We start from the raw sequence: 72,089 nt of genomic DNA on the forward strand, positions 1-72,089 counted from the left end.
AATGTTAATATGTCCACATCATACCTCTTCCTACCCTCCTATGATCATCTAATCTAGAACTTCCATTAACATCCTTTTTTTTTTTAACATCTTTACTGAGGTATAATTGCTTTACATTGTTGTGTTAGTTGCTGCTGTATAACAAAGTGAATCAGCTATACGTATATATATATCTCCATATCCCCTCCCTCTTGCATCTCCCTCCCACCCTCTCCGTTAACATCCTTTTAAGTAACTGTCTATATACTTTCTCTATGATTTAAAAAAAAAAAAAAAAGGAAAAAATTTCCCTTAAATTAAACTCTAATCGCTTGCATCAGTAGCCCATAGATTGCTACACAAAATATCCACAATCTGATTAATATACAGTGTTTAATAAAGATTCCTTAAACTATTTGTCATCACAACATAAAACTTTGGGCATATTTAAGTTTCAGTCACAGGCAGAAAATTGGGGGTTTTGCTTGGCTAAATTCTAGACATTGAAGAAGTCATCCAAGTATATTCTTCAGGTCGAGTTCCACCAGGAAAAGCAAGCCACTGAGAGTCCATGGCAATGCTCCAAACCATGATGAACCCAGGCAATTTCATTTTTGTTGACCACTGCTTCAGGTCATTGTAATTTAATGAGTAGTAATCTTATTTAAAAATATGTCGTAGGCAGCAAGGTGCCTGTTGGGAGAAAGTGGCTATGCATGAACAGTTCAATATGCATTGTGTGCTTTCAACCATTCAATAATCGATTCACCCTTGTTATAAGAAAATAAATGTCAAAGTCCCCAAAGTTAATTTCTGAAGAAAGCATTTACAAGGCTATCACGTTATTAAAAGTTTCCATGGGTTATCTTCTGTTTGTTTATTTGTTATGAAATCTCTGTGCTATGTTTCACAATATCTCATTCAAAAACTATATGGGAATCCTAAAAGTAAATTCCAGCAAGAAGATTGGCTGCATTTCTTTACCAACACCAAAGTGTTAAAGGCTTATTTGGACTAAAACATTTTACAGACTCATCTTTTTTTCCCCCTCTAGTCATACTTTTAAATATACCAGCTGCATTTAAGAAACTATCAAATAAGGCTTTCAGCAGGCTTAACTATAAGATGTCAGATCTGCTTCACGTGTTATTCAGTAATTTTCAATTTCTAAAAATTTGTTCATTAAAAGAAGATAACATATTCTTTAGTCAGAATTTTCAAAAGTCTTAGTTATATGCTATGGGCTTTCAACAGTTCCCTGTTGCCATAGAAATGGGATTATGAAGTACTGAATCTGTGCAGCATAATCACAAACATTAAATTGGCATATAAAAGCATTCCAACCTAGCATCTCTACTGTCTATGCTAGTGGTTTTGCTGCTTTTATAGCAGTATCTTACCCAGCTGTAATTCATTCAGGAAGCCTTAAATACTATCTTTCATTGAACTGGATTTCAGAGGAGTGTCTTAGACATTGTGTATCATTTTTCTCTTAGATAGCTGAACTCTCAGCACATCATATTGCCACATCAATGAGTTCTCTGGATAAAAAATCAAACCAGAGAACTATACACACCAGAGCACCAAAAGCAATGCATGAGTCTTACTCATTTGACTTCAATTAGTAGGGTGAGTGGTAAACAAGATTCATTTCCCTGGATTCCAATCTCACTGTATTTTTTTAAAAATTGATTAAAAGTTCACTCCAGTGAGTAAATATACTTGGTTATCTAAGTTACTAAACTTGGTTTCCTCATATCTTTTTCTCTCTAAGAAGTTTACTCATAATTTTAAATGACACGGCACTTATACATAAAGCTGAACATGTTTAGAGTTTTACCTATTAATAACAAACCCACTCTGCCATTAAACCAGTCTAAAAACAACTCAAGCAAGTCATCTAGGTAGCTTTGGAAAAGTAATAGTCTTGCACTTGTTCATCTGCTATAAAGTTCAGTCAGGATTCCCAACCCTTCTATTTTAATGGCTCAAACCTTTGATTTTAATTCCCTGTAGAACAAGAAAGCAGATGTTCTCTTCTGCCATCTACCTAAACTGAAGTTAATTAAATTCTTTCTTGTAACTAAAACAAGAAAGAATCTGAAGTTAACAGCTACCTTAGTTCTTCTGTGTGTCATCTTTCAATGTAATCTGCTTTTGGAATGGGCACTGTTCAGCAACTTCTCACTTGATTATAGAGAACTAGATTCATTTGAGCTGATGTAAGTAGTGTTACTTTTATTCTTACAAAGGTCAAGTCACTTCCATAATCCTCAAAGGAAACACTAAACTCAACTTACCCTAACCATGCAAAGAGAGTGCCTGTGCCATTTGCCAAAATAATAAAGTGTGACCGTCTTCCTCACACTTTGGTTGTAAAGCAAGTTCAAGAAAAATAAGACCTAGTATTATTTGTTGGCTTTGTAGCCTAGTATCTATCCCTACTTCTTGTGATAATGATGCCCCTTTCTTACTCTATTTGGATCTAGCGAGGCTGAATCTATACCCACAAATGAAATGCACAACGTATATTTAAGATTTTCCACTTCTTCAACCAAAAGATTGGTTTGGGGAGGGCACAAGATCCACATTAAACCAGTTATGGCAACAGATCTCAAACCTAGAAAGCAGGCTCTTTCTCCTGAAACTGATTTTGTGATGTTATCAATTTGATGCTCTTGGAGGAATAAAAACTAACACAGTAGAAAGCAGAACTAAAAGATGGGAGAAACTTGAATTCTGATAATGGTTTCAGACTATGAATTCAGCTGTACACTAGGACCTTTCAGTTAGGCGAGTCAGTTTGCTTCAAGCCAGATTGGGTCAGATTCTCTGTTATTGAAAGGAAAGAGACATTTTGGGCCTCACAACTGGAAAACAAAGATTCTTGAAATCTACTCTATAGCAAGATAGATCTACTCTATCTAAAGACAGAGATATCACCTATCAAATGCAAAACATCACTTTTAACACAAGAAAGAAAATATCACAATATTCAATTGAAAAAGAAAAGAAAGAGGACAAATAGATGTCTATCAAGGCAAGTTGACTGCCTTTTTAGTTTTCAGTCAATTCTCTTTTTTCCACAGAATCCAAACACTTTCTAAAGTACCAGTTATAAGTAACTCATACTTTACCTGATCACTGCCATAAAAAAATTGACAGAAACTGTAATTAAATGGAGTCAGGAGACCAGAAGGGGAGTTCTCATGCTCTGCAACAATAGCAGAGCCCAAAGGAAGCCCTCCCAACTTCCTATTCCCCTTTATTAAAGTATTCTCCTTCCCTTGCCATGGTTGCAGACCTTGAATTGCAATTTTCCACTGATCCTGAATAAATGCATCTTTGCTGGAGAAATAATCTGGTTGTCTATTCTGTTTGGGTCAACACTGCATACACTTATTTATCATAAATTGTGGGTCCACTATGTTCTCTGTCTGGAAATAAAGAGTTGATGAGACATGTCCCCAGTACTCAAGGGGATTACACTCAAATAGGAGATCAGGCAAAGAATAAAATAGAAGACATTCTATTCATGGTTTCTGATCGTTTTAAAATAAACTTGAATGGAATAACACATAGTAAAAAAAAAACAGTATCAGAGACTTTTAGAATTAACTAGTAGAATAGATTCTACCACATTTTTTGTTCCATTAGCAAGCCCTGGTAATATAGTTAAGGTTGGGCAAATGTAAGTTTTATTTCATTTGGAACAATATGATGGCTACTCCTATGAACCGCTTAGAGCATTCATCAATTTCTGTTCTAGCAATATTACATCCAGGGTCATGTTCATGACTCATATTTTTAACAGAACAAAAAGTACAACCAACATAAGTTAAGGTCACAACTTGAATTAACATCAAAATTTCCTTTTTAAATGTATAACAAAATGCCAACATTAGCATGAAGCAAGAAAAGTCACAACTTTGAACCCATGTAAAATCTCTCTCTCTTTTAGCTATAGCATACCAGAAAACATGTAAAATACCTCTTTTAAAACATCTACCCAGGTTATAATGTTATAAATGCTACAAGCAAACTTTTCTTAACCCAGACTTCTCCCTTTATCTTCTTTAACCTGCCTACCCTTGTGAACAGTTTATCCCTCCCCCTTAAAAAGCATACTTACTTGTTTTAACTATGTGCATATCACATGTCAGCTATTTGCACTAATGAAAATAAAGTATATGATACTTAAGAACTTTTAAATTCAGGTAGATCTATTTCACTTTTCAAAGATAGGCAAATTGATTCATTTCTCTGAGGCTCAATCTCTTTACCCATGAAGAGAGTATAGTAATAACTGATCAAATTGGTTGAGGAAGAAATAGAGTGAAATATGTAAAGCACTTACTAGCACTCACATATATTAAGCCCCAACAAAATGGTGGCTAACAGATAAAATACCAAGCCAACACACTATCTTAGAAGAGAGAAACTTTAGCCTAAGAATTGAAAATCTTTTGTGTTACATGAATTGTATGTCTGCATTGGTTTCCTATTATTGCTATAGAAACTTAACAGAAACATAGTGGCTTAAAACAACACACATTTATTATCTTTAAGTTCTGAGAGTTAGAAGTCCAAAAAGGGTCTCGCTGGGCTAAAATCAAGATACTGACAGGGCTGCATTCCTTCAGGAGGCTCTAGGGGAGAGCCATCTCTTTTTGTTTTCTAGCTTTTATAGGCTGCTTTCATTCCTTGACTACAGCCTTGCTCCATCTTTAAAACCAGCAGCATAGCATCTTTAAATCTGACTCTGACTCCCCTTCTGCTTCCTTCTTATATCTAAAGGACTCCTGTGATTACACTGGGTCCACTGGATGACCCAAGGTAACCTCTAAGGTTAACTGATGATCAACCTTAATTCCATCTGTATTCTTAATCCCCACTTGCCATGTAGCATAATATATATTCATAGGTTCCATGTATTAGGACATAGGCATCACTGGGGAGCCATTATTCTGTCTACCACAACAACTATCTTTAAACTTATCTTTGAACTGCAAAATGACAATTCCTAGAATTCACCTCAAGCCACTGTACTATTCATACTTCTCATTAACCCAGAAAACACACTCACCCTGGACTCCTACAGTAATTAAGTTCAAAGATCTAAATTATTCATTATTCATAACTCTACCTTCATAGATAGTTTGAGAACATAAAATCATGCTTTAGAACACCAGGACTGCCAAATAATCTAATCACTTATGAAGTACAATTTGATTCAGTGGTCTAAGATGCCATAGATCACAGATCATAGATTTGGAAGGAACCTTAAACTTCTTATACTTGAAATATATTGTATGGTTAACTTCTTTAATTTTGACTAGATTTTTGTAAGCTTTGATTTCATGTATTAGTTCCCTGATTCCCTGCATAAAGCAGACCTAAAAAATATTTGGAATATAAAACTTGAAAGTCTAATGACAGACTTGTAGGTAATAATAGGCTGTACATGTGGGGATATGAGGGGTAAGGGTGAGAGAAGAGATATTCTCAAAGAGAAAGTGAATTTACGATCCCTGCTAGTATTTTAGAAACTTGACTCAAATTATAGTTTTAAGTGATTTGAATAGTTTTGGTAATTTTGGTGAACTAAATCATGCCTTTTTCTTTTAAATCATCTGGTTAGGTAAACTTAATACATGATGAATGGTTTTGGTCTTCTGCAATAAATTTAATTTAGGAGTCCAGGGTTGAGGCATTGTTTGGTCAGAGAGCAAAAATTCCTATTTATGTTTCATATAATGGATACTTCGGTCTTACCCAAGTCACTCAGGTGTGGACAATGGTGAGAACCTTCACACCAGAGAAGAGTAGGGTTGCTAAATACAATATATCATACCAGTTAAATTTGAATTTCAGATAAACCAAAAATTTTTAGTATATGTATGTTCAAAATATAATGAAAAGTATTCATTGTTTTTGACTGTCATAAGAAATTTGAATTTAGCTGAGCTTTCTGTATTTTTTAAATTAATTAATTTATTTTTATTGAAGTATAGTTGATTAACAATGTTGTATTAGTTTCAGGTGTACAGCAAAGTAATTCGGTTATACATACATATATATCTATTTTTTTTTCAGATTCTTTTCCATTATAGGTTATTACAAAATACTGAGTATATTTCCCTGTACTATACAGTAGGTCGTTGCTGGTTATCTATTTTATATAGTGTGTACATGTTAATCCCAAAATCCCAATTTATTCCTTCCCCACCCTTTCCCTTTGGTAATCACAAGTTTGTTTCCTATGTCTGTGGATCTGTTTCTGTTTTGTATATAAATTCATTTGTACCATTTTTAATAGATTCCACATATAAGTGATATCATTTTTGTCATTCTCTGTCTTCCTCATTTCACTTAGATGATAACCTCTAGATCCATCCATGTTGCCACAAATTACATTATTTCATTCTTTTTTATGGCTGAATAATATTCCACTGTATAAATATACCACATCTTCTTTATCCATTCATCTGTCGATGAACATTTAAGGTTGCTTCCATGTCTTGGCTATTGTAAACAGTGCTGCTATGAATACTGGGTTGCATGTATGAATACTGGGGTGCATGTATCTTTTTGAATTATGGTTTTCTCCAGATATATGCCCAGGATTAAGATTGCAGCATCATATGGGAGCAGGATCATATTTTTAGTTTTTTAAGAAACCTCCATTCTGTTCTCCATAGTGGCTGTACCAACTTACATTCCCACCAATAGTGCAGGAGGATTCCTTTTTCTCCACACCCTCTTCAGTTTTTATTATTTGCAGACTTTTTGATGATGGTCATTCTGACCAGTGTGAGGTGATAACTTATTGTAGTTTTGATTTGCATTTCTCTAATATTAGCAGGGTTGAGCATCTTTCTTTGTGCTTCTTGGCCACCTGTATGTCTTCTTTGGAGAAATGTCTATTTAGATCTTCTGCCCATTTTTTGATTGGGTTTTTTTTTATATTGAGCTGTATAAGCTGTTTATATATTTTGGAGATTAATCCCTTGTCAGTCGCATCATTTGCAAATATTTTCTCCCATTCTGTAGGTTGACTTTTCATTTTGTTTGTGATTTCCTTTGCTGTGCAAAATTTTAAGTTTAATCGGGTCCCATTTGGTTTTGTTGTTTTTGTTTTTCTGTTTTTTTGCTTTTATATCCATTACTCTAGGAGATGGACCCAAAAAGATACTGCTGAGACCTATGTCAAAGAATGTTCTGCCTATGTTTTCCTCTAGCAGTTTTATCATACCCAGTCTTACATTTAAGTCTTTAATCCATTTTGAGTTTATTTTTGTGTGTGGTGTTAGAGAATGTCCTAATTTCATTCATTTACATGTAGCTGTCCAGTTTTCCCAGCACCACTTATTGAAGAGACTGTCTTTTCTCCAGTGTATGTTCTTACCTCCTTTGTCATAGATTAATTGACCATAACTGTGTGGCTCTATTTCTGGGCTTTCTATCCTGTTCCATTGATCTATATTTCTGTTTTTGTGCTGGTACCATACTGTTTTGATGACTGTAGCTTTGAAATATAGTCTAAAGTCAGGGAGTGTGTTTCCTCCACCTCCATTTTTCTTTCTTAAGATTGCTTTGGCTACTTAGGATCTTTTGTGTTTCCATACAAATTTTAATTTTTTTGTTCTAGTTCTGTGAAAAATGCAATTGGTAATTTGATAGGGATTGTGTTCAATCTGTAGGTTACCGTGGGTAGTATAGTCATTTTAACAATATTGATTCTTCCAATCAAAGAACATGGTATATTTTTCCATCTGTTTGTATCACCTTCAATTTCTTTCATCAATGTCTTACAGTTTTTGGAGTACCGGTCTTTTGCCTCCTTAGGTAGGTTTATTCCTAGGTATTTTATTCTTTTTGCTGCAATAGTAAATGGGATTGTTTCCTTAATATCTCTTTCTGATCTTTTGTTGTTACTGTATAGAAATGCAAGAGATTTCTGTGTATTAATTTTGTATCCTGTGACTTTACCAAATTCACTGATGAGCTCTAGTAGTTTCCTGGTAGGGTCTTTAATCTTTCTGTATTTTTATTTGCTAAATCTGACAACACAGGAGAGGAATAAAACTCTCTCCAACTATTTCTTCTTTCCAAGGATGCCCTAGGTCTAGGTATGGTACAAAAGCTATCATATATAGCTGCTCTTAATTTCAAATTCTCAGAGGGTATGACCTTACCATAACCCTCATACAAAACTGAGGGAAATGCACGTCTTTCCTAGACTATCATTCATAAATACACATTTTTAAAAAAAATTAAATTCTGCATAAGACAGAGAATGGGATAAATGTATTGAGTCTGAAAGCCAAGGGCCAGAGCAAGAGCCAAGACAAGTGCCAAAAATATTAGAACTGGGGGAGCAGACAGATTAAAGCCCCATCTCTTGTTCTCCAGAGTATGTGTGTACATATTTTAGCACAGATTACAATTAATTTGGGGGGCCATGCACCCATTTTTCAGATTGATAAAACTCTATATGATATCTGTAAACACAATGTTGCACTTTTGCAATTTTCAAGGGATTCAAGGACCCACTAAAATCCATAAAATTTTGGTTGCAATCTTTAGTCAAATGTTAAAAGAATATTCTCTGAATATTAACATTTTGAAATAGATATATTTAGTAAAATTTCCCCTTGTTTTTTAATTAATTAATCAATTATTTATTTATTTATTTTTGGCTGTGCTGGGTCTTAGTTGCGGCACAAAGGACCTTTGTTGTGGCATGAGGGCTTCTTCTTAGTTGTGGCATGTGGATTTCTTTAGTTGCAGCATGTGGACTCTTAGTTGCAGCGTGCATGTGAGATCTAGTTCCCCAACCAGGGATCGAACCCAGGACCCCTGAATTAGGAGCATGGAGTCTTACTCACTGGACCATGAGGGAAGTCCCTTCTTTGATTTTTTTTTTGTTGTTGTTTTGTTTTTGTTTTTGTTTTTTGCGGTATGCAGGCCTCTCACTGTTGTGGCCTCTCCTGTTGCGGAGCACAGGCTCCAGACGCGCAGGTGCAGCGGCCATGGCTCATGGGCCCAGACACTCCACGGCATGTGGGATCTTCCCAGACCGGGACATGAACCCATGTCCCCTGCATCAGCAGGCGGACTCTCAACCACTGCGCCACCAGGGAAGCCCTTTGATGTTTTTAATGTCTTATTTAAGAAACATTTTCCTAAAAAAGAGTATAATAAGATCCTCCCATAATCTAATTGCTTTAAATTTTATGTTTTGCATTAGCTTTATAACTTACATTATTTTTGTATAGGGTAGTAATGTTTCTTTTTCACATGAAAGGCAGTTGTATTAACAATATTTATTGGATAATCTGCCTTTCCTCCCCTACTGTACATCAAGTACATCAAGTTTCCATTTAAGAATGAAATTGCTTCTGAGTTCCTAGTCTGTTTAATCAACCGATTTTCACATTACATTTTCTTACTGAACTATTATTGGACCATTACCCTTCCACACGAATTTTAAAATCAGCTGGTAAATTTCTACCAAAAATAAAATTATTTGGGGATTGTAATTGGAACTGCAATGAATGTATAGAGTGATTTGAAGGAAAAATGTCACCTTCATAAAATTCACAATCTCATCAATAAACAAAATACATTTCTCCATTTTTCAAGTTTTCTTTTATGCCTTTTTAAAAGTTTCTTCCACTTTTTTCAAATGTCAGTAATATACCCAGAAACTCTGTGGAACTCTCTTAAAGCTTCTGACACTTTATATACTTTTTTTTTTTTTTTTTAAAGAACAGATTTATTTATTTATTTATTTATTTTTGCTGTGTTGGGTCTTCGTTTCTGTGCGAGGGCTTTCTCCAGTGTGGCAAGCGAGGGCCACTCTTCATCGCGGTGCACGGGCCTCTCACTATCGCGGCCTCTCTTGTTGCAGAGCACAGGCTCCAGATGCACAGGCTCAGTAGCTGTGGCTCACGGGCCTAGTTGCTCCGCGGCATGTGGGATCCTCCCAGACCAAGGCTCGAACCCATGTCCCCTGCATTAGCAGGCAGATTCTCAACCACTGCGCTACCAGGGAAGCCCTATATACTTTTCTTGATTTGGCATTTAAATAATTATATTATCTGAAAATAAGAAATGACCTTTGTCACTTTTTTCAGTTCCTTAAACTAAACTTCATCTATTTTTGATGACTTAGTGCATTGTCCAGGTTCTCCAATACAATAGTGAATACTGGGTGTAACGTGGGAATAACGGTCTTATTCCTGGCTTCAGTAAAAAGTACTAAGGGATAACTTTATCTCTCACTCCTCACATTTCCAGAGACTTCAGTCACACTATGTGACTACTGTCACTACTTTATCAAACTGTTAAGTTTAGAAGGAACTGAGCATGCTCTAATCACCTCCTTCTGGGCCACTCTTCCTCAAAACCACTTTCTTTTTGCAATACTGGGTTCTATGGTCATCTATGTAGTACTTACATTGAGACAGGGAGAGGAAGGCCCCCAATTAGGCAGCAAGTTCAATACAGGAGGAAAAAATTAGAATGCCAATGTGGCTGCAAATACAAATCATGTCCTCTAAGAATCTTTGTCAGTAATAAAGCTACTATATTTTATTTCTATCTTTTGGCTTCTTGTGTCAACTTATCATTAGTTTTCAAAACTAGGAAGAAATAAAAGGGCTGCTTTCAGGTGCCCAAGTAACACTGTACTACTCACCATTAGTTATTATTTTTAATGTTTTTTTATTGAGATTCTTTAATTTCTATACAAGTCTCTACACTTTCAAAAGTTTCACATGCAAGATTTCATACAATCCCATATTAACACCCCTTTCCCCTCTACCCCCTTCTTGCCCCTCTCTTTTTTCCCTCTCCCCACTGGTAACCACTAGTTTGTTTCTCTCTATCTGTGAGTCTGCTTCTTTTTTGTTTTATTCACTAATTTGTTGTGTTTTACGTGTCTTTAATGCATTCCTTTATCAGATTAAGAATGTTCCCTTCTATCCCTAATCTGTTAAATTTTTATTATGAACAAACGTTGAATTTTATCAAATGATTTCCTATACCAATTGAAGTGTCCATTTGTTTGTTATATCTTAATATGTGTAGGAAATTAAATTGATATATTGAATTATTCTTGCATTCCTGGTATTATATCCTGCATAAAAGCACATGGTCAATTGCAGGAATAATTTTTCTAAAGTGACATTTATTGTTCTTCGAGCTTCTGATTAAAATTGTCTGTAAAACTGTTTGGGCCTGGTATCCTTTCCAGATGGTTGATTCTTACTACTAATTTAATATAAACTGGAGCCATTGATTATACAGTTATATCTAGGAAACCATATATTTCATGTTAATTTTCAATATACAAAGCTTTGTTCTTTTTCTTTTTAAACATGCCATTTTTACTTATATCTATGTTTTAGTTAAAACGTATTTAAAATTTTTTCTTTGTCTTGCCAAAATTGCAGCTATTTTACTAATCTTTCAAGGAACACACTCTGGTTGTGTTGGCTCATTGTTTTATTTGGTTGACTCTCTTCTGTATTATTAAATCTTGAAAACTCATAATTCTTCAGCCAGAGGAAGACTTTACATTTATATTAGATATACAGAAGTTTAAAGAATAAAATTTACTTCAAATCACTCATTATATTCAATGCAATTTCAATTCCAAAAGGATTTTTCTGTAGAACAAAATCTAAAGTTTATAACAGAATAATAAAATGACATGAATACTAACAAGGCTCATGTTAGAAGGGATTAAGATGCAGTTAAGTAATGATCTAGACAATAGTCTGTTCCTCAATTAAGATAAGAAGTAGAGGGCTTCCCTGGTGGTGCAGTGGTTGAGAGTCCACATGCTGATGCAGGGGACGCGGGTTTGTGCCCCGGTCCGGGAAGATCCCACATGCCGCGGAGCGGCTGAGCCTGTGAGCCATGGCCGCTGAGCCTGTGCGTCCGGAGCCTGTGCTCTGCAACAGGAGAGGCCACCACAGTGAGAGGCCCACGTACCACAAAAAAAAAAAAAAAAGATAAGAAGTAGAGGGATTAAAAATAACACTGCATATTCAAAATGAATAAATAAGACAGGAAATAATCAATCATTTAGAATAACATACATATAGAACTTAACTTGAAGCCAATCTTTCCCTACCCACATCTCCATCAAAAATATATGTGGCCCTTTTGGTGCCCAAGTCTGGGTGGTGACATGAAAAGCTCCTGCTCTGAACCGAGCGCCTGGAGGCGGTGTTCAACTGTGAGTGCGGGGGGGCTGGGCAAGTGGGGGCGTCCAAACAAGGAGCTGGGGATGCAGGCGCTGCCACTGCGCACCCCAGCCCACTCCGCAGCCTGCGACAAGCATCTGGCCAAGCAGGTATTGGGCACACTGGGACCACCTGGCAATACTGCTGCCGCTGCCATCGCCACTAATGTAGGGCGATGCTGCCTGCTGCAGAGAGAGGCTGAACAAATCTCAGGCTCAGTTGTGCTTCCTGTTTTTCAGCCTCTTGCCTCCCAAATGCATACACTTCCACTTGGTGTCATCACGCAGAAGGGAGTAAAAGGGACTCAGTGACAGATTCAGCCGCGTGGCTGACAAGGCCTTGGTGCTCTGGCCGGATGTCAGGCCTGTGCCTCTCCTGAGTTCAGGACCTTGGTCCACGAGAGACCACCCTCCTCCATGTAATATCAAACGGCAAGAGCTCTCCCAGAAATCTCCATATCAATGCTAAGACCCAGCTCCACTCAACGACCAGCAAGCCACAGTGCTGGAGACCCTTTGCCAAACAACTAGCAAGACAGGAACACAACCCCACCCATTAGCAGAGAAGCTGCGTAAAATCATAACAAGGTCACAGACAAACCAAAACACACCACCGGACGTGGTCCTCCCCACCAGAAAGACAAGATACACACTTATACAACAGAACACAGGCACTATTTCCCTGCACCAGGAAGCCTACACAACCAACTGAAACAACCTTGCCCACTGGGGGCAGACACCAAAACAACGGGAACTACGAACCTGCAGCCTGCGAAAAGGAGACCCCAAAAACAGTAAGTTAAGCAAAATGAGAAGAGAGAGAAACACACAGCAGATGAAGGAGCAATGTAAAAAAACCCACCAGACCAAACAAATGAAGAGGAAATAGGCAGCCTACCTGAAAAAGAATTTTCAGGATACAGGGAGGGGGAAGGGTAAGCTGGGACGAAGTGAGAGAGTGGCATGGATATATATACATATATATATATATATATATATATACACACATATATATACATATATACACATGTGTACATATGTATGTATATACATGTATACATATATATACATGTATATACATATATACACACATATATACATGTATATACATATATACATGTATATGTATATACATATATATATATACACTATCAAATGTAAAATAGATAGCTAGTGGGAAGCAACCGCATAGCACAGGTAGATCAGCTCGGTGCTTTGTGACCACCTAGAGAGGTGGGATAGGGAGGGTGGGAGGGAGACGAAAGAAGAAGGAGATATATTTACATGTATAGCTGATTCACTTTGTTATAAAGCAGAAACTAACACACCATTGTAAAGCAATTATACCCCAATAAAGATGTTAAAAAAAAAAAAGATATGTGGTCTACCAATATGATTGAAGTATGCATCAGACTTGATTATTGTGTTCATAGATTGACATTCGTCTTTTAAAGACAAGGATTTGGAAATAAAAGACAAGGATTGTCAATGGGCCTTGGAATTTTAAGTTAATTTTTTTTCCTACTATATACATAGCATTTCTCTATTGATTGGATTAACCACAATGAACATGGGACTACTTTATAATCATAATAATACATTTCATCTATGAGCTATTACCCCTTGTTTTTTGTGTGCTTTTGACCTTCTCCCCCACACTTAAAATTATGTTCTTTCGATCCAAATTACATATATGTGCAATATTTTCAGTCCGTGAGGTAAGCAGAATATTGCCTCCCCCAATGATATCCATATCCTAATCACCGAAAACTAGCACTATGTGACCTCACATTATGACAGGGATTTTCAAAATGTGATCAAGTTAAGGATCTTGAATTAGGGAGATTATTCTGGATTGTCTAGATATAACCAATGTAATCACAAGAGTTCTTATCAGGGAAAGAGGGAGATAAGAAAGTCAGAAAAGGGATATGACAATAGAAGATCAGAGAAAAGAGATAGAAAGAGAAAGGAGCGTGGCACTAAGATGGAAAGAAATTTCAAGATACTATACCCTTCTGGCTTTGAAGATGAAGAAAGAGACTAAGAAGTGAGGAATGCAGGCACCTCTATAAGCTAAAAAGACAAGGAAACAGATTCTCCCCTATAGCTTCCAGAAGGAGTGCAACCCTGCTGACACCTTGATTTTAGGATTTCTGACATGATAACTATAAGATAATAGGTTTGTGTTGTTTTAAGCACCAAGTTTCTTGTAGTTTTGTTTTGTTTTGTTTTGTTTTTTTGCGATACACGGGCCTCTCACTGTCGTGGCCTACTCCTGTTGCGGAGCACAGGCTCCGGACGCGCAGGCTCAGTGGCCATGGCTCATGGGCCTAGCTGCTCCGCGGCATGTGGGATCTTCCCGGACCGGGGCACGAACCCGTGTTCCCTGCATTGGCAGGCGGACTCGCAACCACTGTGCCACCAGGGAAGCCCTCTCGTAGTTTTTACTGCAGCAACAGGACACTAACACAGTTCACAATATCAGGTGCATAAAGATTATGTAATTTCTTCACATTCTTTAAATCAAATTAATTTTGACTATGTGTCTATCACTCAGCTAGGTCGTCATGAAAGTCAACATTTGTCATTCTTGTTCTCCCTGGCATCCCTACCCACACAATGTTTCATGGTGCCCTATTAGAAGACTGACAACACCAAATGCTAGTGGGGATATGGAGAAACAGAAACTATCATACATTGTTGGTGAGAATGCAAAATGGTAAAGCCACTTTGGAAGAGAGTTTGGCAGTTTCTTACAAAACTAATCATACACTTACCATATAAACCATCAGTCACACTCCTTAATATTTCACCAAAGAAGTTGCAAACTTATGTCCACACAAAATGTGTACACGGATGTTTATAGCAGCTTTATTCACGATTACCAAAACTTAGAAGCAGCTCAGACGTCCTTCATTAGGTGATTGAATAGATAAACTGCATACATCCAGACAACAGAAAATTATTCAGTGCTAAAAAGAAATGAGCTATCAAGCCCTGGAAAGACATGGAGGAACCTCAAATTCATATTACTAAGTGAAAAAAAACTTAAAAAAACTAATCTATATGATTCCAATTGTATGATATAAAAAAGGAGACAGTAAAAAGATCAATGGTTGATGGGAGTTTGGATGGGAAGGGATGAATAGAAGGAGCACAGAGGATTTTTAGGGCAGTTAAAATACTCTGTATATAACCAAATAGATATTTTCAATAGGGTAATTTCTTTAATATATTACATTCTATTAGAGGATTTCCTGTTCAAAATGGCAGATTTTACATATATTTATGTTTACCTCCTTACAAAAATGATGGTAACAAGATAACAAAGAGTTTTAAACCACAAGGAAAATAAAATGAGGCAACAAAAGTGGGCAATATATGTCAACAAATGTTAGGATATGGAAAGGAAGTGAAAGAGTTGTAACATATTTAAATGTGTGGAGAAAACTAAAATGTCGGCATATGCAGTGGGGCATAAAGCTAGCTATCCCACGAGTGAGATAAAGTTAGCTTTTGCTGAAGAATTCTGGATAGCCTCAGGAAAGCCTCTGCAAGTGGAGAATTTGGTGAGTGGTAGGCTAAAAGCAGAAGTACATATCAGAACAACCCTCCCCTCAGACAAACCTTCTCCTCAGGCCCAGGCGCCCTACTTCAGACAACCAAGCAACTACTCCCTTTGGAAAAAGATGGAGAGCTTTAGTCTTTAAAGAAATTGACTACAGAGGATAAAAACACAGGGGAGGCAGGGTTGAGGAGAATAAAGTTAAATTCTATGTATTGAACAATGAGTTTCCAGCCCTCTCTCCCACCTAAACTCTCATTATGCTAGCAGTCAGATACTCTAGCAATAGAGTGATTTAATCTCTGGAGAAAAGGATCAGAGAAAAGGCCAACAAGACATTCAGGGGCCCCAGAATGAATCTTCTGAATCTCTGTTAGACCCACTCTGTACAAATAAAACCTACTCCACACACACCATAAATTTCCCCATCAGTTTTTAGTCCTCAGTCCTAAACTTGAATGGTTGCCAAGAACCAAAAGAGACTTGAAAAAAGCCTTCAACATGAAAAAGAGGCAGCAGATTAAAGGAACTTGGCAAAATAGAGAAAAACATTATCTGAGATATAAAAGAAGTTATTTCATCTTCAAAACAAAAAAAAGGTGCAGTTTTTTTAATGGGGTATACAGAGTAGGAAGAGAACATGAAAATGTTAGAATAGCTGAAATATAAGTTTTAACAGAAAGTTTGGAAAGAGTCTACCTTGTAGAAAGAGAAATTTTTTTAAAAATCAAGAAAAGAGAGTGGGAAAATAGGAAGAAAAGGTACGAAAACTAGAAAATCAGAGAAAGAAGTCAAATATTTACTTAGCAAGTGTTCTCAGTTTAAAGAAAAATAGGAAATACTATTAAAGAATTAATATTCCCCACAACTGAAGGTTAGTTACCACATTGAAAGGGACTACTGAATACCAAGCACAATGAATTGAAAAAGACCCACACTAAGGCACATTAACAAAAAGTTCTAAAACACTGGGTATAAAAAGCTTCTACAGAAAAAATTAAAAGAATATACAAAAAGGATCAGATACAATATGACATAGCAATTCTCAGCAACAACAGGGAGAAATGCCATAAAAGTGTGAGGAAAACATTTCAGATTATAATTTTATAACCAACCAAGCTATCAAGCAAGTCTGAGAGTAGAATAAATATACTGTTAAACATGCAAGCGTTACATTCTTTGCATGCTTTCCTAAAATGTCCACTAAAATGAGGCAGATAACCAAGAAGGAGGAAAGCCTAAAATTCAGGAAACAGGAAACCAACAGAGATAAAGGGAATATTCACAATAATGGTAAAGAGAAGACACAGGACAAGTTGTGCATCAGGCCTGAAGAACAACTAGTGAAATTTGGAACAAGTACTAAGGTATACAAGGGGTTTGAGGGTTAATGAATTGTCCAACTTGGTTGGAGTGGAGGTAGGGGCTACCATTTACATCATAGTCTGTGTAAATGCACACCTGGAGGTATGTAGCACAAGTCACCTTGTGCATACAGTAAGACTGGGAGGGCTCCAAGTAAGATATCTCCTGGTTAAAAAAAGAAAGAAATAGAACCTGATAAGATTACCTGGTATGTTTTACCATGTAGAAAAAGAGTACCCAGAGGTGTTTCTCAGTTCCATGGAAGAGTTTGTAAGGAATTAGTGATATTTAGAGAGAAAGTTTTCAAAGTGAGGCAATTTTCAACTCTAGGAAAACCAAAAAAAACCTACATTAATATTAATGTGAGCTACTTGACGTATCAGTTAACAGTATTTATATAATCATTAATACAAAGACTGAATATTAGTTTAATCAAATATTATGATATAACCTTGTGGGGACAATTTTAAAAGAAAAAGAACATACGTGTACAAACCCATTTAATTTAGAAATATGAGGTGACTATTAGGAATAAAAAGCTGAAAGAACTGAATGTAGTTTCTCTAAATACAAGATCTGGCATGTGGTACAGGAGAAAATTCATTCTAAACTTTATTCTATAAACCCATTTAACTATTCTTACCAAGTAGATATTATTATTACTTAGATTTTAAAAATACACTTGGGGGCTTCCCTGGTGGCGCAGTGGTTGCGAGTCCGCCTGCCGATGCAGGGGACGCGGGTTCGTGCCCCGGTCGGGGAGGATCCCGCATGCCGCGGAGCGGCTGGGCCCGTGGGCCATGGCCGCTGAGCCTGCGCGTCCGGAGCCTGTGCTCCGCAACGGGAGAAGCCACAACAGTGAGAGGCCCGCGTACAGCATAAAGAAAAAAAAAAAAAAAAAAAAAAAAAAAATACACTTGGAAAACATGAGTGTCAGACATTAAATGCCAACTGTTCCTGTTTTGATTGCAGATTGTGCGAGTATTATTTTAATCTGTTGATATTGCTTTCATGATGTGATCTGTGACATGGTACAAATTTGATCTAGTAGAGATTCATGATGAGGAAGCTATTTTTCTCAAATCCTAAATGTCTCTTTTATTTTGTCTTTGTCAGTTTCTTTTAGAAAAGAAATCAAAAATAAGTAGGGCTGATTACAGTTTATTAAGAACAGATGGATAATGTTCCCATTAGGAAGTGGATCAAATGGACAAAATTTTTTTCTCCCTTTTTATGTCTATCAACTGCAATAGACACTATAACAGGCAAATATGTATATTCATAATACACAGATTGAAAAAGCAAACATTCCTAGACTACAGGTTCAAAATTGATAAGAAGTAATTTTATTTTCCTTCCAGGGACAATAGACAAATGACAAAGTAATCATCATAGTTCTTAATGAGATCCCAAGGTAATCATGGTGTCAAAAGTGAAATAGTTGAAAAAAAAAAAAAAGTGAAATAGTTGAATATCTGAATTTACACTGTTTTTCCTAGAACCTTCTAGTTGTTTTTAAACGAAGAGTGTTGCATACAGAATACTGGACAACAGAGGAATAATGCATTTTTGCATTCTTGGGAACATTAAGATTTATTATCAAGAGTTCAGTACTGATTAATGATATCACAGTGAATACCAAAAGGGAGCAAGGAGAGATTTGTCACTAATTATAAAGTGTAGTCACATTTGTTTTAGTTTCTTGCTGAGTATCCAAGGAACCAAAGTCATTTACTTTATGAATGAAATATTGTATGCTATATATTAATAATAGGGCATCTGGAGCTCCCCAGTTCCCCTGAATTATCATCTATGCATACAATTTTGGAAGAGAATTGAGTGAATTGTTTAGGGCCTTGGAATACTTGAGAGTGATAGCATTGCCTAGGGCAAGACACTGGCCCTTCCAGGCCACAAGGTAATTGTGTAACTGGCAAATTCCTTCAGCTCTAACTTGAATTCCTCTCAATCCCAGAATTATTTTGCTCCCTGCCATCAATAAGCCAAGGGGTAATTTCATTATGAATATGTATTAATTTCTGTCTTCCATGTGACTCATTTTTTGGTGCATTAAATCATATACCTAAATTTCATCAATTAATTTTATCTACCAGAGTGTTTCACTCTCTAATTCAAGGACATTGAATCACTCACAGCTAACTGCAGGTTACAGACATTGCTAACAGCTAAACTTAAGAAGGATGGTTACATGCCTTTATCCAACAGCTGGTGCTAACGTCAGTTTTCATTTTAAGTGTCTGATATATGCAGCTTTGTTAGACAAGAACTTGAAATGAAATGCAATTTTGTGGGGTTAAAAGATATAACTGTGCTTCTAGCTCACATACCCTCAACTGGCTTTTTTATTAAGTTTTGAAAGTGTTCCTGTTTCACTTTATAGATGGTTGATCTACTACATTTTGTTTCTTTTTATACCTCTCTCTCTCTCTCACACACACACACACACACACACACTCACACACAATTTGTGATGACAGCATTATACAGATTTCCAGGAAGCTACTTCAAAATGTATATTTTCTAGTCCCAGGAAGGGTAAAATTTCAGAGCCCTGCATAAACTAATTTAGTAACTTTGTTTCGTAAATATAATAGAAAGGCATATGGGTAAACTACAACTTTTTGTGCTAAAATCTTAAACCAAATCTCTCCCAGTGAAATAGCTTTAGAGAAATAAACTTATTAGCCACATATAAGCACACAAAAAACAAGATTTCGGAGTTTTTAACCACGTGTGGTATAATATAATTACATGGCATGTCCTTGGGAAATAATCAGCAAAGAAATGAAATGATCACCCACTGACCAGAACTAGCAGAATTCTCTATAGGGTATCATGACATTGAGTATTGGTTGTTATAAATACTGGGACCTAGGTAATTTCCATGATCTCAATAGTCCTACCGGGGACACCAATTAAAAAAACCTGCTACTCAGGGCTTCCCTGGTGGCGCAGTGGTTGAGAGTCCGCCTGCCGATGCAGGGGACACGGGTTCATGCCCTGGTCCAGGAAGATCCCACATGCCGCGGAGCGGCTAGGCCCGTGAGCCATGGCCGCTGAGCCTGCGCGTCCGGAGCCTGTGCTCCGCAATGGGAGAGGCCACAACAGTGAGAGACCCGCATAACGCAAAAAAAAAAAAAAAAAAAAAAAAAACCTGCTACTCTTTGCTAGTAAGGAAATCTCTGAGTTTGTGACAGTACTTGTGACAGAAATTGACATTCACCTTGAGTTCTTAATATTCTGCTGTCCCCATCCCCACCTAGTCCTAGAGAACTGCTCACCCTATGTCAAATCTGTTGCTGCCAACTTTTGTGCTCAGGCATAACTGGGATAGATGCATTGGATCATCTTCATCCCAGTCCATCTGAATACATTTGACAGTAGGATGTGACCCAGTACTTGAATCTGTCACTACTTTCTCCCTGCTACTTCCTTTATACATAGACAAGTACACTGCCCTTTCTGTTTCAAGTACATTATGGCTTCAGTGTGTACACACGTACACACACACACGCGCACGTGCACACACGCACACACACACACACAGTTTTATCATTCTGCTAATCTCAGACAGTAGAGAGTACTATGTGCAAATATATAAGCAAGCCCTGCCATCTGCCCAGCCAACTTCCCATTGTGCAGAGTCCATCCCATTGGCTGTGGATTTAAGAGGTAGGTAGAAGGGTAAGTGGGCACTTAACCCACTTGCTCTTGTTTATCACTAATGAGATGATGAAAGAGAGGCTCCATAAGAGAGTCATGGTTACCGAGTAGAATAGATGACAGCCCATATGGCAGAATGTGAAGGACACCATAATTTGTGAGGGAACTAATACCTGTTGAAAGATAACTCACAGAATATCAGGCCAAGAGGGAACCTTAAATTTAATCTGGTCAAACCCACCATCTGATAGTTTAATTCCTTCTGGAATTCCCTGTCAGTAGTTGTTTACAATTTTCTTAAAAATCTCCCATAAATTTGTAGGGGCTGAAATTGAAATACAGCATGTTTAAGATTAATGAGAGGTATAGACATTGAGAAGATAAATTCTATGGTAAAAGGAAAAAAGAGAAAAGGTAATTTAAGGTAGAAAGACCAAGGAGTTCACTAGCTTCTGAGGGAGGCCTTATTCTCTGAAGATTCTAGTTGTTAGTTCAATTTGATACAAATTCGATCTCTTTCTTACTTCATTCTACACACATTACCAAATACCTAGTATTTGCTTGGATTTGGGGATACAGAAACAATCAATACATGGTTTCTTTCCCCTTTAAGGAGATTAGACTCTGGCTGAGACAAATGCTGCCTAAAAAATCATCTTGCAGTGTGAGTGATAAGTGCTAAAACAAAGAACTTACTTTTACAGGACTAAAACTAAGGGAGTTCCCGGCAGGGATGATTACACAGAGGAGGTGAATATATGAGCTGGAATATTTGAAAAGGACCTTGCTAGTGGACAAAGCAGATAGATCAGGTGGGTGACAGCCTGATGGAATCCCAAACAGTGTGATCAGAGGCAAAAAGTCTACGACATGATTAGTACATAGTCAGCAGTCAGATGTGTCTGTAGCTTCAGATGTATGGGGAAAAGGTGGGGGAGGATGCTGGTAAGGCAGTAGAAGCTCCATTCAGAAGGAAGCTCCATTACACTAAGGAAATTCAACTTGATCAAGCAAAAAATCTGCTTCCTACTGTGGGGATCTGGGGATTCCAATGTTAAATAAGCAGTAAAACACAGTTACTTAGACCAAAGCATTTACAGTAGATAGGGTCTTATGTTAGTTACCTAGAACAGTGATTGGTCAGATAATTGAAAAAGTAGGAAATTAAGGAAAATGCACATAATATCTTAAATATTTCACTTTATGTGACAAATAAAACACAATAATTATCTAATACTTTTGATGTAGGACAACGTCTTTTCTTAAGTATGGATCTGACTGTAATGCCCCATCTTCCTTCTTTCACTAGCCAAACATATAAATCATAATATATAAGTTCTTAGTGTCTTTCAAGAAAGAATTTTTAAATGCTATCAAAAAACTCTACATTTTAATAACTTTTACTCCAATTGTTTATATTTGGCTTGCTCACACCTAATTTGACAGCAGACACAGTATTTTTAGCAATTCACCTTTATCAACCCTTTCCAGAGCATTCTAATTAGTTATCATGGAAACACTCACACTGTATTAATTCATAGATTATCAAGTAGACTACATAGTTATAATAATAACTGACACAATTGGTTTGGGAATACACTGTGGTAAGCATATAAGCCAACTGGTAGTAGGACTGTACAAACATACCAGGCAAGTAGAGCAGAATAGCAGCCTGTTAGCCCTCCATGTTCAGCAAGTCCTGGGCAGAGGATCGCATGTTCTGTGAACAGAATGGTGAGTGTTAGCTATTTTTATGAATTGGTTAAGTGCACAAGGAAGAATACCGAATCTTCCTTGAAAATCATTTTCTTATCTCCCCTCCATATACATTTAGGTATTTCAAAGACTGGACCAGCCTTTTTAATCAAGTATTCACATTATGTTCCTGTCAGGAGAAATAATAATTTCAAAGATGTTATACTCTAGGAATTTTTCAGACATACTAGAAATGCCTCCTTAGATCCCTAAACATACAAAAAATGACATCAGAGTTTAGGTCAGAGGACTTGTTGTCCAAAGGAATTCAAGGGAAAGTAACTGTCATTTAAAAATTTTAAAAAAGCATTTATGTAGGATACAAGGCAGGCAATCAGATTTCTAGTGAGGCAGAGACACCTGCATAAAGACTTTGCCTCACTCCTGTGCCAAGCTATCTTTGAAGTCAAATTTACACCCCAAAGGACCACAGACTCATAAGGAAGGCTTAAGTATTGAAACCTTACACTTGATAAAGGCCAGAAAGTTGCCATGTATTCCAAATCCAACCCCAACCACAATGACAACTCTTCACAATCTTATAATGAACATCAGTGGAAGATTTCTGTGGCAAATATGACTTCATTATCCCCACAAATATTCTCACTAGGTAGGGCATAAAGAGTCCTAACCATGAAGAAGCTCTGTGACTTGTACGTTGGCGCATATCACTCTCAAAATAGTATGAAATACGAAGAACCCATATTTCAGATTCTTTAGGATCCATAATGTAACTCTTCAAGCTTTGTTTATTTCTGAGTTATTATGGCAAGTGTTTCAATAGAGTGTTATAAGATAACTAAGGTTTTTAAGCTCTTCTATGAGAAGACATAGTTCATTTAAAACTAACATCGAGAGGTCGGCGGGAAGATGGCGGAAGAGTAAGACGTGGAGATCGCCTTCCTCCTCACGGATACACCAGAAACACATCTACACGTGGAACAACTCCTACAGAACACCTACTGAAGGCTGGCAGAAGACCTCAGAGCTCCCAAAAGGCAAGAAACTCCCCACGTACCTGGGTAGGGCAAAAGAAAAAAGAAAAAACAGAGACAAAAGAATAAGGACGGCACCTGCACCAGTGGGAGGCAGCTGTGAAGGAGGAAAAGTTTCCACACACTAGGAAGCCCCTCCGCGGGCGGAGACTGCGGGAGGCGGAGGGGGGAGCTTCGGGACCGCGGAGTGGTGCACAGCGACGGGTGTGGAGGGCAAAGCGGGGAGATTCCTGCACAGACGATCGGTGCCGACCGGCACTCACCAACCCGAGAGGCTTGTCTGCTCACCCGCCGGGGCGGGCGGGGCTGCGAGCTGAGGCTCGGGTTTCGGTTTTGGACGGAGCGCAGGGAGAGGACTGGGGTTGGCGGCTTGAGCATAGCCTGAAGGGGTTGGTGCGCCACGACTAACCGGGAGGCAGTTCGGGGAAAAGCCTGCACCGGCCGAAGAGGCAAGAGACTTTTTCTTCCCTCTTTGTTTCCTGGTGCGCGAGGAGAGGGGTTTAAGAGCGCTGCTTAAAGGAACTCCAGAGACGGGCGCGAGCTGCGGCTAAAAGCGCGAACCCAAGAGACGGGCGCGAGCCGCGGCTGAGGGCGCGAGCCCCCGAGACGGGCGCGAGCCGCGGCGGGAAGCGCGAGCCCCAGAGACGGGCGCGAGCCGCGGCTGAAACCGCGGACCCCAGAGACGGGCGGGAGACGCTGGGGCTGCTGCTGCCGCCACCAGGGGGGCTGTGTGCGAGCACAGGTCACTCTCCACACCCCTCTTCCGCGGAGCCTGTGCAGCCCGCCACTGCCGGGTTCCCAGGATCCGGGGACAGCTTCCCCGGGAGTACGCACGGCGGGTCTCAGGCTGGTACAGCGTCACGCCGGCCTCTGCCGCAGCGTCACGCCGCCTCTGCCGCCGCAGGCCCGCCCCGCACGCAGTGCCCCTCCTTCCCCCATCCCCCAACCCCCGGCCTGAGTGAGCCGGAGCTCCCGAATCAGCGGCTCCTTTAACCCCGTCCTGTCTGAGCAAAAAAACAGACGCCCTCCAGCGATCTGCGCGCAGGGGCAGGGCCGGGTACAAAGCTGAGCTCCTGTGAGCTGTGAGAGCAGGGAGGAGAGGGGGAGGTCTCTCCCGGCAGCCGCGGAGGCGGCGGATTGAAGCTCCACAATCAACTTGATGTGCCCTGCATTGTGGAATACCTGAATAGACAGGGAGTGATCCCAAATTGAAGAGGGGGAATTTAGGAGCGAGATCTGTGATTTTTTTCCCTTTTCCTCTTTTTGTGAATGTGTGCATGTATGCTTCTGTGTGAGATCTTGTCTGTATACTCTTGCTTCCACCATTTGTCCTAGGGCTCTATCCGTCCATGGTTTTTTTTTAAAAAAAAAAAAAAAAAATTTTTTTTAATAATTAATTTTAATTGTAATAACTTTATTGAACTTTACCTTCGTTCTTTCTTTCTTTCTTTCCTTCCTTCCTTCCCTCCTTTAGACAACAAATCACCCCAAATTGAGGAGGTGGTCTCTGGGAGCAGGATTTATGATTTTTCCCCCTTTGCCTCTCTTTGTGAACGTGTATGTGTATGCTTCTGTGTAAGATTTTCTCTGTATAGCTTTGCTTCCAACATTTTTCCTAGGGCTCTATCCGTCCATGGTTTTTTTAAAAAAAATTTTTTTTCTTAATAATTAATTTTAATTGTAATAACTTTATTGTACTTTACCTTCGTTCTTTCTTTCTTTCTTTCCTTCCTTCCTTCCCTCCTTTAGACAGCGAATCACCCCAGGTTGAGGAGGTGGTCTCTGGGAGCAGGATTTATGATTTTTCCCCCTTTGCCTCTCTTTGTGAACACGTATGTGTATGCTTCTGTGTAAGATTTTCTCTGTATAGCTTTGTTTCCAACATTTGTCCTAGGGTTCTATCTGTTCTTTTTTTTTTTTTTTTCTTTCTTTCTAAATATTTTTTAGTACAATAACTATATTATACTTTATTTTATTTTTACTGTATCTTCTTTCTTTCTGTCTTTTTTCCTTCTTTCCCTCCTTCCTTCCTCCCTTCCTCCCTCCCTCCCTCCCTCCTTTCTTTCCTTCTTTGCTTCTTTCTTCCTTCCTTCCTTTCCTCCTTTCCTCCTTTCCTTCTTTCTTTCCTCAAATTTCTAATTCTCTCTACATTTTCTCCTTCTTTCCCTCCTACCTTCCTTCCTTCCTCCCTCCCTCCCTCCTTTCTTTCCTTCTTTGCTTCTTTCTTCCTTCCTTCCTTTGCTCCTTTCCTTCTCTCTTTCCTCAAACTTCTACTAATTCTCTCTACATTTTCTCCTTCTTTCCCTCCTTCTTTCCTTCCTTCCTCCCTCCCTCCCTCCCTCCCTCCTTTCTTTCCTTCTTTGCTTCTTTCTTCCTTCCTTCCTTTCCTCCTTTCCCTCTTTCTTTCCTCATACTTCTACTAATTCTCTCTACATTTTCTCCTTCTTTCCCTCCTTCCTTCCTTCCTTCCTCCCTCCCTCCCTCCTTTCTTTCCTTCTTTGCTTCTTTCTTCCTTCCTTCCTTTCCTCCTTTCCTTCTTTCTTTCCTCATACTTCTAATAATTCTCTCTACTTTTCCTCCCGTTTATTCTGAGCCGTGTGGATGAAAGGCTCTTGGTGCTCCAGCCCAGGAGGCAGGGCTCTGCCTCTGAGGTAGGAGAGCCAACTTCAGGACACTGAACAACAAGAGACCTCCCAGCTCCACATAATATTAAACGGTGGAAATCTCCCAGAGACCTCCATCTTAACACCAGCACCCAGCTTCACTCAACGACCAGCAAGCCACAGTGCTGGACAACCTATGCCAAACAACTAGCAAAACAGGAACACAACCCCACCCATTAGAAGAGAGGCTGCCTAAAATCATAACAAGGCCACAGACACCCCAAAACACACCACCAGACGTGAACCTGCCCACTAGAGAGACAAGATCCAGCCTCATCCAGCACAACACAGGCACTAGTCCCCTCCACCAGGAAGCCTACACAACCCACTGAAACAACCTTAGCCACTGGAGACAGACATCAAAAACAACGGGAACTACGAACGTGCAGCCTGCAAAAAGGAGACCCCAAACACAGTAGGATAAGCAAAATGAGAAGACAGAAAAACACACAGCAGATGAAGGAGCAAGATAAAAACCCACCAGACCTAACAAATGAAGAGGAAATAGGCAATCTACTTGAAAAAGAATTCAGAATAATGATAGTAAGGATGATCCGAAATCTTGGAAGTAGAATGGACAAAATGCAAGAAACAGTTAACAAGGACCTACAAGAACTAAAGATGAAACAAGCAACGATGAACAACGCAATAAATGAAATTAAAAGTACTCTAGATAGGATCAATAGCAAAATAACTGAGGCAGAAGAACGGATAAGTGACCTGGAAGATAAAGTAGTGGAAATAACTACTGCAGAGCAGAATAAAGAAAAAAGAATGAAAAGAACTGAGGACAGTCTCAGAGAGCTCTGGGACAACATTAAACGCACCAACATTCGAATTATAGGGGTTCCAGAAGAAGAAGAAAAAAAGAAAGGGACTGAGAAAATATTTGAAGAGATTATAGTTGAAAACTTCCCTAATATGGGAAAGGAAATAGTTAATCAAGTCCAGAAAGCACAGAGAGTCCCATACAGGATAAATACAAGGAGAAATACGCCAAGACACATATTAATCAAACTGTCAAAAATTAAATACAAAGAAAGCATATTAAAAGCAGCAAGGGAAAAACAACAAATAACACACAAGGGAATCCCCATAAGGTTAACAGCTGATCTCTCAGCAGAAACCCTACAAGCCAGAAGGGAGTGGCAGGACATACTGAAAGTGATGAAGGAGAAAAACCTGCAACCAAGACTACTCTACCCAGCAAGGATCTCATTCAGATTTGATGGAGAAATTAAAACCTTTACAGACAAGCAAAAGCTGAGAGAGTTCAGCACCACCAAACCAGCTTTACAACAAATGCTAAAGGAACTTCTCTAGATAAGAAATGCAAAAGAAGGAAACGACCTATAATAACGAACCCAAAACAATATAGAAAATGGGAATAGGAACATACATATCGATAATTACCTTAAATGTAAATGGACTAAATGCTCCCACCAAAAGACACAGATTGGCTGAATGGATACAAAAACAAGACCCTTATATATGCTGTCTACAAGAGACCCACCTCAGACCTAGAGACACATACAGACTGAAAGTAAGGGGATGGAAAAAGATATTCCATGCAAATGGAAACCAAAAGAAAGCTGGAGTAGCAATTCTCATATCAGACAAAATAGACTTTAAAATAAGGACTATTAAAAGGGATAAAGAAGGACACTACATAATGATCAAGGGATCGATCCAAGAAGAAGATATAACAATTGTAAATATTTATGCACCCAACATAGGAGCACCTCAATACGTAAGGCAAATACTAACAGCCATAAAAGGGGAAATTGACAGTAACACATTCATAGTAGGGGACTTTAACACCCCACTTTCACCCATGGACAGATCATCCAAAATGAAAATAAATAAGGAAACACAAGCTTTAAATGATACATTAAACGAGATGGACTTAATTGATATTTATAGGACACTCCATCCAAAAACAACAGAATACACATTTTTCTCAAGTGCTCATGGAACATTCTCCAGGATAGATCATATCTTGGGTCACAAATCAAGCCTTGGTAAATTTAATAAAATTGAAATTGTATCAAGTATCTTTTCTGACCACAACGCCATGAGACTAGATATCAATTACAGGAAAAGATCTGTAAAATATACAAACACATGGAGGCTAAACAATACACTACTTAATAATGAAGTGATCACTGAAGAAATCAAAGAGGAAATAAAAAAATACCTAGAAACAAATGAAAATGGAGACACAACGACCCAAAACCTATGGGATGCAGCAAAAGCAGTTCTAAGGGGGAAGTTTATAGCAATACAAGCCCACCTTAAGAAGCAGGAAACATCTCGAATAAACAACCTAACCTTGCACCTCAAGCAATTAGAGAAAGAAGAACAAAAAAGCCCCAAAGCTAGCAGAAGGAAAGAAATCATAAAAATCAGATCAGAAATAAATGAAAAAGAAATGAAGGAAACGATAGCAAAGATCAATAAAACTAAAAGCTGGTTCTTTGAGAAGATAAACAAAATAGATAAACCACTAGCCAGACTCATCAAGAAAAAAAGGGAGAAGACTCAAATCAATAGAATTAGAAATGAGAAAGGAGAAATAACAACTGACACTGCAGAAATAAAAAAAAATCATGAGAGATTACTACAAGCAACTCTATGCCAATAAAATGGACAATCTGGAAGAAATGGACAAATTCTTAGAAATGCACAACCTGCCAAGACTGAATCAGGAAGAAATAGAAAATATGAACAGACCAATCACAAGCACTGAAATTGAAACTGTGATTAAAAATCTTCCAACAAACAAAAGCCCAGGACCAGATGGCTTCACAGGTGAATTCTATCAAACGTTTAGAGAAGAGCTAACACCTATCCTTCTCGAACTCTTCCAAAATATAGCAGAGGGAGGAACACTCCCAAATTCCTTCTACGAGGCCACCATCACCTTGATACCAAAACCAGACAAGGATGTCACAAAGAAAGAAAACTACAGGCCAATATCACTGATGAACATAGATGCAAAAATCCTCAACAAAATACTAGCAAACAGAATCCAACAGCACATTAAAAGGATCATACACCATGATCAAGTGGGGTTTATTCCAGGAATGCAAGGATTCTTCAATATACGCAAATCTATCAATGTGATAAACCATATTAACAAATTGAAGGAGAAAAACCATATGATCATCTCAATAGATGCAGAGAAAGCTTTTGACAAAATTCAACACCCGTTTATGATAAAAACCCTCCAGAAAGTAGGCATAGAGGGAACTTTCCTCAACATAATAAAGGCCATATATGACAAGCCCACAGCAAACATCATCCTCAATGGTGAAAAACTGAAAGCATTTCCACTAAGATCAGGAACAAGACAAGGTTGCCCACTCTCACCATTCTTATTCAACATAGTTTTGGAAGTTTTAGCCACAGCAATCAGAGAAGAAAAGGAAATAAAAGGAATCCACATCGGAAAAGAAGAAGTAAAGCTGTCACTGTTTGCAGATGACATGATACTATACATAGAGAATCCTAAAGATGCTACCAGAAAACTACTAGAGCTAATCAATGAATTTGGTAAAGTAGCAGGATACAAAATTAATGCACAGAAATATCTGGCATTCCTATATACTAATGATGAAAAATCTGAAAGTGAAATCAAGAAAACACTCCCATTTACCATTGCAACAAAAAGAATAAAATATCTAGGAATAAACCTACCTAAGGAGACGAAAGACCTGTATGCAGAAAATTATAAGACACTGATGAAAGAAATTAAAGATGATACAAATAGATGGAGAGATATACCATGTTCTTGGATGGGAAAAATCAACATTGTGAAAATGACTCTACTACCCAAAGCAATCTACAGATTCAATGCAATCCCTATCAAACTACCACTGGCATTTTTCACAGAACTAGAACAAAAAATTTCGCAATTTGTATGGAAACACAAAAGACCCCGAGTAGCCAAAGCAATCTTGAGAACGAAAAAAGGAGCTGGAGGAATCAGGCTCCCTGACTTCACACTATACTACAAAGCAACAGTAATCAAGACAGTATGGTACTGGCACAAAAACAGAAACATAGATCAGTGGAACAGGATAGAAAGCCCAGAGATAAACCCACGCACATATGGACACCTTATCTTTGATAAAGGAGGCAGGAATGTACAGTGGAGAAAGGACAGCCTCTTCAATAAATGGTGCTGGGAAAACTGGACAGGTACATGTAAAAGTATGAGATTAGATCACTCCCTAACACCATACACAAAAATAAGCTCAAAATGGATTAAAGACCTAAATGTAAGGCCAGAAACTATCAAACTCTTAGAGGAAAACATAGGAAGAACACTCTATGACATAAATCACAGCAAGATCCTTTCTGACCCACCTCCTAGAGTAATGGAAATAAAAACAAAAATAAACAAATGGGACCTAATGAAACTTCAAAGCTTTTGCACAGCAAAGGAAACCATAATCAAGACCAAAAGACAACCCTCAGAATGGGAGAAAACATTTGCAAATGAAGCAACTGACAAAGGATTAATCTCCAAAATTTACAAGCAGCTCATGCAGCTCAATAACAAAAAAACAAACAACCCCATCCAAAAATGGGCAGAAGACCTAAAGAGACATTTCTCCAAAGAAGATATACAGAATGTCAACAAACACATGAAAGAATGCTCAACATCATTAATCATTAGAGAAATGCAAATCAAAACTACAATGAGATATCATCTCACACCAGTCAGAATGGCCATCACCAAAAAATCTAGAAACAATAAATGCTGGAGAGGGTGTGGAGAAAAGGGGACACTCTTGCACTGCTGGTGGGAATGTGAATTGGTTCAGCCACTATGGAGAACAGTATGGAGGTTCCTTAAAAAACTACAAATAGAATTACCATATGACCCAGCAATCCCACTACTGGGCATATACCCTGAGAAAACCAAAATTCAAAAAGAGTCATGTACCAAAATGTTCATTGCAGCTCTATTTACAATAGCCCGGAGATGGAAAGAACCTAAGCGCCCATCATCGGACGAATGGATAAAGAAGATGTGGCACATATACACAATGGAATATTACTCAGCCTTAAAAAGAAATGAAATTGAGATATTTGTAATGAGATGGATAGACCTAGAGTCTGTCATACAGAGTGAAGTAAGTCAGAAAGACAAAGACAAATACCGTATGTTAACACATATATATGGAATTTAAGGGGAAAAAATGTCATGAAGAACCTAGGGATAAGACAGGAATAGAGGCGCAGACCTACTGGAGAACGGACTTGAGGATATGGGGACGGGGAAGGGTGAGTTTTGACAGGGCGAGAGATAGTCGTGGACATATACACACTAACAAACGTAGTAAGGTAGATAGCTAGGGGGAAGCAGCCGCAAGACACAGGGATATTAGCTCGGGGCTTTGGGACAGCCTGGAGGGGTGGGAGGGGGAGAGTGGGAGGGAGGGAGACGCAAGAGGGAAGACACATGGGAGCACATGTATATGTATAGCTGATTCACTTTGTTATAAATCAGAAACTAACACACCATTGTAAAGCAATTATACCCCAATAAAGATGTTAAAAAAAAAAAAAAAAAAAACTAACATCGACATTTTTTAAAGGGTAATATAAGAGATAGCAAATTATACACAGATATGTATTTAAATATATAATATATAAAAGAGGTATTTTCACACCCCCTTGCAAGGAATGCAAGAAAATTTAGGACAGCTAGTTTGCTGTGTATAAAATATGATTTTACCAAAAATAGCATTTTAAATCATTTGAAGCTATCAGATAAATTAATAAATCTTCACAAAGAAGTGTAGCTGAATTACAAGGGAAAAAAATTAAATTTGTCTCACCATTCACTGTAGTTATTTTAGTGATGGTTGTAAACTATACAATATATGGAGAACTCATAAATAACAGTGCATACACATTTTAAACTGAGGTATACAAGCTCTGGCATTTACAACAAATGTCTAATGCCTGGTACACGCAGAGTGAGTGTTCTTGTTTCTCCATGAATATGATGCCCTGATGTAATATTACATATTTAACCTACCATAACACCTGAAACCAACAATAATCTGTTAAAGATATAGAGTCAAGGGGAAGATGGCGGAAGAGTAAGACGGAGAGATCACCTTCCTCCCCACAGATAGACCAGAAATACATCTACACGTGGAACAACTCCTACAGAACACCTAGTGAACACTGGCAGAAGACCTCAGACCTCCCAAAAGACAAGAAAGTCCCCACGTACCTGGGTAGGGCAACAGACAAAAGAATAAACAGAGACAAAGGCATAGGGACGGGACCTGCACCAGTGGGAGGGAGCTGTGAAGGAGGAAAGGTTTCCACACACTAGAAGCCCCTTTGCAGACGGAGACTGCGGGTGGCAGAGTGGAAAGCTTCGGAGCCACGGAGGAGAGCGCAGAAATAGGGTACAGAGAGCAAAGCGGAGAGATTTCCGCACAGAGGATCGGTGCCGACCAGCACTCACCAGCCTGAGAGGCTTGTCTGCTCACCCGCCGGGGCGGGCGGGCCTGGGAGCTGAGGCTCGAGCTTCGGTCGGAGCGCGGGGAGACGACGGGTTGGCTGCGTGAACACAGCCTGCAGGGGGTTAGTGCACTACGGATAGCCGGGAGGGAGTCCGGAGAAAAGTCTAGAGCTGCCGAAGAGGCAAGAGACTTCTTCTGCCCGCTTTCTTTCCTGGCGTGCGAGGAGAGGGGATTAAGAGCGCTGCTTAAAGGAGCTCCAGAAATGGGCGCAAGCCGCGGCTAGAAGCACAGACCCCAGAGACGGGCATGAGACGCTAAGGCTGCTGCTGCCGCCACCAAGAAGCCTGTGTGCGAGCACAGGTCACTCTCCACATCACCCCTCCCGGGAGCCTGTGCAACTCGCCACTGCCAGGGTCCCGGGATCTAGGGACAACTTCCCCAGGAGAATGCAGGGCGTGCCTCAAGCTGCTGCAACGTCACGCTGGCCTCTGCCGCCGCAGGCTCGCCCCACACTCCGTACCCCTCCCTCCGCACCGGCCTGAGTGAGCCAGAGTCCCCGAAGCAGCTGCTCCTTTAACCCTGTCTTGCCTGAGCGAAGAACAGACGCCCTCCAGCGACCTACACGCAGAGGCGGGGCCAAATCCAAAGCTGAGCCTCTGGGAACTGTGAGAACAAAGAAGAGAAAGGGAAATCTCTCCAGGAAGCCTCAGAAGCAGCGGATTAAACCGCCACAATCAACTTGATGTACCCTGCATCTATGGAATACATGAATAGACAACGAATCATCCCAAATTGAGGAGGTGGACTTTGAGAGCAAGATTTATTAATTTTTTCCCCTTTTCCTCTTTTTGTGTGTATGTTTATGCTTCTGTATGAGATTTTTGTCTGTATAGCTCTGCTTCCACCATTTGTCCTAGGGTTGTATCCCTCCGTTGTTCTTTTTTTTCTTTATTTCTTGTAAAAAAATTATTTTTTCTTAATAATTATTTTTTATTTTAATAACTTTATTTTATTTTATCTTCTTTCTTTTTTCTATCCTTCCTCCCTCCCTCCTTTCTTTCCTTTCTTTCCTTCTTTCTTTTCTTCCTTCCTTCCTTCCTTTCTTTCTTTTTTCTACTTTTTCTCCCTTTTATTCTCAGCCGTGTGGATTAAAGGCTCTTGGTGCTGCAGCCAGGAGTCAGTGCAGTGCCTCTGATGTGGGAGAGCCAAATTCAGGACACTAGTCCACAACAGACCTCCCAGGTCCACATAATATCAAACAGCGAAAATCTCCCAGAGATCTCTATCTCAACACCAGCACCTAGCGTCACTAAACGACCAGCAAGCTACAGTGCTGGACACCCTATGCCAAACAACTAGCAAGACGGGAACACAACACCACCCATTAGCAGAGAGGCTGCCTATAAATCTTAATAAGGCCACAGACACCCCAAAACACACCATCAGACGCGGTCCTGCCCACCAGAAAGACAAGATCAACCCGCAACCACCAGAACACAGGCACTAGTCCCCTCCACCAGGAAGCCTACACAACCCACTGAACCAACTTTAGCCACTGGGGACAGACACCAAAAACAACGGGAACTACAAACCTGAAACCTGCAAAAAGGAGACCCCAAACACAATAAGATAAGCAAAATGAGAAGACAGAAAAACACACAGCAGATGAAGGAGCAAGAAGAAAACCCACCAGACCTAACAAATGAAGAGCAAATAGGCAGTCTACCTGGAAAAGAATTCAGAATAATGATAGTAACAATGACCCAAAATCTTGTAAATAGAAAAGACAAAATGCAAGAAACATTTAACAAGGACCTAGAAGAACTAAAGATGAAACAAGCAATGATGAACAACACAATAAATGAAATTAAAAATACTCTAGATGGGATCAATAGCAGAATAACTGAGGCAGAAGAACGGATAAGTGACCTGGAAGATAAAATAGTGGAAATAACTACTGCAGAGCAGAATAAAGAAAAAAGAATGAAAAGAACAGAGGACAGTCTCAGAGACCTCTTTAACATTAAAAGTACCAACATTCAAATCATAGGGGTCCCAGAAGAAGAAGAGAAAAAGAAAGGGACTGAGAAAATATTTGAAGAGATTATAGTTGAAAACTTCCCTAACATAGGAAAGGAAATACTTAATCAAGTCCAGGAAGCACAGAGAGTCCCATACAGGATAAATCCAAGGAGAAATACGCCAAGACACATACTAATCAAACTGTCAAAAATTAAATACAAAGTAAACATATTAAAAGCAGCAAGGGAAAAACAACAAATAACACACAAGGAAATCCCCATAAGGTTAACTGCTGATCTTTCAGCAGAAACTCTGCAATCCAGAAGGGACAGGCAGGAAATATTTAAAGTGATGAAGGGGAAAAACCTACAATCAAGATTACTCTACTCAGCAAGGATCTCATTCAGATTTGACGGAGAAATTAAAACCTTTACAGACAAGCGAAAGCTGAGAGAGTTCAGCACCACCAAACCAGCTTTACAACAAATGCTAAAAGAACTTCTCTAAGCAAGAAACACAAGAGAAGGGAAAGACCTACAATAACGAACCCAAAACAATTAAGAAAATGGGAATAGGAACATACACATCGAAAATTACCTTAAATGTAAATGGACTAAATGCTCCCACCAAAAGACACAGATTGGCTGAATGGATACAAAAACAAGTCCCATATATATGCTGTCTACAAGAGACTCACTTCAGACCTGGAGACACATACAGACTGAAAGTAAGGGGATGGAAAAAGATATTCCATGAAAATGGAAACCAAAAGAAAGCTGGAGTAGCAATACTCATATCAGACAAAATAGACTTTAAAAGAAAGACTATTAGAAGAGACAAAGAAGGACACTACATAATGATCAAGGGATCAATCCAAGAAGAAGATATAACAATTGTAAATATTTATGCACCCAACATAGGAGCACCTCAATACATAAGGCAAATACTAACAGCCATAAAAGAGGAAATCGACAGTAACACATTCATAGTAGGGGACTTTAACACCCCACTTTCACCAATGGGCAGATCATCCAAAAAGAAAATAAATAGGGAAACAAAAGCTTAAAATGATACATTAAACAAGATGGACTTAATTGATATTTATAGGACATTCCATCCAAAAACAACAGAATACACATTTTTCTCGAGTGATCATGGAACATTCTCCAGGATAGAAAATATCTTGGGTCACAAATCAAACCTTGCTAAATTTCAGAAAATTGAAATTGTATCAAGTATCTTTTCCGACCACAGTGCTATGAGACTAGATATCAATTACAGGAAAAGAGCTGTAAAAAATACAAACACATGGAGGCTAAACAATACACTACTTAATCACCAAGAGATCACTGAAGAAATCAAAGAGGAAATTAAAAAATACCTAGAAACAAATGACAATGGAGACACGACGACGCAAAACCTATGGGATGCGGCAAAAGCAGTTCTAAGAGGGAACTTTATAGAAATACAATCCTACCTTAAGAAACAAGAAACATCTGAAATAAACAACCTAACCTTACACCTAAAGCAATTAGGGAAAGAACAAAAAAACCCCAAAATTAGCAGAAGGAAAGAAATCATAAATATCAGCTCGGAAATAAATGAAAAAGAAATGAAGGAAACGATAGCAAAGATCAATAAAACTAAAAGCTGGTTCTTTGAGAAGATAAAATTGATAAAGCATTAACCAGACTCATCAAGAAAAAAAGGGAGAAGACTCAAATCAATAGAATTAGAAATGAAAAAGGAGAAGTAACAACTGACACTGCAGAAATACAAAAGATCATGAGAGATTACTACAAGCAACTCTATGCCAATAAAGTGGACAACCTGGAAGAAATGGACACATTCTTAGAAATGCAAAATTTGCCAAGACTGAATCAGGAAGAAATAGAAAATATGAACAGACCAATCACAAGCACTGAAATTGACATTGTGATTAAAAATTTTCCAACAAACAAAAGCCCAGGACCAGATGGCTTCACAGGCGAATTCTATCAAACATTTAGAGAAGAGCTAACACCTATCCTTCTCAAACTCTTCCAAAATATAGCAGAGCGAGGAACACTCCCAAACTCATTCTATGAGGCCACCATTACCCTGATACCAAAACCAGAAAAGGATGTCACAAAGAAAGAAAACTACAGGCCAATATCACTGATGAACGTAGATGCAAAAATCCTCAACAAAATACTAGCAAACAGAATCCAACGACACATTAAAAGGATCATACACCATGATCAAGTGGGGTTTATTCCAGGAATGCAAGGATTCTTCAATATACGCAAATCAATCAACGTGATACACCATATTAACAAATTGAAAGAGAAAAACCATATGATCATCTCAATAGATGCAGAGAAAACTTTCGACAAAATTCAACACCCATTTATGATAAAAACCCTGCAGAATGTAGGCACAGAGGGAACTTTCCTCAGCATAATAAAGGCCATATATGACAAACCCACAGCCAACATCGTCCTCAATGGTGAAAAACTGAAAGCATTTCCACTAAGATCAGGAACAAGACAAAGCTGCCCACTCTTATTCAACATAGTTTTGGAAGTTTTTGCCACAGCAGTCAGAGAAGAAAAGGAAATAAAAGGAATCCAAATTGGATAAGAAGAAGCAAAGCTGTCACTGTTTGCAGATGACATGATACTATACATAGAGAATCCTAAAGATGCTACCAGAAAACTACTAGAGCTAAGCAATGAATCTGGTAAAGTAGCAGGATACAAAATTAATGCACAGAAATCTCTTGCATTCCTACACACTAATGATGAAAAATCTGAAAGAGAAATTAAGGAAACACTCCCATTTACCACTGCAACAAAAAGAATAAAATATCTAGGAATAAACCTACCTAAGGAGACAAAAGATCTGTATGCAGAAAATTATAAGACACTGATGAAAGAAATTAAAGATGATACAAATAGATGGAGAGATATACCATGTTCTTGGATGGGAAGAATCAACATTGTGAAAATGACTCTACTACCCAAAGCAATCTACACATTCAATTCAATCCCTATCATACTACCACTGGCATTTTTCACAGAACTAGAGCAAAAAATTTAACAATTTGTATGGAAACACAAAAGACCCTGAATAGCCAAAGCAATCTTGAGAATGAAAAACAGAGCTGGCGGAATCAGGATCCCTGACTTCACACTATACTACAAAGCTACAGTAATCAAAACAGTATGGTACTGGCACAAAAACAGAAATATAGATCAATGGAACAAGATAGAGAGCCCACAGATAAACCCATGCACATATGGTCACCTTATCTTTGACAAAGGAGGCAGGAAGGTACAGTGGAGAAAGTACAGCCACTTCAATAAGTGGTGCTGGGAAAACTGGATAGGTACATGTAAAAGTATGATATTAGATCACTCCCTAACACCATACACAAAAATAAGCTCAAAATGGATTAAAAACCTAAATGTAAGGCCAGAAACTATCAAACTCTTAGAGGAAAACATAGGCAGAACACTCTATGAGATAAATCACAGCAAGATTCTTTTCACCTACCTCCTAGAGAAATGGAAATAAAAACAAAAATAAACAAATGGAACCTAATAAACTTCAATGGTTTTGCACAGCAAAGGAAACCATAAACGAGACCAGAAGAAGCCCTCAGAATGGGAGAAGATATTTGCAAATGAAGGAACTGACACGGGATTAATCTCCAAAATTTATAAGCAGCACATGCAGCTCAATAACAAAAAAACAAACAACCCAATCCAAAAATGGGCAGAAAACCTAAATAGACATTTCTACACAGAAGATATACAGACTGCCAACAAACACACGAAAGAATGCTCAACATCACTAATCATTAGAGAAATGCAAATCAAAACTACAAGGAGATATCATCTCACACCGGTCAGAATGGCCATCATCAAAAAATCTAGAAACAATAAATGCTGGAGAGGGTGTGGAGAAAAGGGAACACTCTTGCACTGCTGGTGGGAATGTGAATTGGTACAGCCACTATGGAGAACAGTATGGAGGTTCCTTAAAAAACTACAAATAGAACTACCATATGACCCAGCAATCCCACTACTGGGCATATACCCTGAGAAAACCATAGTTCAAAAAGGGTCATGTACCAAAATGTTCAATGCAGCTCTATTTACAATAGCCTGAAGATGGAAACAACCTAAGTATCCATCATCAGATGAATGGATAAAGAAGATGTGCAACATATATACAACGGAATATTACTCAGCCATAGAAGGAAATGAAATTGAGCTATTTGTAGTGAGGTGGATGGACCTAGTGTCTGTCATACAGAGTGAAGTAACTCAGGAAGACAAATACCGTATGCTAACACATATATATGGAATTTAAGAAAAAAAAAAGTCATGAAAAACCTAGGAGTAAAACAGGAATAAAGACACAGACCTACTAGAGAATGGACTTGAGGATATGGGGAGGGGGAAGGGTAAGCTGTGACAAAGCGAGAGAGTGGCATGGACATATATACACTACCAAACGTAAAATAGATAGCTAGTGGGAAGCAGCCACATAGCACAGGGAGATCCGCTCGGTGCTTTGCGGCCACCTAGAGGGGTGGGATAGGGAGGGTGGGAGGGAGGGAGACGCAAGAGTGAAGAGATATGGGAACATATGTATATGTAAAACTGATTCACTTTGTTATAAAGCGGAAACTAACACACCATTGTAAAGCAATTTATACTCCAATAAAGATGTAAATAAATAAATAAATAAATAAATAAATCTGGCGGTCAGAAGAAAGGTCCAGGTTAGAAAAATAAATTTAGGAGTTTCAGAATACATACAGCTTTTATATCCATGGAAGTAGATACAGTCATTAAATAATTGAGTATAGAAAGAAAGGAGAAACTGTATAAGAACTGAATTCTGGGATATTTGCATACTTACAGGTTGGAGAAGTGAGGATGAAGCAGCTAAGGAGATGGAGTAGGAATAAAGGGAAACCAGGAAAGTGTAGTGACCTAGGTGTGAAAAAAAAAAATGTTTGCTGTTTAGGGCTTCCCTGGTGGCGCAGTGGTTGAGAGTCCTCCTGCCGATGACCGGGTTCGTGCCCCGGTCCGGAAAGATCCCACATGCCGCGGAGCGGCTGGGCCCGTGAGCCATGGCCGCTGAGCCTGCGCGTCCGGAGCCTGTGCTCCGCAACGGGAGAGGCCACAGCAGTGAGAGGCCCCCGTACCGCAAAAAAAAAAAAATGTTTTCGTTTAAATTTTAATATAATAGCATATTAAGAGGATAAGGATGCTTAAGGTTGATGTATTACAAGGCCACTAATTGCGTATTTTAAAAAGTACGGTCACGTGAGGTTATATCAATATTCCTATGTCCTATAGATGGCAAATAATGATGTAATTAAATCTTCTAATTCACAGTTATAGTATCACTTTTTTACCTCTTTGTTGATGGAAAATTGAATACAACTCTCTTTATCTTCAAGCTGGCATTTAAGCAAAAAATATTTCATTTATAAAATTTATTTTATAGGTCTTGAGGGTGAAATTTTTGCAGTCATAACAGAATTTTTGGAAAATGGAGAAAAGTAGGAAGAAAAATTAATTATCCATGTCTCACATCTGTGGATACTTCCTTAAAGTCTTCGTTGTATATGCTGACATAATTATGACAAAATACACTTGTAATTTTGTATGCTGCTTATTTCATTTAACACAATACCATTTTATCCATAAGAATTTTTTTTATTTTGTTAATAATTAGGAAAAGAATAGAGAAAAGTTACAGTAATGTCTCCAAAGTTAGAAATAACATCAAATTGATTGTACATTTATCTAGTTTATATTAAAATTTTACTTGTCTGAGTTCTAAAAAAATAAATAAATAAATAAAATAAAGATATAGAAACAGTATAACTGTGTATTTGGGTAAACATACTTCATTTGAAGGATCCTATATTTGTTTGTATTTTCATCAGGCAATAGAGTAAATATCTATCTAACATATTTTCTTTAAAGCATAGATGATTCTTTTATTGAAAACCTTCAAATAGGAATGGATATGATTTTGACTAAGTTAGTAAGTCATAATTATAAACTCACTAACGTGGATTTTTCCATATTCTAGAATTGGATAAGGGGCAATACATCATGGAAAATAAATTTCACATGCTGAGCCAAAAGGGTCACTGATTTTGGTTAAGCTTGCCATGATTTTAAGAATACTAATAAAACATCTACTTAGCTTCCATGAGTAGGAGTATTTAATTAAAAAAAAAACATATTCAAACTAGTTAAAGTTTTCAGATATGAGCCGAAGCTAGGCTTAATGCCCTAATGCATAGGCTAGCTGTGAGATCCTTTTGAGCAGAGACTGTTTTTTCATTAAGGCAATGCCTAAGCCTAGCTCAGTTCTGACACACTTTAGATATTCAATAGCACAGACCAATATGTTGGTTATATCTCATCTAGAAGTTAATGAGGGCTTCCCTGGTGGCGCAGTGGTTGAGAGTCCGCCTGCCGATGCAGGGGACACGGGTTCGTGCCCCGGTCCAGGAAGATCCCACATGCCGCGGAGCGGCTGGGCCCGTGGGCCATGGCCGTTGAGCCTGCACGTCCGGAGCCTGTGCTCCGCAACGGGAGAGGCCCAAATACGGCAAAAAAAAAAAAAAAGAAGTTAATGAATATCACCTTTCCCCCTTCAAAGGCAGGAAATCTTTCAAAGCAAGAAGGAGTGAGTTAATATTTCTGTTTATCACAGATGCTTGTAAATTTTAGCAAATGCTTTGTGGTAGCTTCTAAGAGCATTTTTTCCCAGTCATAGAAATTTTAGATGAAAAGGAATTCTAACCATGGGAACTATTTTAGTAAAGTGAGCAAATTAGTTGGAGGGAGCACAGGATCCCTGTCAGTGAATTAAGGAAAGAGTTTCAGTGGACTCAAGATAGCGAAGCTAAATAGTGGCTTAGAGTACATAATTATGAAGAGACAATGGTTGTTAATTCTAATCCAAAATTCTGGCAATGGTGAAAGGGAGGTGAGATCTTTGTACATTTGTGGTTATAGGGAAGAAAAGTTTGGAGGTGGAAAGACTGAAGATGCTATAGATCAAGAGTGAGGAGGGTCTTGGAGGAGCAAATGGATTGTCGTTAGCCGTAAAAAGAAGACAGGGCACATCTTCCTCAAACAGAAAAGGAAGCAAGGAAGAAAGATGAATATCAATAAAGGGTACTTGTGAGTAGTAAAGACAGCAGATGGGCCAAGTTGTGACTAAAGTGGTGACCTTTATCCTTTTTGTGAAACAGTGGGTAAGACTATCTGACAGGACTGAGGCATATGAAATGAGATTAAAGGATTGAAGCAATAGAAACTGATAAAAACTGTTACTAGGAAACTGATACATGAATTAAAAGTCTTGGTATTCACAATGAGTTAAAAGGTAAATTAGAGGTCACAGCAAGTCAAATCAACACATCTATTTGATAGCCTGTGAGCATAATAAACGATAAATTGGCCAGGGGTTGATCCAGACATAGCAGATCTGGCTATAGGTTTAAGGTAAGCTAGGGTATTAGGACTATATAAAGGTGACTGATGAAAATTCTAACCTGAGTCAAGATTCAAGTACAGGCAGAATGAATAGTGACTGAGGGAAATGAGAAGCTGGGCCATTAGAGGTCTACATAGGACAGAACCCAGTCAATAAGTGCGGGAGAGTATCTGAAATACAGACTGCAGCAATATTACAATGTAAAGGTATGGCGGCCTTTTCTTCTTAATAATCTCCCCAGAGTCTCATAAACTTTAAAAAATGAATGAAATAATACAGGAACTTGTACTGAAAGATAAACAATTGCTTACCACCATTTGGAGTCTCACTGTTTAGCTCTTAGTGCATTTGTTGGGAGACCTAACCTCACTAAAAAGAGAGACATGTCTGCTACTACCTTCCAAACAGCAGTGAGTAATTAACAGGTATCAAAATTAACTATATGTTGAAGGTAAGATTATTAACTCACTTCTCTCCTTGTCTAATCTGTTTTCTGCACATAACTCAGGCAGCTCTGAAACAGCATTAATTTTCTTAGAACTCTACAATGCTATATTAATAAGGTAAGTTTATATTAATTCAATAACATTTACTGAATGCCTACTGTGTGCTAAGACACGATACCAGGAAATTCAAAGATATCTAGTCCACAAAACTCCTTTCATATATGTATGTCCTGAAGATGCTTTAAGGTTGGTGGAAGGAAAAAGAAAAAGGAGGAAGAGGATCAGCAAAGGAGCAGCTGTGACAAAGGGGTGAGTTAAGGGTCAGTAGTGAGGGACATAGTAGATATGAGAAAGGAAAGGGAGCTATAAGTCAAAAAACACATCAAAAACAGAAACCCAGTTGTAGAAAGAGAGAAAGAATACAGAATAAAGTATTCAAGCCGCAGTTACAACATGAATTAAGAGGAGAAACATAAAGTGAGCACAAAAGAACAGTGTCAGCTTCAATGATAAAGAGGTTACAGGTAAACAGGATAATAAGTTAACTACACTGGTTTAAAAGGACATGATTGTTAATATCCAATCTGAAGAACGTAATTGTTTGTACTCCGAGTATAATTTATATTATGGTTATTGAATATGTAATCAGTATTCATGGTGCTAGGGAGTTTGTGGTAAGAGAGGTAACGAGCTGGAGGAAAATTACACTGCATTTTATATACATATGACAGAAAAGTAAAGAATTAATTAGTGGAATGTGCATATTCCCACAAGTCATTTCTGTATTAGGATGTTTTTGCTTGCAATGGAAAGAAAGCCAACTCAATTCACTAAAGCAAAGAAAAAAAGTGGGGGAGGCATTAATTTGCAATTTTCTATGACTGAAAATTTCAGAGTAAATGTTAGCTTCAGCATGGTTGGACCCAGGGGCTCAAATGATATGATCAATAGTTCATCATTTGCCTCTCTTGCTCAGCTTCGCTTTGAGCCAGCTATAATTTAAGCATGACCTCTCTATATCGTGAGTACTGACACTTCCAGCCTTGCATTATCCTAACAGAAAGCCATCCCACAAAAACAAACAAATAAATGAAAGAGCTTCTTCATTCTAGTTCATGCCAAGTTCTTCCTGGAATTGAATCTTGTACACCTACTTTCTTCATGTACCAGTCTCTGAACTGCAACTAGGAATAAAAAATCCATACGAGCCATTCCTGACTCCCTAGGTTAGATTCGAATCAGCTCAACTAAACTGCATGAACTAAAAGAAGGGAAGGTGGTTCCCAAAAGAAAAAATGAGTCACTGTTTTCAGAGTCACATTTTAAATTAGTATTTCACAAGATAGGTTGCAGAAGTGTAGCAGAATCTGGAGGATCAGAGGAAGAATTATATTATTATAAATAGGGGAACATGGACAAAAAGGGGAAGCACAGATTGAATGAAACTGAGGACTACAACTCTAAATATATTATTGTCTATGATAAGGATATAATCCATATTATTTCTAAATCCAAATGTGCAATGTATATGTTCTAAATCCAACATATGTATGTTGCTTTCAGATCTAACTTTACAATAATAATAGGAACCTTTTGATGCACCATCAACATACGTCCTCCTAAAAATTCCTCAAAAAAAAAAAAAAAAAAGAAAATTGTTCCCTAATTATTCCCTATTCTATCTAGCTTTTATTAGCGCTGCACATGATAAACACACCCAGTACAAATAAATCATCTGTCGTAAATAAGTAGCATGAGACAGTGGGATCGGTGTACCAGTGTGTGTGGTGTGTGTAAATATTTTGTTTTATGACTTCAACAACTCCCAAACTTCAAGCACCTGTTTTCAAACTCTGGATACTATTTGGGATATCATTAAGTATGCCTAAATTTCTCTCAAAAATAATATCTCAAGTCCATTTACCACAAAGTAAATTCCAGGCTTAAGACATTTAGAACCAAACTAAATTTAGATTTTAATAAATCTTTATTGCATTGTTTTACACAAAAGCCTCTATAGCACATAAGAATCACATTGTTTATGCATTAATTTACTTAAGATATAACTATATAATGTCATATGTTATTTAGAAAATGTATTAAATCATGCCTTTATGACTTTGGCCTATTTATGAATATAAATCACAATTCAACCTGAGAACATTAAAAAAAATAGTCTCTACAACAACATAGCATATAAAGTGAAAGTACATTGCAAAGCAGTGAGGAAAAGGTGTAAAATATGAAAGAAAGGTTGTGAATTAATCCTACAAAATGTAAAAAAAAAATGGAACATGCAATTACCTTGAATAGCTGAATTTAAGTTTTCTATATTCCATTCTGGAACACTAACTCATTTTTAAGAATCATCATTTAAATTATGGTCATGAAAAAGATGCATAGTAAACTTTAAAAAATGTTTGAGGAAGTGTGACTACTTGGGAATTTTAACACAGTTCTTTAACACAGTTCTTTTGTGTGTTGTAATTCAGCTACTATTTTGATATTTATTTGAATATTTGACTGGGGACTTTTTTCAATTCTGGTTTAACTTCATCGATGAAACCATCAGAAATAGAACTAAATTAACTTTTAAAAATGGCTGTTATAAATTCATGTATGTATTTAAGGTTTAGGTTTTGGATTCTTATTTCTCTTTACAGTCCTCTGTCAGGTAATCTCCAGCCACATTTTCTTCCAAGCCAGGCTTTCTCCAATCATATACACATTGTTAATTTTTGGTCATTAATATATTTGCAAGTAGCCACTTCCCATTGACTTAATTTTAGCTTTTGTTGGCTATCTTTCTAATTTTTTATGATCTGTTCAATTTAACACATTTGTCATCCGAGTTAACAGTCATGTGCATCTTGATTCACTAGCACCAAGTGTCATCTAATAAATCACTGATTATTTTTTTAAACTGTTAAAAATCAATTATGTCGAAGATCAGCTCTACTTTTGAGGTTGAGATAGCATGACTTGTTTATGTGGTTTTTCTCATCATAAGCAGACCCACCCACACTATTGAGACTGACACCTGATAAGGCACATTGACTAATTTTTTCTTTAATTACCTAAGACAGTACTTACTCATAGGAGAAAAACATGGTGTCATTGTCTGTACCCAATGGTAGGGTACTTTGACTGTTCAAGTACATTTGATTTTTACTCTAATTCATCTATGCTTACAACATTGTTTTTCCCTTTACAAACAAACTTTGCCTTGGACAGTTTTGAAAGACTTCACTATCCTCAAATAAATCCTCAATATCAGCCCCTAATGGCTTTGTAGTAATATCTACCCTGTCTCAGGCTTCCCAAATGTCATTCATCAGACCCCTCTGATTTGACTAAAGCCTGTAATGAATGCACATTTCCCATTTCCTCCCTATCCTCAAGAAGCTTATCGCTGAGCCTTGTTTAGTTGTCTCTCACATACACTTGCATTTATATAAAAGAGAATAAGTTTTCTTCTAGAAAACTGACACTTATTCCTCTAATCAAGCTACAGTTCTCTCTATCTTCTTAACCAAAAATGCTGAACACAATTTAACATTTTCTTGATGATTGGAGTCATCAAATGCAAGTCATTCAGTAGAGCATAACATATCTGTAGGAGTGCATATTCTGCTTCTCCTTCATTTAACTGTGTGACCTCATGCAAATGACTTAACTTCTCTGTGTATCTGTTACATCATTTATAAAATGGGGGCAACAGTAATACATATTCCATAGGTTTATCATAAAGATCAGGTATGAAAGTTCACATAAAGCAAATCCTGACTCATAGAAACTACTCAGGAAATTAAAGCCATTACAATGACTACCATTTTCATCATTGCCATTATTATTTTATCATCACCATTATTATTTTATCATCACCACCACTTTTATTGTTATCAGCACCATTATTCTGAATTGTGCAGTGCTACCCACAGGGATCACAGAGGTTTATCAGCCTGTGTCCTCCCTCACCTGCAGACTGTCAGTGTCCTTTCAGCTGACCTGCATATAGCTATATGCCCTTCCCCTTCTTTTAAAATATTTTTGAAATAGTAGAAGTGGAGTAATCAGAAAATAACCTATTGAATTTTTAATAATCCAATAATAGAAACTTAAACAACTGCTATAAAAGAATCTAAGAAGCTTTCCCACAAATTACAGTCATGAGCTTTAGTATGTATAGAACATATATGTTGGCAACGCACAAGCCTTATTTTTTCACCTCTTGGTTCTCAATTGTGATCCACATAGAGGAGGTGCCAAAGATCATTTACCTTCTTGATAAGTGAGGGAATAATTGCTTGTCTGCTTTGGTCCCCACTAGGCTCCAAATATTGTACATCAAACCTTCTCTGTAGTTCTAACTGAATTCCATCCATGCACAAAAAGTCATTACTAAATAGAAAAACTTCAAAAAAAGGGAAATCTAGCTCTTCCCATACTGGGATTGTCTTAAGCAGAACTGTTGCTCTAGTTAATTCATATTAATCCATTTGTATCAACAATGAAGTACTTTGTTCCCTTGAACCAAGTAGATGTAGGATAAAGCATGGAGAACCAAACTTAGACAGTGATTATTTTTCTGTGTAGCTATACCGACTCAGAATTCTAAAATGCTGAAAGTAATTCTTGAAAAACATCAGTATCAGGAGTTTCAGGTTATTTTAACATCAATTCCTGAAAGGTTTTTTCCTTTTAAGTCTTTGAACAGGCTCTAATCTCTCAAGTATCACTAATTCCTAGATACACACTGCACACAAAAACTAGCTATTTAATAAGAGCAGCCATGACAGAGAAACATCTTGCAAACAAAACAGAAAATGTTTTGTTTTAACCACTCACAAGTTTCCCTCCAAAGAAACAAGCAGACAATAACTTTAGGCAGCATTTTATAATGTTTTACATGCATTTAGGGATAACAAGAAGAATGCCTTTTTTGAACAATACTTTAAAGGTGTGTGTACATTTCTTTTTTTTTCCCTTTAAATACTCAGTGCAATTCTACTTAGTGTACATCATAATTTTATAACATTGGCAGCTGTTCTAATGCCTGCAAAATCTTTTTAAAGCCACAAATTAAGAAGAAAAAAATATTTATTCAAATGGATGAAACATTTTTCAATGAATACAGGGATTAAATTCTTGTTGGCATTCATTAATAAAATCTCGTTTCAAAAATAATATGTTATTACTGATTTGTGTATACTATGGGTGTTTATTTATGCCAGGATGTTTAGATCTAAACTATTTTTTTCCTCTTGAGTTGTTGGCAACATACAACATACAGCATACTTGTTTTTCTGTGCTAGAAGAATTGTGCTAGATTTCTTAGCATTGTCAGGGCTGTCTTGAAACCAAATCACCTTGCCTTTTAATGATACTCCAACAATATAGTAGATCAAAACATGTAAACACATATATATCCAGAGTAAAGTTTGAGGTTAGGTGAATATCACATAACCAGAGTTATATAAAGGGCTAGCTGCATTTGTAAATGTTCTGAGATTTTTTTTTACCTTATTGTCCAGTGTGAGAAGGAATGTTTACATTAATATTCTGGGAACAATATATCAAATACAGGAAAAAATGAGAGAAAATACCCAAATTTATACCATAATATTTTGGGAGCAGGGAGGAATGGAAACATGTATGTGTAGTAGGTGAAACAGAACTAAATCCTCACCTTTACTAATGAAAATTCAATAAATAATGTCTTAAAATGAAGTACAATATACAGATGTTCTTTAAAGATATGGAGGCAGATACTAAAGGAATCAGCTTGAGTCATTTCAAACTGAACAAGAACTATATGAGAATGTTGAATTAATAGTCAGTGTTGGTCTGACAGGGAAAAAATCTACTTAGATGATCTTTTTCCTGTACCTATTAATAAACAAACAAAAGCCACTTTACAATAGCTTAGCAATCCAAATCACCAATATAAATAAGTGTTTTGCAGGCAAACTTGACTTTTCCACTGGGTTCATAAACTCACAGTTAGAAGTTCTTTGCAAGTGAAATGTAGCACTTCCTTGCTTAACTTGGCTAAATAAAGAAATTTTTTGTCAAATTCAAAGTAGCAATTCACACCAGTCAGTATTTTTGTTGAATTTCACACCACAGGGTAATTTCACAAAGGGTTAAGCTCTCATTTGCCACTTAGATACTGGACAGGTGAGCCAGTAGTCATAGATGAGTCACAAATGTATGATCATATGTGAGTCATATGAGAAATAATCTATGCATCATGTGATATTCACCCTGGGCACACTAAGGACAGCATTAATGGAGGTACAAAGACCAGTAAGTACCGACTGAACATTCCTTTTCTTCTTTCCTCATTTCAAATGCTTCACCAATATCCTCAGAGTATATTTTCTTCCAGGGTTCACCAATATTATTTCTCATCTTCCATAAGGCCTACTCTCCAACTCCCCCTAGCTTTCTGTTCCCATTTAAGTGTTATCTTCCACTACCTCCAACACTTCACAATCATTCACAACCTAGAATCACATCTTTCATGAGACTTCCTCTACACATCTATACCAGTTTATTTTTACTTCTCTGAAACCCTTTAGACTTTTTCAGTCCCTTTTCTAAAAAACCAAACCACCTCCTTTGAGCTTCACAGCCTGCTAGAGGTTAGGGTCTACAGACAATTGAGGCTTTAGGGCATGGGAGTGCTAAGTGAGAGCTGCGTAAATGGAGAAAGCCCATTCAGAATCTAGATGAAGTCTTTAAGAAACTAGGAGGAAAGAGGGAAGGTGAGAGAAAGAAGGTCTAAGTCATAACTGTGATAATAGAGAGAGAAAGTTTGAATTTTATTGATGTTCTCTACATTGGTTCAGAATGGACTTTTATAACCAATCTAAAAATGGCTATATTTTCCTCACATTTTTTACTTTTATTAAGAATGTTAAGTGTGTGACCTACATATTCATGGTAGTCATGTGATTGCTATTTGTGAGGAAAGTTTCTGACCTTGCAAGAATTAGAACTTTTATAATCTGAGTTATTTTGTCCTCTAGCAGGAAAAGGAACATATTACCACAACAGACTCTTGAGTCTCATTTTCAAACTAATGCATTCAATTTCTAAACAAAGAGCAAAGGATAAACAATTAAACATTACATGTAACAGAACTCTTATCCACCTGCCAACAATTGAAACCCAGTAATTAAAAATTGTAGGAGAATACACATAATCATATCTTCAGCAGCAGTCACACCACAGTCAAAGAGGGGAAAAAAATCTTTCCTAATATGTTCCTTTCCTATATCCCCAGGCTGCTTTTCTTGACATTAAACAGACAGCAGACTCTGTCAACTGTGTTTCACTTTTTTAAAAAGAGGGAAACCCATTCTGTATCCCCTGGGAGGACTATTACATACAGATGAATGTATTTTGTTATTTAGTTTAATAAATGAATGTGTTCAGAACAGATGTTAAAGCTTGAAATTGTCCAGAGAAAGGAACAGCTCAGGTGGCAATAATGCAGCCTTCCTGCCTGCTGTGCTTTCTTCTTTGTCTTTGGAAGAGCTACTTTCACAGGTGAAAAAGTATTACAGTATTTATAACCACTCAAGTCCTTACCACTGGACTGAAGCTGACAAACAGGGTGCTAATTAGTACCAGGAGTGGAGGTGGTGATGGTGGATTTATGACACAGTCATCTGACCAGTAAATTGGACAAAGAGAAACAGCACATTTACAGAAGCACTGCAAAACCAGCCATGCAACGCAAAGGGGTGACTGTGAGGATCTGTTTAAAAAAAAAAAAAGAATGGATTTTTCTCAAAACCAGCCTATTTGGCTCTTCCATGGCTATGCTCTTCTGTGAATTTTCTGATGCACTAGCTACTTATATCACCATAATCCAAAAGGATTTCTTTAGAGTACAACTGTGAATAATAGTATGCACGGGGTAGAGGAAAGATATTATTGGTCAGAGTGAATATTTGTCCTCTGAGTATTACAGTTTATAAAACAACAAATCTCAGTTGCAAACAATAGTCAAGCCTATTGTTCTGCAAACTAAGGAGCAGTAAGACAGTAAAATCTTATCAAATAATTATTTTTAGTATCATTAATAAAATTCATTATACAAGGCATTATTGTATAAATTTTTATAGCTTTATTTTAACTAAACAAATCTACAATTTATAAACGTGGCCAGTATATCTACACTGTCTTCATTGATTTGGGGTCTATAGTAGCTGTAATAAAAAGAAAGTATGATATGATAGGGAAAATTAATTCATTATTAGGAAAGTTGCATTCAAGCTCCAGAGCACATTAGTGGGGTTAGAAACAAGAACTTTCAACTTCAATGGACTTGAAGCCAATCTCATACACTTATTGTGACACTTGGTCTTCAATTAATTACTAAGGTACCTGCTCTGAGCCTCAGTTTCCCCATTCATAATACCTACTTTAGGAGGTTGCTGTGAGATGAAATGAGATATTATATAAAGCAATCAGCAGAGCTCCTGATGCATTACAATTTTTTATTAAATGATAGAAATTATTAAAACTATGAACTGCTGTAAGAAAGTCGCAATGCTTTCTCCACTGTTAATCTTTCAAATGTAAAGTTTTAAGTTTATCCCTGGTTATTTGAAGATTAAATATATTTAAACATGATAGAATATGCAAAATCACTAAAAATTATAAAAGCTACATATATTCTACTGCTTCAAGTTTTCTGGTGAAAAACTAGTTTTTAAAGGCAAGCTTTCCAAAAATAATTTTTATTGTCACTCTCATTAACTTCACACACATTTAATTCTCCCAAGCCATCTTTCACAAAAGGTAAAATGTTTTTTCCAGAGTAAACACATATGCATTCTGGCACCCGAAAATGTAAGTGCAAAATGACTCACTGTATTGTGAGGAGCAGGATGGTGATGATTTTAAGGAATTTGTCCAGTTCATGAATAAAACCAATTAACATATCAAGTTCAATGCTTAAAACTACTTCTCTGAGAGGTGTCGTCATGTGCAGTAGCAAAGGGAACAGAGTAAGGGACTCATTTCTCAGTGGGTACGTCTCTTCATGCTCCAAAAAGTACTAGACGGTCACAGCAGGTATTAAAAGAAAAAAAACCTGCTATAATAAAACATGTCATGCATTTCTATCAGGCCAAAAGAAGTAGAGTAACAGAGTAAAAACTGGGTATATCTGGGGGTTTAATCATTCAATGGATATTAACATCCAAACATGTGCCAAACACTGTGCTGATGCTGGAGGTAAAGACAAATAGGGAGCTAACTAAACATAACTAGAGTCAGAGTTGTGAGCAGAACATAGCAACTATCCTCAAGGACTACAGCTGAAAGTAAGATTAATGTAACAGATGATTCATTCTGAGATTTAAACCTTGAAATTACCAAATACCCTATGCAAGATTATAAAATCCAATAGATTCTAAACGGAAAGTTCAAATTATCACAAGAATGCAATCATTTACAACCTTATTTTGAATCATGAAGTCTATAAAATCGAACATGAGGAAAAAAACATTGAAATGTTAATCAGCTTGCCAAAATTAAAATTGAAATGCAGCTCAAAATTGATTTACTAGATTTCCTGTAAGAGCAGAGCTTTTCCAAGGAATTACTCTAACCCAAGCTATGGAAACAGAGAGATTCCTGTTACGACGTCCTTATTTCCTTCAACCTGGCTTTGAAGCTCTGTGCAAAATCCTACCCATGACAGAGCTTGTTACTGTATACTAGATACTACATTAATTCCTAGTCTATGCTTTAGGTAAAAAGAAAACTGCCAAGTGACTACTGGTATTTTTTCCCAACAAAACTTCAGCATATATGATTACTGTTAAATCTAAGAGTACAATTAAAATGAACAATGGAGATTTTTAACTTTACATATCTCTGTTCCCTACCTCTAGGCTTTCTAACTTATTAAGTCTAGGATGGAATATTGGCACCTGGAGTTTTTAAAGCCCAAATAGATAATTCTGATGCACATCTGGAATTAAGAATCTCTATAAAACAACCAAAGGAAATTTTTTTTTAAGTTTTCTTCCCTCCCACTACTTTCCCTGGAAAAACAGCCCGTATGTAAAAAGTTGCACAGCCTACATTGGACAGTAATACCCATTTATAGTACTAAAGAGATATGTAGTTTTAAGCACTGAACTGGGCTGACAGAGGTAAACTGAAGCCAAATTACCTGACAGAATCTCTGTGGACTGTCACATCCATCATAACCTGCCTTCACAGATAGCTGGATGATTCATCACTTTCCATAAAACAGAATATTCCAATGTTTATCATTAATAGTAATGTTCATAATAAGAAAGAATAGCACACACACATATTTGAATTCAGATAATTAAATTATTTACTTTTCCTGAGAGTTAATCCAAGAATCACAGTCTTTAAAAGTCCAAGAACTAAATACTTTGAATAATTCCTGAATTTATAAAAGAGAATCAATTCCATGTCTTGGTACATTCCACTTCTTCAGCATAGAAACTTGCATATTGCTTTGCTTATCATATATAATGAAAACAGCTACAGAACTGTATCATGAAGGAAAGTACATGATTTTCTGAGCATATTATTGGCCATATAGAGTAAGTGCTGCCACAGTGATTGATAACACAATCATCTGAGATCCACTTAATGGAGAACAAGGCTGAAAAGAGAAAACAAAAGGCAAATTCTCAGTAAAACTCGCAGATGGAGTGAGCTGGGAAGTTTGACCTGTGACTCTACCACAATTAAGTGTTTTACTGTCATTAACCAACTGACCTTAAAGGGAATAGCAAAGCCTATCAAGTCATTTGGCCTGACCTTAGGGGAATATGGATAAAATTCTTTGAAAATCAGATGCTTGAAAGTCAGGTGTTTGATAAATGATTGGTTTAAAGCTTCATTCATAAAAAGGGGGCACTTTTAATACTGTAGCACCCATAAGAAAGAGGTTGGTGGTCTCATATCATCTGTTAGTCAAATATTTTTAAAAAACCAATGTCAGTGTATCTTTTGGCAGACACTATACCAGTTCTGTTATGAGATAATTAGAAATCAACAACAGGGGTGGGGGGAGGGATAAATTAGGAATTTGGGATTAACATGTATACACTACTGTATGTAAAATAGATAAACAACAAGGACCTACTGTATAGCACAGAGAACTATACTCAATATCTTGTAATAACCTATAATGTAAAAGAATCTGAAAAAGTATATACATACACACACACACACATATATGTATAACTGAATCACTCTGCTGTATACCTGAAACTAACACAACATTGTAAATCAACTATACTTCAATTAAAACAAAAACAAAACTACATTGAACACTTATGTATCAAGAAACTGTGCTAAACAATTTACATGAAATTACATCACTTAATCATCACAACCATATGACACGTGCACTATTATTAGCCCCATTTTACAGAGGAGGAAATGAGACTTAGACTATCAATGTGTCCAAGGTCACAAAACCAAGTGGTGAGGCTGGATTTGAACACAGGTGTGCAAAGCTGGAGTCTGTAAACTGCATTTTATCTAGGAATGTAACTCAACGATGATGAATGTACCACAGAGACTGACTTCAATATAGCAAGGGAAAAATGGAAAACATATCAAAAATAGCCACAAAGGCACAGAAAATTGTCTTTTTTTTTTTTTTTTTTTTCTCAGTACACGGGCCTCTCACTGCTGTGGCCTCTTTCGTTTGCGGAGCACAGGCTCTGGACACGCAGGCTCAGCAGCCATGGCTCACGGGCCCAGCCGCTCCGCAGCATGTGGGATCTTCCCGGAAACCGGGGCACGAACCCGTGTCCCCTGCATCGGCAGGCGGATTCTCAACCACTGTGCCACCAGGAAGCCCAAATTGTCATTTTTATAAATTAAAAATTAGCTTCCAAAGTACAGTGAAGTAAACATCAAATCTATGATTGTTTTATACCATAATTCTAGCACAAGGTGTTGGCAGATTCAATTCTTCCTAATAAGGACTTGGATGTGTTTATGAGAATATTTTTCACACATATGTGTAAAGAGCAAGTTAAAAGTCAAAATTGGAATAAATTATAACATTCATGAACATGGAATGCACTTGTGTGATTTTTAAAATATGCCTACCATGAACACACCTCCCCTTAAAAGGTGGAGACTTATACTCAATATCCTGTAATAACCTATAATGGAAAAAAATCTGAAATATAATATAATAAACCAAATCACTTTGCTGTACATCTGAAACTGAAACAATATTATAAATCAACTATACTTCAATTAAAAAAAAAGGTAGATGACTAATTGCTCTGCCCTTGAATATGAGCTGGACTTAGTGAATGACTTCTAACAAGCGAAATGAAACTAACATATTAAAAAATAAATATGGCAGAAGTGACAGAGTATGACTTCTGAGTCTGGGATATAAAGGTCTTTCTCCTTCTCCCTCTCCTGCTCCCTCTTCCTCTCCCTTTCAATCATTCTCTCTGGAAGCCAACTACCATGTAAGGTGGAAACAACTCAGGCAGCTCTGTGGAAAGGTCAATATGGCAAAGAACTGAGGCCTCTTGCCAGGAGCCAGAAAAACCTTGCCAGGCATGTGAGTAATCCACCTAGGATGCAAATTCATCAGTCCCAGTCAAGCTTTCAGGTGACTGTAGACCAAGCCTACACCATAACTGCAATTTGATGAAAAACCCTTAACCAGAAGCCCCTAGCTAAGTGCTCCCAAATCTCTGACCAACAGAACTGTGTAAGATTTTTACTGATTTTAGCTGCTTTGTTATGAAGTAACATATAACTAGTACAATAATATTGTCTACATAATCAGTGCAGTATAGTATTATAGCAGGAGGAACTGATTGTCTCTCTCTCTGTACATCAGTGTTCTGCATTGCACCTCAGTTCCCTGAACTGTAAAATGAAGAAAATGTATGTACCTCCTGGAGTTGTGACTATTCAATGAGATAGTTCATAAATACTTATTAGAGAACTTTCCAGCAGAGTTAGCCATAAATAAAACTTAGTCATTATTACTATTGTTTTGGGTTTTTTAAAACTTTATCTGGAGTTAATACTTTTTTTGAATTTTATTTTATTTTTTTATACAGCAGGTTCTTATTAGCTATCCATTTTATACATATTAATGTATATATGTCAATCCCAATCTCCCAATTCATCACACCACCACCACCCACCCCACGCCACCTTCCCCCCTTGGTGCCCATACGTTTGTTCTCTACATCTGTGTCTCTATTTCTGCCCTGCAAACTGGTTCATCTGTACCATTATTACTATTGTTTTTTTGGTGTTTTTTTTAACATCATTATTGAAGTATAATTGCTTTACAATGGTGTGTTATTTTCTGCTTTATAACAACGTGAATCAGCTATACATATAAATATATCCCCATATCTCCTCCCTCTTGCCTCTCCCCCCACCCTCCCTAACCCAACCCTCTAGGTGGTCAAAAAGCACCCAGCTGATCTCCCTGTGCTATGTGGCTGCTTCTATTTTACATTTGGTAGTGTATATATGTCCATGCCACTCTCTCATTTCGTCCCAGCTTACCCTTCCTCCTCCCTGTGTCCTCAAGTTCATTCTCTACATCTGCCTCTTTATTCCTGTCCTGCCCCTAGGTTCCTCATAACCATTTTTTGTCTGTTTTTTATTTTAGATTCCATATATATGTGTTAGCATACAATATTTGTTTTTCTCTTTCTGACTTACTTCACTCTGTATGACAGACTCTAGGTCCATCTACCTCATTACTAATAACTCAATTTCATTTCTTTTTATGGCTGAGTAATATTCCATTGTATATATGTGCCACATCTTCTTTATTCATTCATCTGTCCATGGACACTTAGGTTGCTTCCATATCCTGGCTATTGTAAATAGAGCTGCAATGAACATTGTGGTACATGACTATTTCTGAATTATGGTTTTCTCAAGGTATACGCCCAGTATTGGGATTGCTGGGTCATATCGTAGTTTTATTTTTAGCTTTTTAAGGAACCTCCATACTGTTCTCCATAGTGGCTGAATCAATTTATTCCCAACAACAGTGCAAGAGGGTTCCCTTTTCTCCACACCATCTGCAGCATTTATTGTTTGTAGTTTTTTGATGATGGCCATTCTGACCAGTGTGAGGTGATAACTCATTGCAGTTTTGATTTGCATTTCTCTAATGATTAATGATGTTGAGCATTCTTTCATGTGTTTGTTGGCTATCTGTATATCTTCTTTGGAGAAATGTCTATTTAGGTCTTCTGCCCATTTTTGCATTGGGGTGTTTGTTTTCTTCATATTGAGCTGCATGAGCTGCTTGTAAATATTGGAGATGAATCCTTTGACAGTTGCTTCATTTGCAAATACATTCTCCCATTCTGAGGGTTGTTTTTTCATCTTGTTTATGGTTTTCTTTGCTCTGCAAAACCTTTTAACTTTCAAGAGGTCCCATTTGTTTATTTTTATTTCCATTTCTCTAAGAGGTGGGTCAAAAAGGATCTTGCTGTAATTTATGTCATAGAGTGTTCTGCCTATGTTTTCCTCTAAGAGTTTTATAATGTCTAGACTTACATTTAGGTCTTTAATCCATTTTGAGTTTATTTTTGTGTATGGTGTTAGGGAGCGTTCTAATTTCATTCTTTTACATGTAGCTGTCCAGTTTTCCCAGCACCACTTATTGAAGAGGCTGTCTTTTCCCCATTGTATATTCTTGCCTCCTTTATCAAAAATAAGGTGACCATACGTGCATGGGTTTATCTCTGGGCTTTCTATCCTGTTCCATTGATCTACATTTCTGTTTTTGTGCCAGTACCATACTGTCTTGATTACTGTAGTTTTGTAGTATAATCTGAAGTCTGGGAGCCTGATTCCTCCAGCTCCATTTTTCTTTCTCAAGACTGTTTTGGCTATTCAGGGTCTTTTGTGTTTCCATACAAATTGTGAATTTTTTTGTTCTAGTTCTGTGAAAAATGCCATTGGTAGTTAGATAGGGATTGCACTGAATCTGTAGATTTCTTTGGGTAGTACAGTCATTTTCACAATGTTGATTCTTCCAATCCAAGAACATGGTGTATCTCTCCATCTGTTTGCATCATCTATAATTTCTTTCATCAGTGTCTTACAGTTTTCTGCATAGAAGTCTTTTGTCTCCTTAGATAGGTTTATTCCTAGGTATTTGATTCTTTTTGTTGCAATGGTAAATGGGAGTGTTTCCTTAATTTCTCTTTCAGATTTTTCATCATTAGTGTATAGGAATACAAGAGATTTCTGTGCATTAATTTTGTATCCTGCTACTTCACCAAATTCATTGATTAGCAATAGTAGTTTTCTACTAGAAAACATCTTTAAGATCTTCTATGTATAGTATTATGTCATCTGCAAACAATGAGAGCTTTACTTCTTCTTTTCCAATTTGGACTCCGTTTATTTCTTTTCCTTCTCTGATTGCTGTGGATAAAACGTCCAAAACTATGTTGAATAATAGTGGTGAGAGTAAGCAACCTTGTCTTGATCCTGATCTTAGTGGAAATGGTTTCAGTTTTTCACCATTGAGAGCAATGTTGGCTGTGGGTTTGTCACATATGGCTTTTATTATGTTGAGGTAAATTCCCTCTATGCCTTCTTTCTGGAGGGTTTTTATTATAAATGGGGATTGAATTCTGTCGAAAGCTTTTTCTGCACCTATTGAGATGATCATATGGTCTGTATAATTCAGTTTGTTAATATGGTGTATCAAATTGATTGATTTACATATATTGAAGAATACTTGCATTCCTGGCATAAAACCCCACTTGATATGGTGTATGATCCTCTTAATGTGCTGTTCAATTCTGTTTGCTAGAATTTTCTTGAGGATATTTGCATCTATGTTCATCAGTGAAATTGGCCTGTAGTTTTCTTTTTTTGTGACATCTGTGTCTGGTTTTCGTATCAGGGATAGGATGAGTAGGGGGGGTGTTCCTTCCTCTGCTATATTTTGTAAGGTTTTGAGAAGGACAGGTGTTACCTCTTCTCTAAATGTTTGATAGAATTCGCCTGGGAAGCCATCAGGTCCTGGGCTTTTGTTGGAAGATTTTTAATCACAGTGTCAATTTCAGTGCTTGTGATGGGTCTGTTCATATTTTCTATTTCTTCCTGGTTCAATCTCTGAAGGTTGTGCTTTTCTAAGAATCTGTCCATTTATTCCAGGTTGTCCATTTTATTGGGATATAGTTGCCTGTAGTAATCTCTCACGATCCTTTGTATTTCTGCAGTGTCAGTAGTTACTTCTCCTTGTTCATTTCTAATTCTATTGATTTGAGTCTTCTTTTTTTTTCTTGATGAGTCTGGCTAATGTTTTATCAATTTTGTTTATCTTCTCAAAGAACCAGCTTTTAGGTTTACTGACCTTTGTTACATTCATTTCCTTTTCATTTATTTCTGATCTGATCTTTATGATTTCTTTCCTTCTGCTAACGTTGGAGTGTTTTTGTTCTTCTTTCTCTAATTGCTTTAGGTGTAAGGTTAGGTTGTTTGAGCTGTTTCCTGCTTCTTGAGGTAGCATTGTATTGCTATAAACTTCCCTCTTAGAACTGCTTTTGCTGCATCCCACAGGTTTTGGGTCATCGTGTTTCCAGTGTCATTTGTTTCTAGGGTTTTTTTTTGCTTTTTGTTTTTTCTTTTTGCGGTACATGGGCCTCTCACTGTTGTGGCCTCCCATTGCAGAGCACAGGCTCAGGATGAGCAGGCTCAGTGCGGCCATGGCTCACAGGCCTAGCCACTCCGCAGCATGTGGGATCTTCCCGGACCGGGGCACGAACCTGTCTTCCCTGCATCAGCAGGTGGACTCTCAACCACTTCGCCACCAGGGAAGCCCTCTAGGTATTTTTTTATTTCCTCTTTGATTTCTTCAGTGATCACTTCGTTATTAAGTAGTGTATTGTTTAGCCTCCATGTGTTTGCATTTTTTATAGATTTTTTTCCTGTAATTGCTATCTAGTCTCGTATCTTTGTGGTTGGAAACAATACTTGATACAATTTCAATTTTCTTAAATTTACCAAGGCTTGATTTGTGACCCAAGATATGATCTATTCTGGAGAATGTTCCATGAGCACTTGAGAAAAAAGTGTATTCTGATGTTTTTGGATGGAAATTCCTATAAATATCAATTAAGTCCATCTTGTTTAATGTATCACTTAAAGCTTGTGTTTCCTTATTTAGTTTCATTTTGAATGATCTGTCCATTGGTGAAAGTGTGGTGTTAAAGTCCCCTGCTATGTTTGTCTTACTGTCAATTTCCCCTTTTCTGGCTCTTAGCATTTGCCTTATGTATTGTGGTGCTCCTATGTTGGGTGCATAAATATTGACAATTGTTATATCTTCTTCTTGGATTGATCCCTTGACCATTATGTAGTGTCCTTGTTGTCTCTTGTAATAATCTTTATTTTAGTCTATTTTGCCTGATATGAGAATTGCTACTCCAGCTTTATTTTGAATTCCATTTGCATGGAATATCATTTTCCATCCCCTCAGTTTCAGTCTGTATGTGTCTCTAGGACTGAATTGGGTCTCTCATAGACAGCATATATACGAGTTTTCTTTTTGTATCCATGTCTTTTGGCTGGAGTATTTAATCGATTTACATTTAAGGTAATTAGGGAAATGTATGTTCCTATTACGATTTTCTTAATTGTTTTGGGTTTGTTATTGTAGGTGTTTTCCTTCTCTTGTGTGTCCTGCCTAGAGAAGTTCCTTTAGCGTTTGCTGTAAAGCTGGTTTGGTGGTGCTGCATTCTCTTAGCTTTTGCTTGTCTGTAAAGGTTTTCATTTCTCTGTCAAATCTGAATGAGATCCTTGCTGGGTAATCATGGTTGTAGGTTTTTCCCTTCATCACTTTAAATATGTCCTGCCACTCCATTCTGGTTTGCAGAGTTTCTGCTGAAAGATCAGCTGTTAACCTTATGGGGATTCGCTGGTATGTTATTTGTAGTTTTTCCCTTGCTGCTTTTAATATTTTTTATTCGTATTGAATTTTTGATAGTTTGATTAATATGTGTCTTGGCATGTTTCTCCTTGGATTTTTCCTGTATGGGACTCTCTGCACTTCCTGGACTTGATTAACTATTTCCTTTCCCATATAAGGGAAGTTTTCAACTATAATCTCTTCAAACATTTTCTCAGTCCCTTTCTTTTTCTCTTCCTCTTCTGGGACTCCTATAATTCGAATGTTGCTGTGTTTAGTGTTGTCCCAGAGGTCTCTGAAACTGTATTCTTTTCATTCTTTTTTCTTTATTCTGTTCTGCAGTAGTTATTTCCACTATTTTATCTTCCAGGTCACTTATCCGTTCTTCTGCCTAAGTTATTCTGCTATTGATTCCTTCTAGAGAATTTTAAATTTCATTTATTGTGTTGTTCACCATTGTTTGCTCTTAGTTCTTCTAGGTCCTTGTTAAACGTTTCTCGTATATTCTCCATTCTATTTCCAACATTTTGAATCATGTTCACTATCATTACTCTGAATTATTTTTCAGGTAGACTGCCTATTTCCTCTTTATTTGTTTGGTCTGGTGGGTTTTTACCAGACCAACATTTTGAATCATGTTCACTATCATTACTCTGAATTATTTTTCAGGTAGACTGCCTATTTCCTCTTTATTTGTTTGGTCTGGTGGGTTTTTACCAGACCAACATTTTGAATCATGTTCACTATCATTACTCTGAATTATTTTTCAGGTAGACTGCCTATTTCCTCTTTATTTGTTTGGTCTGGTGGGTTTTTAACTTGCTCCTTCATTTGCTGGATGTTTCTCTGTCTTCACATTTTGCTTAACTTACTGTATTTGGGGTCTCCTTCTCACAGGCTGTAGGTTCACAGTTCCTGTTGTTTTTGGTGTATGCCCTCAGCGGCTAAGAGTGGTTCAGTGGGTTGTGTAGGCTTCCTGGTGGAGGGGACTGGTGCTTGTGTTATGGAGGATGAGGCTGGATCTTGTCTTTCTGGTGGGCAGGACCGCGTCTAGTGGTGTGTTTTGGGGTGTCTGTCACCTTATTATGATTTTAGGCAGACCCTCTACTAATGGGTGGGGTTGTGTTCCTTTCTTGCTAGTTGTGTGGCATAGGGTGTCCAGCACTGTAGCCTGCTAGTCGTTGAGTGGAGCTGGGTCTTAGCATTGAGATGGAGATCTCTGGGAGAGCTTTCACCATTTGATATTATGTGGAGCTGGGAGATTTCTCTTGGACCAATGTCCTGAACTCGGTTCTCCCACCTAAGAGGCTCAGGCCTGACGCCTGGCTAGAGCACTAAGACTTTGTCAGCCACATGGCTCAGAAGAAAAGGGAGAGGAAGGAAGGAAGGAAAGAAGGAAGGAAGGAAGAAAGGAAGGAAGGAAGAAAGAAAGAAAGAAAGAAAGAAAGAAAGAAAGAAAGAAAGAAAAGAAGGAAGGAAGAAAAGAAGGAAGGAAGGAAGGAAGGGAGAAAGGAAGGAAAGAATGAAGGAAGGAAGGAATGAAGGAAGGAAGGAAAGATGGAAGGGAGGGAGGAAGGAGAAAGAAAGAAAGAGAAAAAGATAAAATAAAAAATAATTATTAAAAATTATTTAAGAATTAAAAAGTAATTAAAAAAAGAAAGAAGTGAGCAACCAAACCAAACAATAAATCCACCAATGGTAATAAGCACTAAAAATTATACTAAAAAAACAAAAAATGGACAGAGAGAACCCTAGGAAAATTGGTAAAAGCAAAGCTATAGACAAAATCACACAAAGAAGAATACACACTCAAAAAACGAGAAAAAGGAAAAATATATATATATATTGCTGCTCCCAAAGTCCACCGCCTCAATTTGGGGATGATTCATTGTCTATTCAGGTATTCCATCAGAGTACATCAAGTTTATTGTGGAGACTTAATCTGCTGCTCCTGAGGCCAGTGGGAGAGATTTCCAGCTTTGGGTTCAGCTTTGGATTTGGCCCTGCCTCTGTGTGTAGGACGCCTGAGGGCATCTATTCTTTGCTCAGACAGGACGGGGTTAAAGGAGCATCTGATTAGGGGGCTCTGGTTCACTCAGGCCGGGGGGAGGGAGGGGTACAGAATTCAGGGTGAGCCTGCGGCGGCAGAGGCCATAGTGACGTTGCAACAGCCTGAGGTGCACCGTGTGTTCTCCCGGGGAGGTTGTCCCTGCATCATGGGACCCTGGCAGTGGCGAGCTGCACAGGCTCCCGGGAGGGGAGGTGTGGATAGTGACCTGTGCTTGTACACAGGCTTCTTGGTGGCTGCAGCAGCAGCCTTAGCATCTCATGCCCGTCTCTGGTGTCCACGCTGATAGCCGCAGCTCGTGCCCATCTCTGGAGCTTGTTTAGGTCGTGCTCTCAATCTCCTCTCCTCACGCACACTAAACAATGGTCTCTTGCCTTTTAGGCAGGTCCACACTTTCTCCCGGACTCCCTCCCAGCTAGCTGTGGCACACTAGACCCCCTTCAGGCTGTGCTGATGCAGCCAACCCCAGTCCTCTCCCTGGGATCTGACCTCCGAAGCCCAAGCCTCACCTCCCAGCCCCTACCTGCCCTGGCGGGTGAGGAGACAAACCTCTCAGTCTGGTGAGTGCTGGTCGGCACTGATCCTCTGTGTCGGAATCTCTCCACTTTGCCCTCTGCACCCCTGTTGTGGCATTCTCCTCTGTGGCTCTGAAGCTTCCCCCCCACCACCCCTGTCTCCACCAGTGAAGGGGCTTCCTAGTGTGTGGAAACTTTTCCTTCTTCACAGCTCCCTCCCACTGGTGCAGGTCCTGTCCCTATTCTTTTGTCTCTGTTTTTTCTTTTTTCTTTTGCCCTACCCATGTTTGTGGGGAGTTTCTTGCCTTTTGGGAAGTCTGAGGTCTTCTGCCAGCGTTCAGTAGGTGTTCTGTAGGAGTTGTTCCACATGCACATGTATTTCTGATGTATTTGTGGGGAGGAAGGTGATCTCCATGTCTTACTCTTCCACCATCTTGAAGGTCTTCTCTGCTATTGTTGATATAACATTTCTCTCCTGTCCTGGAAGTCTGAATGGGACAATGGCATCACGGAAGAAGGGAAAGCTGAACTCTCTACCTACTGGTCTTGGCTCTGCTTCCTTTTTTAAAATAAATTTATTTATTTTATTTATTTTTGGCTGCATTGGGTCTTCATTGCTGTGCACAGGCTTTCTCTAGTTGTGGTGAGCGGGGGCTAACCTTTACTGTGGTGTGCAGTCTTCTCACTGCAGTGGCTTCTCTTGTTGCAAAGCATGGGCTCTAGGCACACGGGCTTCAGTAGTTGTGGCACATGGGCTCAGTAGTTGTGGTTTGTGGGCTCTAGAACATAGGCATAGTAGTTGTGGTGCTACTTAGTTGCTCCACAGCATGTGGGATCTTAGTTGCTCCATGGCATGTGGGATCTTCCCAGACCAGGGCTAGAACCCGTGTCCCCTGCATTGGCAGGCAGATTCTTTTTTTTTTTTTTTTTTTTTTTGGCAGGCGGATTCTTAACCACTGCACCACCAGGGAAGCCCCTTGGCTCTGCTTCTTGACTTCACTCCCTTCTCTCATCTCCACAGCTCTCATTTCTCATCTTTACGTGAGAGGTGGTAAAAGAATACTAAGTGATTATGACATTTCTTCTATTTCATATTACTTTTTAAAACTTTTCCCACTTGTGCAGCTAAACACTTGGCATATAGGTAAAATTTGGGAGAGCAGAAGAATATACAATAAGGTTTGAAGTGTCAAAAATATAAGGTGTAGGAGGCTTCAAGGATATAAAAGATATAGAAGGTAAAGGTAAACCTTTCTATTTCCATTAAGAGGAGAAGCAAAGATAGCTTAGGCATTGATGTGTCCCTAAGAAAGTTGCCTGTGCACTAACCATGCCCTTTAATTTGGACCAGATAGATAGAATGGGAAAAAAAACAATTCCAAAGAGTTGTGAGGAAGCCCAGATTACAGAGAAACTACGTCACTTCCCAGTAGAGACCAGAAAGGTGGAAAGACCTCAGAATTTCCCTGCATACTAGAAATGACACAAGAGCAGAGGCTAAACTGTGGGTTTAGGACAATCGACCTCAGACAATCTTGTAGTTTCTGCTGCCCACCAGAATGATTTAGGAAGAGAAAAAACATCGAAGGGGGTCTCAGCATACCCCAAGAGGCCTATAATCTAAAATCAAGACATGGCACAGGCACAGCAGTGATCTGGGGAAAAAAATGCAAAGATCAAGGACCCAATGAGATGATGTATAGCTCAGCAGATGTCAAGCACTAAAGTGTGCTCCAATCTCAATACATTGCCTGGACTCTTCAGAAGTCCCCTAGAACTCAGACACACTTCAGGGAGGAGATGAAAACTGTGCATTGACTTAGATTTTCTATTACCCAGTAAAAAAGGAGGCTTGGAGTAGGTTAAAATAAGTAATAAAAAGCAAAGTTACATTTCCAGCACACCTGATTTCACAGACTGAGATTTACATCTCTACAGAGTAGATAGCATAAAATGATTTCTAATCTCCATTTAAACACTTCTACCATCTCACACATCTCAGAATATAAGTGACGTTGGCCACTCTTTTGTTAGTCTTTATCCTAACTACTTAAAGTTCAAATTCCCTCAAATTCCCTGAAATTACACAGTATACTCAGTCTTCTCTCCAGGTAAACCTCCTCCTCAACAAGACTTTTTTTACATACTGATTTAAATAGCCTTTTTGCTACTACTGCTGCAACATTATACTCATGTTTCTTTTTAGTAAAAGTCTGATGTGTTATTGGCAGGGACCGGGAACACCATTTGTATGGAGCATGGAGGATTATTACAGAAAAACAGAGACTAGGTTTTATATTTCCACCTGTCCCCAAGGGACCTAGCATGGTGCCAGGCTCTACCATTTACTAACTGTGTAATTTAAGGCAAATTAGTAACCTCTCTGAGCTTCAGTTATTTCCTCTGTAAAATGAGGGCAATGAATTGGTTCTTGTGACAGTGCAATGAGATGATGTATGTAAAATTATTGTATGCTGTCCAATTTAGTTATTTAATAAATGAAAAACTATTTTTGAACTGACACAACTTGATTAGTTGTCAAATCAAGACTTGCACAAATCAGAGATCTCACCCAGAATCAAGAGGCAAAGGCGAAGCAGGGAGAGCTCTGGGATATACCATGTGGCTCTACAAGCCCTTCCTTTCTATATCCCACGAACTTTCTGGCTCACAGTAACACCTGAGATCCCAGTGAGGTTGTCTCATAAATCCACAGATTCTGTATTTGTTTGCCTTCAGTAATCCTAAAACAAGGATATCGAACTACTAGCATTCCACAGATAAGGATTCTCCTGCTAAGCAATACCATGAGGATGGTTAGCAGCATGTTTACAGTGATGTTGGTCACCTGCTTCCTTTCACTGGAAGGGAATCAACTGGTCTGGTACCCTGGTAATTATCAGAAGAGAAATGGGTCACAGGCCACTTGTTTTAATCCTTCCCATTTTGTACTATCTTGTTCAAACATTACTGAATCAATATTGAATTAATGTTCAAACTTTATGAAATCATAGAGTGATCTGTGACTAGAGCCCATGACTATTTGCTCCAAATGAATCCTTCTTCATATCTGGAGTCCTTCTCTCCTTCCTTTTCTGTAAATTATTACACAGGTTTGGGATTTTTTTCTCTGAAAATATGTTTAGGAAAATATTTATAGCAATCCCACACACACACACACACACACACACACACACACACACACACACACAATGATTTTCCATCTGAGCAGTTAATGATATATGTTCATTTATATTTATCAATATTCACTCTTTTACTGTGTCATATCTAAATCTGGTTTTGCAGAATAAATACAGAAAACTACTAATTTATGAAAGTATAGAGTTACTACTTACTTAGGGTGAAAGAATGAAAGTGGAGTGGGGGGAAACCATATAAAGAAACTCATGGGAGACACAAACTTTGAAATTCTGTTTTATGCTAATAAAGCATAAAAATATCTGATTTTTTAAAAAATTGTCCTTAGAGTAGAGAAACTTGTTCACTTTATTCAGCTCAAGTCTGTTCCCCTTGGTGGTTTGAGTGGCTCTGATGGTCCTTTAGTGTTCATATAATGATGCCAGAGAGGCGCCTGTGTCTGAAAATGAGCACATTTCCACCCAAGGACTTTTAAAGTACCTTTTTAAAAAACTACTTTTTAAAGTACTTTTTAAAAAGTTTCAATGAATTTTCATTAAAGATTTGTTTGCCCTTGGAATAGTCTTTTTTTTTAAAGTGTGCTAATTTCTCTTCCCTAAATGAAGTCACCCAATTATGTAGTTAAGTATTTGTCAAAAAAAAAAAAAAAAAAATCCTGGGTAAACAAAAATAAGAATTAACCCAAAGAAAAATTTAATGCCTCCAAATTTGGCATTTATTTTAATTCTCTGTACTCACCCCCATTTCATCTCTCCCTGCTTCCGCTTTAAATTATTTCTTTCTGGGCTTCCCTGGTGGCGCAGTGGTTGAGAGTCCGCCTGCCGATGCGGGGGACACGGGTTCGTGCCCCTGTCCGGGAAGATCCCACATGCCGCGGAGCGGTTGGGCCCATGAGCCATGGCCGCTGAGCCTGCGCATCTGGAGCCTGTGCTCCGCAGCGGGAGAGGCCACAACTGTGAGAGGCCCGCGTACCGCAAAAAAAAAAAAAAAAAAAAAAAAAAAAAAAAAAAAAAAATTATTTCTTTCTAAGAAGCTGAGGACACACTTTTGGATTGCCTTTTTTTTTTTAAGGAATTGATTCTCAATTATGAGAGCTAGCAAGGCTGGAACACTTTCTCCACATCTGTACAAATTTTTGTGTTCCGGCACAGTGTGTGCTTCTCTTGTCTTTTACCAAGGTGTATATTTCCCCTAATTTTTTAGGCTCTGAAACCAGTTAGGGAGATAGAAAGATACAATATGAAAACAATTACAGGTAAATGCATCCCAAGCGTTCTTTATCAGTCTTAACTCTATGTCATCTACTAAAAGAATAAAAGCAATGTATAATAAATCTATGTTGCTTATCCAGATTATCTTTGACTATAACAGCTAACATAAATTACAATTTTTAAAACATTTGTTTAAAACTCTGTGCTTGTACAATTTGAGGGTATAGAAGTATAAGGAATGAAATCTAGCTACAGTATGAGAATAATGAACAGGAAAACAAGAAGTTCTGTAGAAAAGTCTAGAGGAGAAATAGTAGAAGTACATAGAAGTAAAGGAAAAAATAATTTTCCAGGGTATTTAAACAAATTTAAAATAGTGTATGTGTTATCTTTGCACAAAACTTCAAAAAATCTAACTGTTGACTATTGGTCCAACAGTTTTTTTGTGTTTTGCTTTTTTTTTAACAGTCCTTCTCAACAATTAGTGAGCTCAGAACACTTTTTTTTTTTATTGGAGTACAATTCCTTTACGATATTGTATTAGTTTCTGCTGTACAATGAAATGAATCAGCTATATGTACACCTACATCCCCTCCCTCTTGGACCTCCCTCCCATCCCAACCCCCCATCCCACCCATCTAGGTTGTCACAGGGCACTGAACTAAGCTTCCTGTGCTTTATAGAATGTTCCCACTAGCTATCTATTTTAGGCATGGTAGTGTATATATGCCAATTCGTCCCACCCTCCCCTTCCCCCCGCATCCACATGTCCATTCTCTACATCTACTTCTCTATTCCTGACCTGCAAATAGGTTCATCTGTACCATTTTTCTAGACAACAGTTTTTATTAGACTTTCTTATTCTCCCTAGTATAATAGTAGTGTGCCTAATGGTAATCATTAGTAGGACAAAATACAGCTTCAATAGTGATGGGCTAACTTTTGATTTTTAGTAAAGTTATTTATTTATTTTGCCATGTATTGTTTAATTTTAGGTCAGAAAAATTTTCTTCCTAAATCTAGATTTCTGGGTCCCTTTTAGTCAGGAAAAATTTATTAAATAAATGAATGCATTAAATGTATCATATATTTCACAATTAATGGGTAACTTAAATTAGAGATAAGGCACTATTTTTATTATATGTTTGTGTGTGTATTTTTTTCTTCCTTTGATACTCAACTGTTAATCTTTAGAAATGCACTTATTATGGTAATGTACTGAAAACATTTCCCAAAAGTGAATTTTGACAAGAGATTTGGAAAAGAACAGATGGCCTTCTTGCCAGACTGCAGATGCAAGGAAGAAGAAGGGACAAAGTCAGAGTCAAGGGAACTAGGAGGCAGGTGTGAGAGAGAGAGAAGAGCAGCAAAAAGTTCACTAGAAGGAAATGGATAGATATGGGAATGAAGAAAAGAAGCAGGTGATAAGAGAAAGCAGTCAGTAAAAGGGAGTCCCTGCTAGGAGACACCTGCAGAAAACATCTGTAGACACTTCTCTGTGACTGCCAGGAAGGAAGATACCTGCCACAGAGACATACAAAAAGGCTTAACTACCTGTGGTATTTGGTTGAAGGGTATACACAATGCTCAGTGCACCAGCCTCTAATTACTCTATGACAGCCCCAGTTCCACCCTCCCAGGGGAAAACATATGTTAAAGCACTTAGTATTGATTGAAACATAAGGAAATTCTTTGATTCATCTCTTTCCCCACAGCCTGCCTTATTTCACCCTCATTTGTCTGAGAAAAAAAGAAAAAAATTTCCTTCCAAAGGGAGATAGGAAATGATTCTGATCCATTTATCACAAACTGTTTGCTTTGCTTTTGTACCTGAGGTTAGAAAAATTCTGCCAACACTGCCCTGTCAGACTGGCACTGAATGCAACACTAGGTATGACAAAGGTACTAGCAGCTGGAATGGTACTGTCTAAAGTGTTAGAATTGATCACTGTGCCAGCCATCTGGAAGACTGAACAGTCATTAGAAGATCAACTGTGAAAAAGATATCCCTCCCTGCCTTGTCCCCCCTTGAACATCATGTCCTTCCTGCGCTCTACATTATCCCATTTACAGTTCATTCAGGGCTGATGTAGCAGAGAGGAAATGTGAAGTCAGAGACAGAGAGAGAAACCTTGCAAATGAAAAAAATATTCTTTACCCTGACAAGTGGAGCTCACATTTTTGAAAAAGAAAAATATGCCATAGATTTCTGTATACACATTAGTACCCCTGGCCCATTCAAGTCATTCAATCAGATAAAAATTTCCCCTCACAGAGTGAGTGCATTTTGTGAGTCAATCACAGGCATGTCTATGTGGAGGGGCTACTATATAGAGCCAGGGTTTCCAGGTCAATGATGAGCCAGATGGTGCCAATGGTGCCACTACCAGGTTACTGCTTCTGAGAGCTGGTGCTTTTGAAGTGAGGTCAGCTGAAAGAAACAAGCAACCACAGAAAATAAAATGGAGCCCGTAAGAGACCTCGGCAAAAAAAATGCACATACACAATTGCCTGTTAGGCTTTACATCCAAGTTTCATTAGTCTGCATTATCTTGATAGTGACTTGCTGGGCTGTGCTGGAAAGTCACTAAACTTTCTATGCTACTCAGTCTTTCAATCTATAAAATAAGCCACTAAAAGCAATTTGATATAGAATAGTGTTCCGTATAAGCAGGTGTCCTTGAAATCGTTCACTTTATTTAAGCGATCAAATAGATTAGCTTCCTATTGACAGCCTCACATGCTATCACAGAAAGTATCTATGAAGGACAACAGTCAAATGCCTAGGGCATTCATAAAACCAAAATTTATAATCAGTTGGAATTTGAGGAGGCCTCTTCTTTTCCCTCGGTCAGGCCCTCAAATTACAAAAAATCAAGGATTCTAAGCCCTTAGATTAGCAAAAGAATCAAATTCCCCTTTCCACACACAGGCACAAAGGTGGATGCATACACTGTGACTAAGAATTGAGTCAAGAATGGGGACCAACAGAAAAGAAAAACTAAAATGCTGACCCATAAGCAATTCAACCATATACTTCCTCTACTCAAACCACTTTGGTCTCAATACATAAGTATCTGGGAAATATAAGAAAAGAAGAAAGATTTTTTTAAAAAGGAAAGGAGAAACAAGCCCAAGAAGAAAGGGTAGAAAAAGGAATGAAGTATAGTTTATGGAAAACAAATATTCACTCTCATTTCTTTCCCCTCCCCAACCCCAGTCATATCTATCAAACTACTACACTCATAAGGACAAAAACCGTTATTATTTCTTATGAACATCTCCCCATCCAAACCACCATCTTCTCACTCCTACTTAACTTTTATGAAGTATTGTGCACACACTATAGATGGTTCATAAATGTTATCTGACCAATAAGTCCAATCATATGAATGCAATAATTACTCTTGGAAACAAATACCACTTTTCCATACTTTAGTTTTATATAACTTGGCAGAAGAAGAGATTGAGAGAAGTATAGCTCTCGGAACATAGGGAAGCATAGCAATTTACAACTGCGTTTGTATCTATTCATGGATGAGATTTTTAAAAATCTTTTTCAAAACTTGTTTCATTCTTCTGTACAAATATTTTTATAGGGTGAAATTTCATTTGCACATAGATTTATACAACTGATGTAAACTCTATCACCTTTATCAGTAGGTAAATTTCTTCAAAGTAAAGACTTATATTGTATTTTACCTCCAATTCCCAATAAATGCTGACCGATAAAGATATATATTTCAGAGCCAGCCTGACGGCCAGATCTCTTGCCATCGCTGATTTTATAGTCCTGTTTTTTAGTCTTTTGTTTATTTGCTTTTGTTAATATGAACCATCTGTGCCTCTCATCCTGTGTTTTTAAATAAGCTGCCTAATGGTAGGATTTAAAATTTTTATATTTTACCCTCAAGCCTGCTGTTGATCACTTTTGCCAAAATTGAATGTCTGCCCTTTAAAAGGTCATTTCTGAGATTTAAACCTGTTGGTTTATGTTATTACAGCAAATCTCACCCCAGAATGTTTGGTGTTGTACAATAACAACCTATCCACTGCTGTGTGGAATGAATAACTAAGTCAAAACCCACTATTTCCTCTTAGTTGTAAAGATCAACTTTTAAACACATACACATTTGGTGGTTTGCCTTTTCACATCTTTCAAGCATCTAGCAAGTAACATTCCAAAGAAAGTTTACCAAGGCAATCCCTTTTAGGCAACTTTTTGAAAGGGAGCATTGCTACATGGTAAGACAATGATAAATTTCAACAATACACTCAAATTTTTTCTCTAGTCATAGTTTTCTTTGGCCTCATAGATTCAACAACTAAATTATCGTTTATTTTTGTTTAACACAATATAGTTCTATATTATTCAGTGGAAAGAGAATATATATGCTTTCTAAAGAGAACTGGAGAGGGTCTA

The sequence above is a fragment of the Phocoena sinus genome, chromosome 3 (genome assembly GCF_008692025.1).
Source record: "Phocoena sinus isolate mPhoSin1 chromosome 3, mPhoSin1.pri, whole genome shotgun sequence".
NCBI classification, from domain to species: Eukaryota; Metazoa; Chordata; class Mammalia; order Artiodactyla; family Phocoenidae; genus Phocoena; species Phocoena sinus.